This window comes from Tenrec ecaudatus, chromosome 2 (assembly GCF_050624435.1).
Source record: "Tenrec ecaudatus isolate mTenEca1 chromosome 2, mTenEca1.hap1, whole genome shotgun sequence".
Lineage (NCBI taxonomy): Eukaryota > Metazoa > Chordata > Mammalia > Afrosoricida > Tenrecidae > Tenrec > Tenrec ecaudatus.
In genome coordinates this window covers 141,622,707-141,693,670 of record NC_134531.1, presented here as the reverse complement: position 1 = coordinate 141,693,670, position 70,964 = coordinate 141,622,707, and the positions used below count along the sequence as shown (strand labels likewise).

General features: G+C 50.4%; 1 protein-coding gene and 1 pseudogene across 1 annotated transcript; one reads left to right on the top strand and one right to left on the bottom strand.

Moving 5' to 3' along the window:
- Positions 1 to 25,772: 25,772 nt before the first annotated feature.
- Positions 25,773 to 63,510, bottom strand: TGFBI (transforming growth factor beta induced). The gene is made up of 17 exons (XM_075541586.1): positions 63,350 to 63,510; positions 57,343 to 57,441; positions 46,198 to 46,262; positions 44,540 to 44,700; positions 43,830 to 43,994; positions 43,401 to 43,547; positions 40,746 to 40,887; positions 38,023 to 38,235; positions 36,853 to 36,990; positions 36,118 to 36,263; positions 34,955 to 35,091; positions 33,992 to 34,122; positions 31,348 to 31,472; positions 30,039 to 30,141; positions 27,946 to 28,025; positions 26,873 to 26,897; positions 25,773 to 26,410 (listed from the first exon to the last, which is right to left on the bottom strand). Exons 1-17 carry the CDS (start codon positions 63,475 to 63,477, stop codon positions 26,370 to 26,372), a joined length of 2,046 nt encoding a protein of 681 aa, XP_075397701.1. The 5' UTR covers positions 63,478 to 63,510; the 3' UTR covers positions 25,773 to 26,369.
- Positions 63,511 to 69,528: 6,018 nt separating this feature from the next.
- LOC142441008 (eukaryotic translation initiation factor 4E-binding protein 1 pseudogene) lies at positions 69,529 to 70,848 on the top strand (annotated as a pseudogene).
- Positions 70,849 to 70,964: the final 116 nt, after the last annotated feature.

The window sequence follows — 70,964 nt, the reverse complement described above, 5'->3', positions numbered from 1 at the left end:
CCTTAAGTCCATTACAGTCTTGGAAACTACTCACAGGGGCAGTTCTACTTTATCCAATACGTTGTTTAGGGTTCAATATTGACTATATCAGTGGTTCTCCACCTTCCTAATGCTGTGACCCTTTAATACAGTTCCTCATGTTGTGGTGACCCCCCCCCCCTAACCATAACATTATTTTCGTTGCTACTTCATCGCTGTAATTTTACTACTGTTATGAATGGGGTGACCCCTGTGAAAGGATCATTCGACCCCCAAAGGGGTCGAGACCCACAGGTTGAGAACAGCTGGGGGAGAGGGCAGGGAGAGGGGGTTGCTCAGGAAGGGTTGGGCTGCTGACATCAGGTGGGCATACGGAGCTCACCAGCTGCTCCACCAGACAGATGAGCTAGCATGACAATCCAGCATCTTATTTGTTTGGTGGTGGTGTTGGGTGCCCTCTAGTCCCTTGGGACAAATGAACAGAGTAATCACTGACCCTGTGTACCCAAGTAAACGCTCTTCTGTGTCCTTAAGCAGAGCTCTAGCTACTATCTAGGAGGGGATGGTAAGTGCCCAAGGCAGCGCGTGCCTCTTGACACAGGGGCCTCTCCGTCCACAGGATGTGGCCATGACCCACACAGCCAGACCTCTGCTCTCCTCTCAGCGATGATTCATAGGGACCCTAGATACGATTTCTGAGTCCAGACATCTTTATAGCAGCAGACGGCCTAGTCATCCTCTGCTGGACTGGCTGGAAAGGTCCAACTGCTGACTGGTATGCTCAAACCACTGACCTTACTAACTACAGCCCAATGCATAACCCACCCCTCACCAGAACTTGGTAATCCTTACGAGGGGATGATACAACTCACTCTGCTATTGAGTAACTGTTGAGAGAGAGGGAGAGAGAGACAGACACACACACACACACACACAGAGAAAGAGAGGGAGCGAGAACTCTGGATGTTATTGAAGGAAAATCTCCCAGACATATTGTGGAATTTTAAACAAGAAAGTATAGAAGGATCTATATAGTTCAGCCTTGATATCAAGAAAAATCTCAGTGACAATCCAAGTAAAGCTACATATTTTTACTTACATTTGTAAATACATTTCTAGAAAGAGGACTAGGAGACACATTATCATTGTTTACTTTTGCCATGCTTGTTCCTGGAGTGGGTCTGACTTAGTAAACACAGTCAGCTCAGAGGTGGCTTTAACTGTTCAGGTTCTCATGTTGACCGGACTCATGTGTCTTTACTAAAAATAAATGTAGAACCAATTAATAAGAGTCAGAGCTGGAAGTCACCCATTACAACATGGGAAGCTAGGGATATAGCCTAGGCGGCTGTCAGCCCGGTTCCTGCTACAATACTGACACAGTCTCCCCATTGGACCCCCCTCAGTAACACATCCCATGATGTTGGCCAGGTGCCCTGCTAGGTGTGGAGAACTGGCAAATAATTAAATGGAAGATCTGCAATGATACTCTACTTCCCCAAACCCCATTTTGAACACCTTATGGAGGCTAGCTGTACTGTGGGGCACAAGAGTCAGAATTCACTGGACCCCAAGTGGTTTCCTTAGGAGGCTTTAAAGATTGCAGCCTGTAGACCCATCCTGGACTCATCTCCCAAAGCACTTGGTGACCACTCGCTGTGTCTCCTGGGCACAGAGAGGAAACCACGTGGTCTCTGTCAAGCTCACAGGCTGCCTGTGGGCAGAGGCAGATCTGTGGACAACAGCAAGGATGGCCAACACCGAAATTGTGTCCCCACCCAAATCCTGATACTCAGCTTTCAGTAAACTTTGCCATAACATGGGCTGAAAAGTAGGACTCCAGATCAAGCTCGTTACTCTTCTGTGACATAAAGTGGCTCATTGTGAACATTGCACCAGGACTCTCTATGAGATATGAGAAGCTTGCAGACCCAGCCCCCCATCCCCACCCCACCCCCGCCCCCCGTGTGTGCACCTTCTGCACCTCGCAGAGCAAGATCCCGTGGCTCAATGTTACCCAAAGAGATCGGCAAACTAGAAAGTATTCGTTTAGACTTGCTGAACCCAGCTGGTCAAGGCCAGTGGACACAGGACACATGTCATACCTACCAACTTTAGGTCCTTCTCTGCTGGTGGACAGTATTCTGGAGGGCCTTGGACTGCCTCTTCTGTGGGGGCGTGACCCTGCAAAGCCTCCCAGAGGAAGTGTTGTTCCCTACAGGAGAGCCACCAGCCCAGTAGGGCTGTGCTCAGGAAGCAGGGGCTCCTGGGAAGCAGAGCCCAGGGGCGTGGAGCAGATGGATGCCGCCCGAGCAGCAGTCCCTTGCCGGCACAGCCCTCAAGCTTAGAAAGGCGGGTTGCACAAGCCCTTCTGGGTCAGCCAGCAGATGCTCAATACAAGGTTCAGCCGCCCTTCAAGGCAGCGGTTCTCAACCTGGGGGTCGTGATCTCTTTGTGGGTCAAAGGACTCTTTCACAGGGGTCATTCGATTCATAGCAGTAGCAAAATGACAGTGATGGAGTACCAATGAAAAAAATGTTGTGGTTGGGGGTGGGGGGGGGGACACCACAGCATGAAGAACTATATGAAAGGGCAGTAGCATTAGGAAGGTGGAGAACCCCTGCTTCAAGGGGTTTGAGGCCTGCGGGTGCTTCCTGACCCTTTTGTGTCTGCCTCGAATTCTGTATCTCTCCATCGGTGTTGAGCTTATTAAATGTGAACTTTGCCGCTTTTAATTTTGCTCACTTAGTAGGAAGTTAATGGTGAATGGTGGGCTAGTGGCTTGATGGAGAGTGTGGACGGGGTGCTCATACCCCAGGGGGTGCCTGTCCCACAGATGCAGGAGGGGCTTTGGCTGGCAGATCTGAAATAACCAGGCGGGAGGGTAGAACAAACAGCTGTGTGGTCACGGCCAAAAGCCATGCAGCCATGGTCAGGCTTGGGTCAGGGGCTTGGATTTCATTGAGTCCACGGATGGGCCTGCAACAACTAACTAGTAGCCGGTTCCACCACCTCTCGGTCAGTTGGTCACACTGTGATGAGTTCCATGTTGCTCTCATTCCGGAAGCTGTGTCACTGACACTTCAATGAGCAGTAAACTCACCAAAGGTGAATACATTCCAGCAGAGCGTCTAGCTTAGCAACAGACTCTGAAGAAAGAGTAGCCTGTCCTCTTCTGAAGAACTAGCTGCTGAAAATCTTCTGGACATTGTTCGATACTGCGCACCTCATGGACACGATCAGACAGAGGACTAGAAGATGAGGCCCTCCCCTGGGAAGGCACGCCAAATATGACTGAGGAAGAGCTGCCTTTTCAAAGCGGAGTCGATCACAATGGCATCAATGGAGAAACGCTTTCAGGATCCTTATTTTCGGATGGGATGTGACTTAAAATAAGAAGAAACAGATATGAACATCTACTAACAAGGACGAATCTGGGGAAATTGGAAGTGATGCAAGATGAAAGGGACCACTTACACACCAAATCCTAGATATTTGTGAGCTGAAATGGAAGGTATTGGCCATTTTGAAGCATATGATTTTACTATGCTGAGACTGACAAATTCAAGCGGAATGGGGTTGAATTCATATTCAAAAAGTACATTTCAAGATCTATCTTGAAGTATCATGCTGCCTGTGTCTAGGATATTGTCTATATGCATACAGTCAATACAACTATTATTCACATTTATGCACCAAGCTCTGAAACTGGTGCTAAAGCAATTGGAGAATTCTACCAATGTCTTCTGTCTGAAATTCATCAAAATGCCACCTTAAAGTCTATTCCCCCTGAAACTTAAGGATGTCTCCAGAATAAATTGGACTCATTGAACACTCATGACAGAAGACCCCTAGAGCTGTGGGTGACTCAAGAACGTCATACATGCAGGAACATCACACATGAAGAACATCACACATGAGGAAAACAGAAGTCCTTAAGAGGACAGGAAGGAAAGGGTAGATCAAATGGGACATCAGATGAGATGACGGAGCTTGCTCCTGATCCAAAGAAACTAAAGGAAATGGGAGAAATCATAACGTGAAAGACCCGAGGAGAACATTTCGAGCTGTAGCTCCAGAAGCCAAAGTAAAGGGTTCTAATGAAATGCCCATAGTCCTGGAGTTCGAAACCCAGAAGGGAAGACCATGCCACCACGCATCGCGCCGAGTGAACCGAGGAAAAAACTCAAGCCTGGTTGCAGTATTAAAAGACTCGATGGGAAACATATTGAATGATACAGGAAGAATCAAAAGAAGATGGAAGGGATTTCCGCCCGCTCCCCCCTCCCCCAGAGCACCGCTCCGGCCGCACCGCGCTCGCTCAGAGCTCGGGGCTCCTGCTAAGCTAGCGCCGCCGCTGTCTCCCTTCAGCCGCCATCCTGATCATCTACCGGGACCTCATCAGCCATGATGAGATGTTCTCCGACATCTACAAGATCCGGGAGCTCGCAGACGGGCTGTGTCTGAAGTGGAGGGGAAGATGGTCAGTAGGACCTTAGGTGCCATCGATGACTCCCTCATTGGGGGTAATGCCTCAGCTGAAGGCCCCAATGGTGATGCAGCAGAAAGCACCGTGGTCACTGGTGTTGAGATCGTCATGAACCATCACTTTCAGGAAACCAGCTTCACAAAAGAAGCCTACAAGAAGTACATCAGAGACGACATGAAATCAATCAAAGGCAAACTTGAAGAACAGAAACCAGACAGTAAAGCCTTTTATGACAGGTGCTGCAGAACAAATCAAGAACATCCTTGCAAATTTCAAAACTACCAGTTCTTTATTGGTGAGAACATGAACCCAGATGGCATGGTTGCTCTGCTGGACTGCTGTGAAGATGGTGTGGCCCCAGATATGATCTTCTTTAAGGATGGCTTAGAGATGGAGAAATGTTCACACTGTGGGCAACTCACGACTGACGCCTCATCCCGACTGGCTGCTGTTCATCCACACGACACCAGGACTTAGACAAACGGAACTGATATCATCGGGAGCTCTTCATTTACTTTTGACCTTGATTTATTTGGAGCGGAGGCTTTTTTTTTTTTTTAAGGAAAAAAATGTTGTGTAGGTTGTCTAAAATAAAATGCATTTAAACTCACTTGGGAATGCCTCCTGGTTGACTATCCGTAAACTAAAATCACCTTGTAGCACTCCTGGAGAAACCAGAGCTGCGTGTACAGTGTGAGGCGGGCAGCCAAACTACAGGGATGCAAATAGAGACAAGAATCCAAAGGCTTAATTTTGAGTTTAAATAAAGGGAGTGACCATGTTCTTAACGGTGCCGGCATCTGAAGCATTTCATCACCTAAAAATGGAAGCGATTATCAAAAGAATAAAGAGACTAATACAATTGGGAAAAAAAAGAAGATGGAAGGAATAGAGTCATTGTACCAAAAAGAACTGATCAGCATCCAACCATTTCAACATGCAGTCTTTGATCAACAACCAGACTTCTACTGAGTGAAGCCGGCCCAGATGTCCTGAAGGCATTAGCTCAAAACAAGGCTTCAGGAATGGACTGAATACCAACTGAAATGTTGGAACCAGATGATGAAGCACCGGAGGCACTCCCTTGTTTGTGCCGAGAGATCCATATTTGTACCCATTCGAAAGAAAAGCCACCCCACAATGCAAAAAGTATGGAACATTATATTAATATCACATGCAAGTAAAATTTTGCTGAACGTTATTCAGCATTGGTTGCAGCAGTACATTGAGAGGGAGCTGCCAAAAATTACGGCTGAATTCTGAAGAGGCTATGGAATAAAGGATATCATTGCTAATGCCAGATAAATCTTGTCTGAAAGCAGGAAACACCAGAAGAAACTTTACTTGTGTTTTATTTATTTTGGAAAAGCATTAGACTGTGTGGATGATAACTTTCAATATTCTTCACCAATACAACAATTCAAATGCATCCATTCTTCTTCGGTCTTCCTTATTCAATATCCAACTTCCACATGCACATGAGGCAATGGAAAATACCATGACTTAGGTCCTCAAAGTAGCATCCTTGCTTTTCAATACTCTAAAGAGGTCTTGTGGGGCAGGGGTGGGGCTGAGAGAAGGGGGAAATGGCCTCCACAACTGAATTGATCCAAAGAGCGATAATTGAAGGGTAAATTAAAGAATCAACTGACAAGACGTGTAATTTCACACCTCTTTCCATGACAACTGGAACCAGAGTGAGGGACGAATGTACCCTCTCACAAGCTTATATGATCTCAGGCATGTAAGCCCTGTCTCACACATACATAACAGGAAGGAGTCAAGCTAGAAAGAGGAAGTACTAGAGGCCTACATGTGACAGGATGGGCAGGTTCTAGAGTTAAGATGAGGGTCTAATCTTGGTCATTGCTGAGCTGGCTTGATCTTAAGTGTCCCTGAGCTCTTCTCCAGGGGAACAATCTATGATCCTTATCAGAACAGAAAAGTGGGTGAATGGTGACAGGGGATGGTGAAAAATATGAAAATAAAAATAATATATAAATTATCAAGGATGAGGAGAGAGGGCTAAAAAGAGGAGCTAATACCAGGAGTTTAAGTAGAAAGAAAATGTTTTGGAAATGATGGCAACATATGTACAAATGTGCTTGATACAATTGATGTATGGATTGTTATAAGAGCTGTAAGAGCCCCCAATAAAATTATTTATTAAAAAGAAGAAAGCAAGGCATGGGCCGTTTGTAGGGTGGGGTGGTCTGATTGCTCTTGATGGCAGATAACAACCTTCAGGCAGTTGACCTTCAAGGGTATAGTAGCAACCATGTGCTTGCAAGCAGCACCTTAAAACTGGCATTATTATGGGGGGACAGTGTGGGGAATAACTTACTTAGGAGAATGTGACTGGGATACCGCTCCAATCCACCAGCATGAGGGCCTCCCTCCACGAGTCTCAGCCTCCCAAAGTCCTTCAAATATGAGCGCAGGAAGCTTGTCCACATGCACTCTCTTGCGCTCTCTTACCGGTTCTCAGTGTCCCACACGAGTGTCTCCTGATCTCTTGACTGCTCCTTCCATGAGCACTGATTGTGGATCCAAGCAAGACAAAATCCTTGACAACGTATCCTGATGTTATCTATCGGGCGGGTTGTGAGGAGTTGGTTTTCCTTACATTGAGTTGTAATCTCTACTGAAGCTGAAATCCTTGCTCTTCATTAGCAAGTACTTCAATTCCTCCTCATTTTCAGCAAGGTTGTGTCATCTGCATCTTGCAAGTTGTTCATAGGCCTTCTCCCAATCATGATCCCACATTCTTCTTCTTATAATCCAGCTTTTCTGATGATTTTCTCAGTATACAGATTGAACAAGTATGGTGAGAGGCTACAACCCTGATGTATATCTTTCCTGATTTTAAAACATGAAATATTACCTTGCTGTGTTTGCATACTTGCCTTTGGATCCACGTGCAAGCTCCTTATGAACACGATGAAGTGTTCTATCATTCCCATTCTTCTCAAGGCTATCTATAGTTTATTACGGGCCATGCAGTTAAATGCTTTTGCATAGTCAATAAAATACAAGTAAGCATCTTTCTGGCATTCTCTGCTTTGATCCAAGGTCCGTCTGACATCAGCAATGATATCCTTTGTTCCATCTATCCTAGGCATTAGTGAGCTAAAATGGACAGGTTTGGCCATTTTGAATCAAATGATTTTATAGTTTATTATGGCTGGGATGACACATTCAAGAAGAATTATGTCACATTCGTCATTAAAAAGAATATTTCATGGTCTGCCTTGAAGTATGATGACGTCCGTGATAAGATATCTATATGCATAAAAGGAGACCCAGTGAACACAACTATTATTCAAATTTATACACCAACCACTAGATCCCGTGAGGAAGACACTGAAGAATTCTACCAACATCTTCAGCTTGACATTGGTCAAACCATACATTCAAGATACATTGCTAATTATTGATGATTGGAATGCAAATTTGGGATCAAAGTGTAAGAAACAATATTGGAAAATATAGTCTTGGTGATGGAAATTAAACTGGAAATCACATAGAATTTTGCAAGACCAATGACTTCTTCATTGCCGATAACTTTTGGCCACAACATAAATAGTAACTATAGACATGGATTTTACCTGATGGAATACACCGTAATCACATGGACTTGATTTGCAGAAAGAGACAAGGGAGAAGCTCAATGTCAGCAGTTCACACAGGACCAGGGTGACTGTGGTACAGACCATCATTGCTTATCAGTCCAACCCCCCCAGCTACTCTTCAGGGGCACGAGGAGGCAGCCTGCTTCCGTACATAGGCACGCCTTCAGTAGCTCCAGGGAACAGTTCTACTGGGTCCTGCCGGGTCACTGTGAGTCAGGATGGACCCACTAGCTTGGAACCTCATCGAAGTGGACTGAGAAAACACTAGTTGTAAGGAAATTTTGACCGATACAGCGAGAAGCATTGATGGTTCTCACCTCAGTTCTTAACAGTGTTCGGCATATAACAGACACACAATATAATTTTGTTGGCAAAATGAATAAATTGTCAGCATCCCACCCCACCTTGCCAGGGAGATTCTAACACTCCCTGCTCCTCTAAATCAGGAAAATCTCACTGCTTTCCAAAAATCGGTATTTAAGCTCCATCAATTTGGGCATGAAATCTAAAGGGACAAACAATTCCTTGAATTGCATCTCCCTCATAGCTGTTGGGTGAATTAAAAAAAAGGCATTTGGAATGAGGGCTGTGTCAGACATAATTAGAATCACAAGTCAATGGCTTTCCTAAAAAAACCCAAAAAGTTGCTTTTTGAATACTTGCGTGATATCAATATGACTGTTCCTAATCTTGCTAGAAGACTGGAAGAGTCATGCTGGGTCCCAGATGCGGCAGGCAGGCCCAGTTATTTCCTACTCAACTGACTTGACCTCCTGGGGAAACCAAGATCTCTCCTAGGACCCTGTCATGGATCTAATGGTGTCTCCCCAATGGATGCGTCAACTTGGCCGGGTCATGGGTTTCGGTCTAGGAATTATGTCGAGATGTAATGTGGTAGTTATTGCGTAGCCACACATAGTGTGATGGGATCTGCTGAGCCAATCCAGGGTTTATGAGAGGGTTGAGGGTCGGCTGCAGCACGCTTGATGCCATCACATTCCTGATCCCACCAAGGCGAGTCTCCCTGGGGTGTGGCCTACAACATCTTCTATGGCCCAAGAGGAAGGAGGAGCCGGAGTCGTCCAGGGGTCAAGGGAGGCGAGGGCCCACCAAAAAGAAGGGTTGGGGGTGGAGCGCAGCCTTTGGACTTGGGGTGCTTGTATTAGAAACTCCTCAATCGAAGGCAAGACAGATGGCAAAACACAAAGGGTTCTAAGGAATGCTGGGCCCACGGGCCCTGAAAGGAGATGAGACTCTTTCTCCAGCGCCCAGCGCCTGGCCCTGCAGCTGGCACTCCGAACCTTGACTTCTGGCTTCTTAAACAAGGAGCCCCAGTGAGGTGGTGGGTTATGAGTCGGGCTGCTAACCACAGGGACAGCCGTTCAAAACCACCAATTCTGGGAGAAGGATGCCACTTCCTGCTCCTGTAAAGAGTTACAGCCCAGGAAACCCACAAGGGCAGTTCTACTCCATCCTAGAAGGACACTATCAGGCAGAACTGACTCAATGGCGGGGGGGGGGGTGGCGGGGGGATGTTGAACTCCCTTAAATGTGAGAGAATAGATTTCTGTTCTTGAAGCAATCTCCCTGTGGGATTTCTGTTGTACCAGCACTCGCGTTCAGGTGGCCTAGAGGTTCCACGTCAAGCATTACAGACTTGGATACCCACAGGGGCAGGTCGAACCTGTACGCAGACTCACTATGAGTCAGAATCACTCAATGGCAGGGAAGGAGATAACGGAGTACCGAGCACCCCTTTCCTGCCTGCCCGGTGCTGCCGCTCCTAGAGAGGTGGCGCTTTCTTTGGTAGTCAGTCTCTACCTGTACCCTCTGAGGGGATCACCGCGAGGTTTGGTAAAGCAGATTGCCGGGCGCCAAAGTTTCTGATTCAATAGCGCTCCCATGCTTTTTCTTTCTACTCAGTTCCCAGTTGATGCTCATGATTCTAGGAGTGCACTTGGAGAAACACTAGTGAGTTCCAGGACAGGCTTTCTAAGTCTGCAATGGTCGCGGCATCACTAGCATCAGTCTTACTAAAAAATTTGCTGGAAATGCAGAATTAGAGCCACCCCCCCCCAGACCTACTGAATCAGAAAGGTCACTGTCACCGGTTTGAGAAGCACTGGACACGGTTTATATTGAATATGCTAATTCCTAGGCATCAGTCCCATCCAGTTCAAATGGAATCTCTCAGGATGGGTCCTTGAAATCTTCGTGTGTAATCAAGTCCGTAAGTGGTTCTTCATGGAGGTACTGTTTGAGAATCCTTGCTCAGCATATCAAAGTCATCTGAGGAGTTTCTTTTAAATACAAAGGGGACCCGAATTCCCTTCCAGTGCTTCTCCACCTTCCTAATGCCACGACCCTTTCATACAGTTCCTCATGTGGTGGTGACCCCCAAGCATAACATTATTTTTGTTGCTATTTCATAACTGTAATTTGCTACTGTTATGACTCTGGCGACCCCTGTGGAAGGGTCATTTGGCTCCCCCAAAGGGGTCACGGCCCACAGGTTGAGAACTGCTGCCTTAAACCAACCCAAACCAAGTCCATTATCTTCAAGTTGACTCAGACTCTTGGCAACCCATTAAGAACCCCAAGAAACCAAACTCACTGCCATTGAGTCAACGCCGACTCACAGCGACCCTAAAGGACAGGCTAGGAGTACCCCGTGAGAGTTTCCGAGACTGTCACTCTTCACTGGAGTAGAAAGCGCCATCTGTCTCCAGCGGAGTGGCTGGGGGTTTGGAATTGCAGGCCTTAAATTTAGCAGCCCAATGTGCAGCCTCTATGTCACCAGAGCTCCTTGGCACCTCATTAATTGCCTTAAGGCCAATCAACTCCGACTTTCTGGCACTGAGATCCAGGCATGGAGAGCTTTCAAAACTCCTCAGATGATTCTAACCTGCAGGCAAGATTGCCAGCCCCTGCTCTCTGGGGGTGCTGTTCACACACACTTCCTTGGTCCCCCAGGTAGTACAAAGGGTCTAGAGGTGCAGTTGGGTCAGAATCCTGGCTCCATTGTTCCTTGCATGATATCTCCTTGGATAAATTGCTTAATCTCACCAAGCCTCAGTTTCTTATAGCAATAACAAACGAAAATATGAATGTAAACTATCTAGCACAGGGTTTTGACAAGCTAGGCTTTCAGGAAAAACCGACTTGGCTATGGTTACTGGCATCCGAGGGTGTGTTTGGAAGAGTTCCAGAGAGCTTTCTGGCAGAAGCGCTCCCTCACCCCCCAGCCTGATGGCCACGTCCACTACTGCAGGGAGGACAGTGGCAATTCCGCACACGTCTTAAAAGAAATGGTGAGCATTTGTTCCCAGAAGGTCCTGGAGAGAAGTTAGTTTTGTAAAGAGAGGAAAGCTGATGGGGATCATAGTTTGTCCATCCAATGGAGTCTCATTGCGTCTGTGTGTCCTTGGGGTGACAGAGCTAACTAACCCCTGGAGGAAGCCCATGAACGCAGATATGAAGGAAAGCCGATGCCCAGGCCCACAGGCGTTCCACACCCCAAGCTCTCTCAGCAGGCCTCCTGTGTGACTGGGACAGCTTTAGGGGCAGGGGACCATCCCGTTGCTTGGAAGCAGAGCCTCTTCCCGCTTGGGAACCTCACATACCCTGGCTCCGGAGACTCCCCTCCAGGCTATCATGTGGAGGCTCTAGGAAGCATAATCTCTTTCCAAGCTACCTAAATTGGTGACACAGTTCAGTCCCTTGGAGTTAAAGAAAACTCAAAGTCAAACTCACTGCCAAGGTGACTCATAGTGATCCCCCTGGGGTTCCAAAACGAACTGTTTATAGGAGTTGAAAAACTGACCTTAGACCCCATGGAGCTGCTCGTGGCCTCCAGTTGCCAACCATGCAGGTCACAGCCCAACACACGGCCACTACGCCCCTAGAGCCCCCCCAGCTGTGGGACTGGGGTCCTGTTGCGCTGGGTGTCAGCAGCGGCAGCTCTCTGCTTCGAGACTCTGTTGCCTGCCTCCTCAAGATGCCACTGTCCTCAAAGCAGTAACTTCCCAGTGACTCTTTCTCAGGCTTCAGATCTCTCCAGCTCCCTCTTCTGCCAAGACAAGAAACTCTGTATTTAATCTAATCTCATGTGATGAAATTAGATCCACCTGATACTCTCCCTATGTCATTAAGGGAGTAACACCTGAGCAAAGGTCGTGAGAGCCATCTTAAAATTCTGCTGAGCTCACTCCTCCTTTGGTTGTTTTTTTTTCCCACAGGAGAAAAGCTTGTAGTTAGTTCAGGGATCGTTTGCTGGCCCTTAGGAGCGTATTCCAGTCCAGTCTGTTGGGGCACCACGCCCTGGCCCCAAAGTCCACTTTCAGCATTCCCTGGGGACCTTGCCACTCCATTTCCTCGCTGTTCCGCTGCACTCCCCCAGTGATTTGCCTCGGTGTGGTGGGATCAGGTCAGGTGCAATTCCCACAGTGTCTCCGGTGCAGTCCCCTGTATCACCCTTAGTCACTGATTGGCATCATTTCTCATAGTGGGGCCAGCCATGTTGTTCTCTCAGTGGACTGGCTGCTCTACTCAGGAACATCATCCTCACAGCCTGGTGGGCCAGGCTGTGCTCCACTCTCTCCTCCTACCCCTTCATCTGCTCCCGTGTGCTCTGATCAGATATGTCCATCCCCCGGAGCTGCAGAGTCAATGTCGTCCTTTGGAACAAATTCTTTTCAGGGCCTCCTTTGGTTTTCTTTGGAGATGTACACATAGTTTATTTTGACACAATTAGAAAGCATAGCATAGATTCCACGTGCTCAATACAATCTGGAAGAATTTGCTCCGATAATTTGACAATCGTTGTCACTGGTTGTTGGAATTGTATGTAAGCTTTACTTTCTCTTTCTTTTTTTTTTTAAACATTTTATTAGGGGCTCATACAATTCTTATCACAATCCATACATATATATGCATCAATTGTATAAAGCACATCCACACATTTTTTGCCCTAATCACTCTCAAAGCATTTGCTCTCCACTTAAGCCCTCTGCATCAGGTCCTCTTTTTTTTTTCCCTCCCTCCCCGCTCCCTCCTCCTTCATGAGCCCTTGATAATTTATAGATTGTTATTTTGTCATATCTTGCCCTATCCGGAGTCTCCCTTCCCCCACTTCTCTGCCGTCCATCTCCCAGGGACTTCTCTTTCTTTTTCAAGGAAAAAATGTGTTAATTTTGTAAAAATGAAAAAGCGCTCTCTTCAAAAACATAGCTGTCACTCCGGGAGGTGTTAAAAGATGCTAAATTCACACCATTTAGAGGGTATGGTAGAGGTGCGATTACAAATATGTAGATCAAAAATGTGGCCAAAGACACCAGCTAATACCAAAAAGAATAAAACATTTCATGAAGAAGGAAGAATAGCAAAAAAGGGAAGCAAGTTCTTGAGGTGAGATGATTAATTAAGACCCTGAATTCCTATCCGGTGTTTTAATTCCACTTTTCCATGAGCTTTTTGAAGCCGCCTCATATAGCCAAACTTGCATATTGGATTAAAGTGTTCCAGAGGAAATCATAGATGCCCTAGAAAACAAACCTAAATTCACAAATATATATGTATATTTAATGCCAAAAATATGATGAGAAAGATGACAAGCCGGTTCTTGTTTTTAATCATTCACTGAGACAAACACCCCACCCCCACCCCCCAAAAAAAGAGAAAGAGAGGCTATTGATACATGCCTTTCAAGGATTTGTTTGATTTATGGGGTGTTTTTTCTGGATGAATGATCTCAAATGATGTAAACCATGAGACACGAATGGTGTGTTTCCACATCACTTAGTGCCCAGGCCTCCTAATTTATAACGGGACTTCTGTGATGTTGGCAACGTTTTGAACTTTGAGAACAGATCTTCCCAGCATCCTGCTATTGGCCAGGCTCCTCGCCAGAGGACATTTGCTGAAACGGGCCCTCTGAAAGCCTTTCCACTTCACACTTGGCTTTATCACTTTTCTCTCTCTCACTCCCTTCGTCAGGCTTTCAGGAACAACGTTCAAGTTCTGCTGCAGACAGAGAGCCTGGGGTCTGTTTGAGGACTGCCATAAGGCTGCGGGGGAGGTTTGGGACTGTTAACGGCCAGGGTGGGAGGTAAGCGCACTAGCCACTCCTGGGGAGAAAGATTTACGGAATCTCTGCGCAGGGTCACTGTGAGCTGCAATAGACTTGAAGGCAGTGATTTTGTTGTTGTTGTTGTTGTCATTAGTTTCCCAGGGTTACAATAGCAATATATCACAAAATGGATGGCTTTTAAGAAAAAAAAATTCTCCCACAGTTCTGTATATTGGTTATTTTATTAATCAGTAGTTTTCAAGCCGGGTGTTGTCCTATTTCCATATTATTTCCCCCCTGTGATTTTTCTATTTTTGTTTTCTAATTTTTCAGAATTGTGGCCTGGAAAGGTGTTTTGTAATATGCTTTCATATGTTTTAAGACTTGCTTTTTTACTTGCATATGGTCTTTTCTGGAGAATGTTCCACGTGTACCGAAGATAATCTATATCATATTGTGTTGGGTAGGGTGTTTTGTGTGTGTCTGTGGGCTCAGTTAGATGATTGTGTTGCTTCATTCTTCTGCATCTTCATTGAACTTCTTTCTAATTGTTCTAGCCTTCGTGAACAGCGGTCCATTGAAGCCTTCTGCTATTACGGTGTGGCTGTTAGGTGCCATCAAGTCAGTTCGGACCCGTGGACACCCCGTGCACAAGAGAATATAACACCGCTTGGTCCCTCACTTGTTCCTATGCCGGAGCCCATCGTTGCAGCCACTGTGTCCATCCATCTCCTCGAGTCCTTCCTCTTTCTCGCTGCCCCTCTGCTTTACCAAGAATGATGTCATTCTCTAGGGATTGGTCTCTCCTGAGAACATGTCCAAAGTAGGTAAGAAGGAGGCTTGCCATCCTTGCCTCCAGGGAGCACTCTGCCTGTTTTTCTTCAAGACAGATGTGCTTTTCCTTTTGGCAGTCTATGGTACTCTCAATATTTGGGGGCGCACCACAATTCACATGTATTGATTCTTCTGTCTTCCTTATTCAATATTCAACTTTCACGATGCAATGGAGAATATGATGGCTTGGCTCAGTCACCCCTTAGTCCTCAAAGAAACATTCTTTTCAATACTCTAAAGAGGTCTTGTGCAGCAGATTTACCCAATGCGACATGTCATTTGATATCTTGACTGCTACTTCCAGGACGTTTTATGCGGATTCAAGCAAGATAAGATCCTTGACTTACCTCAACCTTTTTTCCATTTATCATCATGTTGACTATTGGTTCAGGTATGAGGATATTGGTTTGCTTTACATTGAGTTGTAATCACATGGAAGCCTGCAATCCTTGATCTTCATCAGCAAGTGCTTCAAATCCTCCTCACTTCAGAAGCAAGGTTGCATCATTTGCATATTGCAGGTTGTTAATAAGCCTTCCTCTACTCCTGATACCGAATTCTTCTACATAAAATCCAGCTTTGAGGGAGAGGGGAGCGGGGAGGGAGGGGAAAAAAAAAAGAGGACCTGATGCAAAGGGCTTAAGTGGAGAGAGCAAATGCTTTGAAAATGATTAGGGCAAAGAATGTACGGATGTGCTTTATGCAATTGATGTATGTATATGTATGGATTGTGATAAGAGTTGTATGAGCCCCTAATAAAATGTAAAAAAAGAAAATCCAGCTTCTCTGATTATTTGCTCCTAATACAGACTGAATAAGTATGGTGAGAAGATACAACACTGTTATTGTATTACTGTGTATTTTTGGTTTTCAATTTTGTTAGAGTTTAATGAATGTTTTTGAGGCTCTTTCATTGAGTGTGTAGATTTTATTATATTTATTATAATTATGTCTTCCTTTTTAATAGATTATTTAGTCATTATACAATGATTTCCCCTCTTTCTCTTGCTACTCCTATTCTTTGATTGCCATTAGGTTGATATATATTATTTACCGTCCTTTGATTTTTAGTCTACTTTTGTCTTTTTGTCTACGATGTGTCTCTTGTAGACAGGATATTGATAAGTCCTATTTTCTTATCCCTCCTGCTTGTCATTTTTGTTGTGTGTGTGTTGTGGTACTGTTGTTTCCTTATTCTATATAGTTTACTGAGTTCATTTTGCTTATGAGTTTTCTTGTCATTTTCTTTCATGTTTACAATTTGTCTTTTATTTGGATGAGGTTTATTCATTTTCTTTGAGGGTCCACTGTAATTTATTCATTTTAATTTTGGCTTTAAAACAGTCCGTTCTATCTTGAAATCTACTCGACTCCTTCCCAATTGAAAGTTCCTTAGCTACTCTATTCTCTTTATTTTGCAATTGTTATCATTACAGTTGACATCTCTGGTACCCTGTTTTGGTCTTGTGAGTTTTGTTTTACTGTGTATATTTCTGTATCTGGGTTGACTTCTAGGTGGTGTTGTGATATATATATATTCATCTCAGGCTGTTGTCTACTGCTGTTCCTTGTTTTTCCAAAGAATTCCCTTTCTTATAAGGCTGGTCTGTTGTTTTTATTTAGGTTGACCTGGTTCTTACATATTTTTAGTTGGCAGTTTTTTTTTTTTCATTCAGAGTTTTATGTATGCCATTCTACTGCATTCTTGCCTGCATGGTTTCTGCTGAGAAATCAGAGCTCAGTCTTATTGGTTTCCCTTTTGTTGGTAACTTTTTGGTCTTCCTAAACTACTGTCAGTTCCCCCCCCCCCCCTGTATTTTGTTTTGGAAAGTTTGAATATGATATTCCATGTGATTTTCCTTTGGGGGTTATCCTATTTTGGGTTTGTTAAGCTTCTTGAATGTGCATCTTTATGTTAGGGAAATTTTCTTCCAATAACTCTTCAAGCATTTTTGGTGTTCTTTTTGCTATTTTCTTTCTATTCTGGAATTCTATCACCTGTAAGTTATTCCTCTTGATCTTTTGTTGCTGATCCTCTACTCCAGGAACTGGTCATTCCTGATAACATGCAATGAACTCTCCCCACCCTTGTCCCTAAGGAGTATCTGGCTGTACTTCTTTCCAGACAGATTTCTTTATTCTTTTGGCAGCGGTTGATACTTTCAGTAGTCCTCACTAACACCACAATTCAAATACATCAGATCTTCTGTGGTCTTCCTTATTCGCCATCCCACAGGAGATGATTAAACTAACATGTCTAGGGTAGGTGCATCTTAGGCCTCAAAGTGACATCTTTGCTTTTTAATACTTTTAAAAAGGTCTTGGACTGCAAATTTGCCCAATGAGTCACTGTAAGCTCATTTTCAGAGAAAGAATTCTGCATGCAAATGGATTTCTTGAACTTAAGTACTTTATGGGTCTCTGCCAAAATTCAAAGAGACTCACTAGTCCCGTCGAAAGAGCATGGTTTCCCATCTGTTATTTCAGAAACTCATTTTTGCTCCAATGAAGATATTTAATCAGAAGCCTTTTCTTTCTCTTCTGCTGCTCTCAGCTCTCGGACCTTCTTCTATCTGACAGAATTGAGGGAAGAGCATCCTGCATGGGGTGGGGGAGGGGCTTCCTGAGCCCAAAACATCTTCACCAAAGGTCTAGGGAGTCAGGTCACTTGCTCAAATGAGTGACTTGCTTGGGGCTGTGACTCTGCCCCACCCTTAGCTGGACTTTCTGACCCTTAACAGTCTTCTTAGCCAAAGTGGTATGAAACAGACTTCCCCTGGGTGTGGTGGTACCCACAAAGCCACCCTATGCTTTCCTATCAAAGGATGAAGAGAGGTCTGGATGCAAGCTTTATCCGTCCAACACCTATGGGTCCCCCAAGAAGGATATCCCAAATGTCGGAGGGATGCGCCCTCTTCCTTTACCTCAAGCAATAGGAGTCTGAGGTCTTGTTGAGTGAAGGAGTCATTCATTCTCCAGAAACTGAGCCTCCTTCTCTCCCTCCAAACCTTTCTCCAAACCACCTGCAAGTCCTATATGCTTGACCTCCCAAGAAAGGTCTGCAATCCTTCGATGACTTCCTATCTCTAGTGTCAACAATCTGGTCCTCCATCATTTCTTACCTGGATGATGGTAACAGCTTCCTATTTCATTCTCCTGCTTGCATTTTTACCCTCCTTCACACTCCATTGCTCCACAGGGAATCCTTTTAAAGCAATCCTTTAAAAACATGTCTAATCATGGAAATTCCTCCTCCATCAACTAAAACCTTCTGATGGCTTCTCATAGTCCTGAGAATACTGTCAAAACTTATTTATGCTTTACGTGAAAGTATCAGTTAATTAGTTTGCCGTTCAACAATTTTTATATAAATTTTTTCAGGACATTAGTTGCAAACTTCACAGTGTGCCAGCATTTTCAATATTTCTCTTCTGTTTATTCTGTTTCCCTTGATCTAGCTTCCCTTCCCATCTTTGCCATCCAAGTTTTTCTTTGAGGTACCGCAAATGCTGTTATGTTTCATATGGTTGGGTACTTAAGGAAATACTTTATTCACAGGTGTTGTTGTTTATTTTCAAAGCCAATCTATTGTTTGACTGAAAGTGACCTCCAGAAATAACCCCATTCCAAGTTCAAAAGGTGCCTTAGGATGGCAGTCTTGGGAGTGCCTCTAGTCTCTATTGATCCAGTTGGTCACGTATTTTTAAAAGAATTTTATTTTATTCTATTATTTAATTTGTTCTATACTTTCCCCTCATTTTATTCAGAAATTTCCATTGTGTCTCTATGCAGAACAGAGGTAGTTGTGGCTGGGCATTACCTAGGTCTGGTCTCAGGTTAAATGAGGCTATGCTTTATGTAAACTATTAGCTCTGTGTATTAGTTTCTCCTTTTAGTCTTGGTGGCTTCATTCTCTTTCGTTCCAGATGTGTATAGACACTGATGATTGTATCTTACATGGCTGTTTGCAAGCTTTTAAGATTCCTGATGGTCCTCACCAATTGACATAACATACTACACAAAGATTATGTTATGTTGTAGAACATTATCTTTATGAACGACATTACATCACTTAGCTAAGTTTCCCTAGGAGACTATGGTCTTTAGCATGTTAACCCAGTAAGCCAGTCCCATAAGTTACTTGGCTATATCCAGAAGGACTCTAATTGTGCCAAGTATGTGCTTTGTTTTACACACACACACACACACACACACCCCACAAACAAACATATATATATATGCCTACATATAGACCTATACATGCATAAGCATTTACTTGCTGTGGCAGTTAGATAATCTGTTGTCAATTTGAGACTTAAGAGTGTAGGGGTGGAGTTTAGCCTGGCAATCAGGTTGCAGCTTGATGATCTCCTTTGGAGGCACTAAAGAGATAAATAGCTCACTGGAGGCAGGACACAAACACACTCCCTGTGAGACATGACTGACGATGAGCCTGATGGAGTTACGTTGATGCAGCCAGAGCCCTGTGGGCTGGAGGAGCCACGTGGAGACCCCTGTCAGTGTTGAGATGCTTCTACCACCACTGGATCCACAAGACTTCCCACCCACTGGCCGGTGATCTTCCTGGACTTGGCGTCATTGCATGTGTTGCGTGAGTCTGAAGAGGAATTTACAGATTGGTATCGGGCATATGGGCTAATATCGGACTTATAGACTTACTTGATCTGGACTGGGCTGGGATGTTTTCTCAATATTCAATTGCTCTTGTATATATAGCTCTTTCCTACACACACACGTGTTGACGAAGTTGTTTCTTTAGTCTGCCCAGACTAACACACTTGCCTATGCCTTCCTATGCACATATGCTGCTGTTAGGCGCACTTGAGTGACTTTCGACCCATACCCCACGTACAACAGAACGAAATACCGTCGTGTCCTGTGCCTTCCTTTCCATCATTGTTATGAATGAGCCCAGTGTTATGTTGCAGCCGCTGTGTGTCAGTTCATCTCCTTGGTGGTCTTGCTTTTTTTTCTCTGATCTCCTACTTGTGTAAGCATGGTCTCTCCTGCTGTGCATATTTCTTTACTTATATAACCACACCCATAATTTCACGTACGTTTGGTTATAGTTGCCATTGTTGCAAAATTATATATGCTATAACTTTTTATCAAAATTGTCCCTTTTTATTGTGTATGCCTTAGCATCTTCATTTACCTTGGTCAAGTTAATAGACTTCACCCATATTTGGTATTAGCTTTCTCATCACGAGTAATCACAAATGTCTATGATTTAGGAAGTGACTTGTTTATCCCTCTCTCTCTCATCCCTGCCATGCATCAGAGAAGGTTGCTTTTATTTTATTTATTTTTATTAAAAAAAATTTTAAATCATTTTATTGGGGGCTTGTACACCTCTTATCACAATCCATTCATCCATCCATTCTGTCAAGCACATTTGTACATTTGTTGCCATCATCATTCTCAAAACATTTGCTTTCTGTTTGAGCCCTTGGTATCAGCGCCCCATTTTTACCCCTTCCTCTCTGCTCCCTCTCCCTCATGAACCCTTGATAATTTATAAATTATTATTATTTTGTCATATATCATACTGTCCGACATCTCCCTTCACCCACTTTTCTGTTGTCTATCCCCCAGGGAGGGGGTTATATGTAGATCCTTGTAATCTGTTCCCTTTTTCCACCCCTCACCCCTAGTATTGCCATTCTCAGCACTGGTCCTGAAGGGATCACTTATCCTGGATTCCCTGTGTTTCCAGTTCCTATCTGTACCAGTGTATATCCTCTGGTCTAGCCAGATTTGTAAGGTAGAATTGGGATCATGATAGTGGGGGTTGGGGTGAGGAGGAAGCATTTAGGAACTAGAGGAAACGTATGTTTCATCATTGCTACACTGCACCCTGGCTGGTTCATCTCCTCTCCATGACCCTTCTGTAAGAGGACGTTCAGTTGTCTACAGATGGATCTTGGGGTTCCCAATCTGCACTACCGCTCACTCAAAATGTTTTGATTTTTTGTTCTTTGATGCCTGATACCTGATCCTTTTGACATCTCATGATCACACAGGCTGGTGTGCTTCTTCCGTGTGGGCTTTGTTGCTTCTGAGCTAGATGGCTGCTTGGTTACCTTCAAGCCTTTAAGACCCCATACGCTATATCTTTTGATAGCCGGGCACCCTCAGCTTTCTTCACATTTGCTTATGCACCCGCTTTGTCTTCAGTGATCGTTTCGGGAAGGTGAGCATCATGGAATGCCAATTTAATAGAACAAGTGTTCTTGCATTGAGGGAGTACTTGAGTGGAGGCCCAATGTCTATCTGCTACCCTAATACTAAACCTATAAATATATGCACATAGATCTATTTCCATATCCTCATATTTAAATATATTTACATATGTACATGCCTTTATTTAGACCTCTATAAATGCCCTTTGCCTCCTATTTCTTTCCTCTATTTCCTTTTACTTTCTATCATGCTCACTATCATGCTCAGCCTTCATTTGGATTTCAGTAATTCCTCTTGGTTACATTACCCTTGATCATGCCGTACTAGGCCTCCTATACCCTCTTCACCACTGTTTTGGATCACTTGTTGTTCCCATGTCCTTGGGTCTGTTAACACCATTTCCTTTCCCCCACCTCCCTCTCTCCCATGTTGCTTTTAGTGCGTGTATCTATTCCTAACTTGTAGTCAGGTGCTCATCCAATATTTGTCTTTTTGTGATTGATTTATTTCACTCAGCATGATAGTTTGATTCATGTTTTTAGATGATTCACAGACTCACAATTCTTCGTAGTTATATAATATTCCATTATATGTATGTAGCACCATCTGTTTATCCATTAGTCCTTTAATGGAACTTAGGTTGTTTTCATTTTTTTTGCTGTTGTCAAGAATGCTGCAATGTACATGGGTGTGATAAAATTATTAACATAGCCTGTCTGGCTCCTAGACAACTCCCCAGAAGAATTTTATTTTTCCTTTCCACTCTAGTTACACAAAGTCTCACACTTACTTTAGAGATTTTATTTACACATTCTTTCAGCCTATTTTTTTCTACATTATTCATCCATCAGGTCTACCAGTTCTCAACTGGTGACGCACTCCAGGATGGCAAGCATGGCCACTGTCGCTGGCTGGGTATTGACCCCTGTGAAGGTCCTCCACCTTACAGGCTTCAAGCCTGAACTGGACGGTCCTATGGGCAACCAGATCTCAGCTGCTGCTGTCTTTCCCTGGGACCCAGGATCTTCTTTCCTCCCTCCTCAATACTGTGTATGGAGTATAAGACTTCTATGCCTAAGGGTTCTGTCTTGAGCCTCTTAGGTAGTTATGGTGTGTGCAGTGGGGTCCTCCTGGACTCCCCATTATCTTGCCATGTATTCTCTTATCTGGCTTAGGGATTTGATCAAAGGTTTCCATGAAGTACTCTCTTTCCCCCCTTTTCCCCACACCAGGAAAGGATGGCCCAAAGCGGCTCCAGCTGACTTTGCTGGACAGGACATCAGGCCCATTCCTATTCCATGGCTTTCTTTCCTGGCTTTTGGGAAGAATTCTGAGCACAAGATTCCGGGCGGCTCCTCTTAGAGCATGACATTGATTATGGTTTCCAACACTGAGGTATTTTCCTCTGGGTGAGAAATCCTTTTTCCTGTTCTTCTTTCCTGACATCCATGTGGTGCAGGGACATCTGTGGCTATTGCTGTCTCTCACCACCCCCCCCCCCCCAGCCGCATGCGAGCCAGGCAGTGCAGGACCCAAGCCAGCTGGGCTTCTCAGGAGGGATGGCGCCCTCAGGTCCTTTCACGACACACAGGGGTCCACATGCTGACTGTCGAGGGCTACCTGCTCAATTTCATTTGGACCGCGCCCATCTAGGCAGGACAGAAGTGAGCAGAGCAGGGAAGAGCCACGCAGGCCATGCGTGTCTTCTGGCCCATCCCCGTTCAGTGACCTTGGCAAATTATTTAACCGCTTCTATTTCTGCAGAAGTGAAGAGAAAATTCCGAGAGCAACTTCCCCATTTCACAGGACTGCTGTAAGGAGTAGCAAAGAGGGCACATTTTCATGCGTGGCATGCACAGCCTGTGGCATCACGTATGTCATCGGGCAGTAAACGGGAACTGTCATGGCAACGGGCTCCACAACAGACTCCAACACAGCCCTGCCTGGGAAGATGGCGCAGGCCTGCGCAACCTCCGCTCTGTTAGACACGAGATCACCACGAGTCGCAATGAACTCGACAGCAACTAACAACACTGCTGCTGCTATTGCGATTATTTCGGCGGGCGGGGCGGGGTTGTCCCTAGACCAAGGTTCTCACCCACCTGACCGCCTCCTTCACTGGACCCTGACCTGCAGGAGCCATAGCTGTCCCAGCTCCAGGGCCTCAGCCCACAGATGTGCCCAGTGAAGGCTTCCCCCTGGAAAGCCTGAGGGTCTTTTTCTTTCATTATGGTTGTATAGCCAAATTTTATAAAACTTAGTAGCATAAAATAAGCATTTATTGTGCTGACAAATTTTGGAGGCCCGGAATCCAAATAGAGTACAATGAGGACAGTTGGTGTGTTTCATAAGGATGGCTGGGGCCTTCAGTCATCTGAGGGCGTGTTCATTTATATGCCTGGTCATTGATGTTGGCTATTGGTTATTGGGCCGGGGTAGTGGTGTGCGACTCAGTTTCTATTCACTTGGGCTTACTCCTGTAGTTTCTCCTTGTGGGCTCGTTTGGACGTAACTTACTACACAGTGACTTACATGCCTCCAAGTGACTCTGCCACAGAGAGGCCCTGGTTTTGCAAGCCACAGTGAGTAGCTCCCCTGCCATCTAGTGCTTGATACGGTCACGGAGGCCTGCCGAGATGCCACGGAAGGGGAAATTCTCTAGCTTTAATGGGGAAGTGAGAATGTTCTGGAAGACCACGTGGGGCTGACAATATTGCTGAGATATTATTTGAGAATACAATGGGTCAGGCTAGAACTTGGCCCCCTCACATCAAGTGGGAGGGTGAGGCCAGCCCTCACATGGTGTCAGCAGAAACGCCGATGGGGGAGAGAGGCTGGGAGGCAGAAGAAGCCTGCTCCCACAGCCTAGCCCTTGTTAGTGAGGCTCCTTTGGGGGGCGGGGGCGGGGGGAGATAAATAAGGGCATACATAGGAAGTGTCTTAAACATACCAGAGGTTTTAGAAATTTTAAGAAACCCTGTGATTTTTATTAATTGAAAAGAGTTTTAAAAGTCAGCATCATCATGTCTGGGTGGTGATGCTGTCTCGCATGCTTTTGGGGTGATGCGAGCCAAGCACAGTTGCAGTGTGTCAGGCCTTCGTGGGAAACTCATGGCCACTAAGATCCTCCAGGGAGCTGGGGTCGGCAGTCCAGAACCACGGGAAGTGAGAGCGTCCAGGTGCATGCAGAGAGTGACGCTACACTTCTCAGGAGGCTTCTTCCGAAAACCCCGCTAGCCTCATGGCCACATCAGTTTCTCCCGCTTCCAGGAGCTCTAAGGATCAATTCTTTGACCCCCATTTTTTTTACCTTCATCACAGACCCACAGGGTTGTCTCCCGAGTCCTCGTCAGTCCCTAGCAGAAAGAGCTGGTTCCTGATTCTCCTCCCCATCCATAGAAAAGCTCCGTGAGCAAGAGACCTGTCTGTTCCCCAAAGCCTGACTTGGATATGCTCATACGTAGCTTTTCTATTTGTGGGACAAATAGACGAATGGGGTTATTTTGCCTCATGATGGCTATTCTCTCCCCACACCGGAAGCTATTTAAAGGAGTACATCTGCCGGTCTGTTTCCAGCATGTGGGCACTGATGAGCAATAGTACTGCGGGGTTTGGGTCCTCTGTGTGAAATGAACAGATTGCTGAAGTGAATCCGTCTTGTCAGAGTTGGGTGTTGGGGGGCGTGGGGATGGAAAAGACTTCTCCATTCTCCCCAAAGGTGGCTCACCTTTGAGGAAGACACACAAAAGCTCTCTACTGCGCTCACCCTGAGGAGAAGCCCACCCCCACCCCCACCCCCGCACCCAGCTTGATGAACAGTGAGGATAACGGATGCTTCATCAAGCAGCATCTTTATGACACCCATGAGGTCGATACCACTCACTTCCCCATTGCGGATGAGAACACAGAAGCATTGAGAAATTAAGGAAGTGACTCAGGTCACACAGGTAATGAGTCATAAGGCCATGGCCACACCCAGCTTCCTCTGAGAGTGAGTGCATGCTAGATGGAAGGAGCCCGTAAAGGATGTGAACTAGACACTCCAGAGAGGATGAGTTGGAAAACATGGGGTTGCTTGCTTGTTCCATGATGGCTCTGGGGAGTCAGGAGATCTGGGTTCTCCTTCCAGCTTAGCCCTTTCATTGTTACCTGCGGTCTCCCTTTTGAACTTCAGCCTCCTCATCTGTATGATGGGAGGCGACAGAGAGGACTTCACAGGGTAGTGCTGAGGAATGAAAAGTATACCCCTATGGTGGGGGGAGGGGAAGATCAGAGTGCTGGAAGGAAGCTCTTTCTAGCCATGAGAAGAAGCAAAGTACTGGGCAAAGGGGGCATCAGAGACTAGACCCTGTAGGGCCCATGGACACGGAAATGCAAGCAAATTCAACAAAGACTTAGATGCAAGCCCGCCTGAGCTGTCTGGGCGTCGGCGGACCAGCATCTGCCTCCCGTCTTCTTCAGCCGACCCTGCATCCAATTGAGGGGTGCAGGGCCAGTAGGTCTGCAAGCTTCTGTACAAGGGACAGACACACATCCTCCCAAGCACAGTTCTTATCCACACAGGGCATGTCTTTCTTAGTTTTTATTATCACAAACACACCATGGCTCGGCCGCCCTTCTCTCTGGGAAATGCTGGGCCTCTACACGCCCTGCAAACCCTCCTCCTTTCTACCCGACAAGGCCACACAGCAGGGCTGAGACCCCATGCACACACCAGACATGCTTGGTAGAACAGTTCAACTCATAGCTTAAATTGATGCCATTTCTCCAACGTAAAGAGCTTTTCAAATAAAAGAAAGATGTGCCGCAACTTTCCCACGGCGCGTGATGGCTTAACTCAGGGTTTGTGAGCTCCACAAAGCTGCGGCTGTTCTCTTGGCACAGGTGGGGAGCTCCGGATTCGGGGCAGGTCCTTTATGGGTGTGAATGCCAGAGAGTGACATCCAAGGCTCTGTACGTACCGGGTTGACAGCTATGTTTTGGGAGAAATATTTTTGAAAGTACATCTCCTACCCCACCCCCTCCCCAAGGCTCAGGTTTCATTATGATGCAGCCCATGTATGTTGAAGTATGGAGTTAAGTTTACAGAACATCCAGTCTCTTTAGCAAACGGAGAGAAATTGGCGGGAGCTGCTGAAGCACGTTCCTCCTGTGGTCTTTCACGCTAATGCTTCAGCCTCTCTAATAACCGCTGGTAGACAGGGGCTGAAAGAGAGGAGTTTGAGAGGTGAAAAGATGCAGACTTGCTTGTGCCTGCCTAGGACTGTCAGAATCTTGAGGCTGGGGGCCCGCGAGGTTCCTTTTGCTATGTGATCCTGCACAGGTGTGTTGCTGTTGCGTTGTCTTTGGCTTGATGTCTGATGTGCTGAGTGGGGGCTTTTCTACATCTACCAGCTTGGAACCATCTCTCACCACCGGCTCTGACCAAGCCCCCATAACCTTCTCCCAGACTCCCAGAACCAAAAATTCCCTAGTCTTCTCTTTGTCTGATGGCAAAGGGAGAAAAAAATTGGGTATCCATGTCTGACTGAAATCCACCCAGCTGGTCTGACCCCAAAGACCACCCTTGTTTTCGTCCACCGGGGTGTTCTTATCTAGGTGCGGCAGATGGGAAACTTGGCCCTGTTTGGAGGTAAGGTGGGGACTTCAAAGCCAGGCCAGACTTACCTAGTCGGACAGACTTCTGGGAAGCCTGAAAGAAAATACAAGGTATCAGGTTTTCTCCTGAATATTATACTACTGCTTCTGTTTATGACAGCGGCTTTGCCCACTGCCACCTCTACTCATTAAGAAATCCTCAGGGTCAGAACGGAGATGAGGAAAGTGGAACTGGCAGCCAGCCTAGGCCACCAGCCCTCAGTGACATGGCAGCCACTACCAAGCTCAGTTGAAAATGGGCACTTCTGATAGACACCCCCCACCCCCAAACCAGGGTTTTCCACAGAGGCCACAGCCTGGAATTTGCAGAGAAGAACTGTACTGGGTGGGCGCCTCTCCGTAATAGCAGTTTGAGACCAAGACCCTTTCTTGAGGGTCACTGAGGAGACCCCTATGTCCCCAACCTGAGTGCCACGTTAGAGCTCCAGGAGCCCCGTGAAAGGTAGGCCCTGCAGCCTCTTCTCTGGGAGTGAAAACTTTCTGTGCGGTTCTCTGTGCCCCCAAGAAGCTCCACCTGGTCTATGGCACCGAGGGCCTATGCACAGGGCCTCCCAGGCAGGAAAAGAAGTAGTGATGGAGTCAGAGAGGTTCTGGGAAAGTGCACGCGTGCGCGTGCACACACACACACACACACACACACACACCCCATACACACACCATACACACACCATACACACAGGCAGGACCTCAGCCTTCCCATACAGATTTTCATCCCTGCCCAGGGGAGCCCAATATCACCCTGGATGGACAATGTCAGGAAACTAGAATGGTGAGCTGGAGGTCAGATCGGGCAAGCCAGGCCACTACAAGTTCAGTTCAGGCTAGACGGCCCTCCTTGGCTAGCGGGGACCCAGGGTTAAGGCTGCAGCCTTTACACCAGCAGTGGCATTCCCGTTCCAAGGCCGGGCTCCAGGCATAAAGGAAACAGGCGGGGTCTGCGTTCTTCCCTCGGAAGTCCACGCGGGCAGGGAACCGAAGCAGAGAGAAGGTCTGCGAGATTCCCGGGAGGGCAGTCAAGGAGGACAGAGGCCTGCAGAGCCGCACGGGCCTAAAAGGACCCAGGCCTGCCCCCAGGTGCTCACCTTGGAAAACGCGGAGGCCTGTTTGAAGATCTCCAGGGCGGAGTCTGCAAGCTCATCCCCTCTTTCCTGAGGTCTGTTGGCTGGAGAGGAAGGGAAAGACGCTTTTGTGGGAGGGAGAGGCGATCAGCGGGTCATTCCTAACACCAGGAGGAGGGCCACCGCGGGCTTCCTGAGGCACATTTTCAAAGGAGTTTCCCCTTTGTGCCTTTTCAGAACTCACCTCGGAGTTTGGCCCCTGGGCGGAGAGTGAAAACCAACCAACCAAACCAAGGTGAACGCCCAAGTGAGACTCGAGGCTGGCCTGAGCTTTCTCCTGAGGAGCGGCTGGTGGTTTCAAACAGTTGACCAATTGGTAACCCACCGTGTCTGTAGGGCACCTTCATAGGGCAGCCCAAAAGAACCCCGCAAGATTCCCTTCTTAAGCTCTCATCTTTACGGGAGCAGATCACCGGTCTGTTCTCAGAGGGTTGAACGACTGACCCTTTGGTTGCCAGCCCAGCACTAACCATTATACCACCGGGCCCCTTTCGTACAGATTATATCACAGAAAACACGATGGGGCCGGTTTACGCTGTCCTCTAATGTTGTTAAGAGTTGGAATCGAGCACACTGCAGGTGGGGATCTCTACAGGCCATGCTTGGAGCCACACTCACAGCATCCATGTGTGTATAAACAACTGGGCTATGTTTCAATGGGAGGGGCCCTGGTGATATTGTGAGTTAAATACTGGACCGACAACCCTAAGGTCAGCAGTTCGAACCCACCAGTACACTCCTAGCGAGAAAACTGAGGCCGTTGGCTTCTGTGAAGATTTACAGCCCCGGGAGCCCTACAGAGCAGCTCTATGCTGTCTGATAGCGTTAAGAGTCACAATGAGACACCTAGAACAAACCTTGAGGTCAAATGATGTGTTGCAGTAGGCAAATCTGCTGCACAAACGTCCTTAGAGTACCGAAGAGCAAGGATGCTACTTTGAGGACTAAAGTGCTCCTGCCCGGAGCCATGGCATCCTCCGTTGCATCATATGCATGTGAAAGTTGGACACTGAATAAGGAAGACCAGAGGAGAATGGGTGCACTTGAATGTTGGTGCTGGAGAAGAACAGTGGCAGTACCATGGACTGCTCAAAGGACAAACTGATCTGTGTCGGAAGAAGTACAGCCAGAGTGCTCCTTAGAGGTTAGGATGGCCAGACTCATCTGACATACTGTGGCCACACTGTCAGGAGAGACCAGTCTCTGGAAAAGGACATTATGCTTGGTAAAGGGGGAGAGCAACAAAGGACTGGAAGGTCCCCGAGGAGATGGATTGACACTGCTGCGTCTGTTGGCTCAGGCATAGGGGCAAATGTGAGGATGGCACAGGACCGGGCAGTGTTTTGTTCTGTTGTGCATAAGGCTGCTATGGGTCTAGAGGGAGGTCAACTGGCCCAGTATCCGGTATAATCAAGATTACAGCAGTCTCTCCCTGATAGTAAGGCTGTTTGGACTCTTGCCTGTGGCTAGAGCAGATCTGCCAGTGGCTCAGTCTGACCAGATGCTCTGCAAATGGGTTTTGGGTCCCCATTGTCCTCTATATTTCTCTACAAATTGGGTTTTCATAATTTTAGTTCGGATACTTTTCCCTGTGTCATATTTCAATTTGCAATTGTCCTCTTTGGATCACACAAATATGCTTCTTCCATGTGGACTTAGTTGACTCCTTGCTCAGATGGCTACTTGTTTTATGACAAGCCTTTAAGACCCCAGCCATTATTTCAACATATAACCGGGCACCATCTACTTTCTTCACTGCACCTTGCTGGAACACCATGATCTTCAGGGATCATTTCATGAAGGTGAGACTTGAGCAGGGCCATGTTATCAGAACCATTGAATCGGGGCTAGAGTTAAGTGGGCGCCCAGATGCCATCTGCTTGTCCCTGGGATTTAAACATCTCAGGTTTACTTTGTCGGGTCATACTGGACCCTCACTTTTCCATCAGCCACAGGGATGCCTGGAGGCACAGTTTGAGCACCAGCTGCCACCTGTGGAGAAGAAGCAGGTGTGGACCCGGAGAGAAACGGTGCTTTGGGGCCAGGTAGTCACTCACCTGGAGGCTGCAGAACACTGGTGATGGCGTAGACCACGCCATTGGTGGCCATGATGTCAGTTTCAGCAACGGGCTCTTTATTGACACACACTGCATTGTTTTTCTAAAGGGAGCAGAGACAGTGATCATGGAAGGGACAGCGTGTTTATTTACCCAAGCACTTATTTATGTCAGGCTCTGTGTTACGTATCCGTATAGTCTGCTGAATGAAAGCTGACCCTCAACAGACTTTCAGTGTGGGGCTCGTTCTCGCCCTACGTGTGGACTCAGCACGTTACAATTCACACCAGGTTCTTAGACGGGACTTCACCCTCGAAACACGGCTGGTGAGGAGGGCGGATGAAAGCGACCCATTAAACAGAAGAGGAAGCTCCTTGGGTGGGACAGCTAGGGCAGAAGCCAGGCTCTGTGTGAAGGGCTCTTCCCACGGCACCAGGAGCCCCACAGACTATTTCTACCCTCCCAAAGGAAAGCTACTTCAGATCCATACCGTGCACTCAAGGGCAGGATGGAGAACGGAAGCCTGCAATAGACAGGACTGCAGCCCCCAACCCTAGATGCTGGGAGAGCTTCCAGGGGCCGGCAGGTCTTCCCGTCTACAGATGCTGATCAACAATGAGACAGCTGGTGGCCAGGAGAGAGCAGGAAGAGACAGTGCAGAGACTGGTCCCTGTTGCACAGGGTGGTCAGTGATGTACACAGTGAGATCTCCGGTAGGACCCCAGAAGTGGGCCGCCTCTCTGTTCTCTCCTAGGGGGACCCACTAAGCATAGCTCCAAAGTAGATTGTGTATTAGCAACGTGCAGAGCAAGGAGAGCCTCACAGGCCAAGTTCTGGTGAACTGACAGAAGCCTCTTGGGATGATCTGGTTCAGCTCAGTGAACTCCAGGGTCTGGAGTTCGGTACGGAAAAGGCATTGGTGTCTTGGGATCCTATTACAATCGACTTGAGGGCAACGACTATTCTCTTCTTAAGGGAAAGAGGATCTAACAGCCTCTCTCAGAGGCCAACCCATGTGCTGTGGGCGCCTGCAAATCCAGAAGTTCTTACAACTAACGGCAATCTCACTCAGCTTCCCCGTAGGTCCTTTTACTCTGTTTCTCTGTGTGACACTGAAGACTCTCAGGGGTCTGGTTCTACCCTGCCGTACGCACATGCAGTTCCCAAGAGTTGGAATGAACTCCATGGTAACTGGTTTGGTGGATAAAATGCATTCAGAGTCTGCGCAGAGCTTCCAGACAATGTCTGTACCTAGCATCAGGCTGGGGGTCAGCTCCACCTTGACCCCAGGGCAGCAGGGCACACTCACCGAGCTGACTTCCAGCTTGTCGCCCTGGAGAGACTTCAGCCGCACCAGGGCCCCGATGCCTCCGCTAACCAGGATTTCATCGCCAATGTGGTATTTCAGGATGTTGGCAAGTTCCTTGGCATTTCCTGTAGGTTTATGGGAAAGAGGGGGCAGAGCTGATCCCAAGGTCTGTGACTGGCAGGGTCAAGGAGAGCTCTGTGAAGTGAGTTGGAGAACTCCCTGCCTGCTAACAGCCATCTCTGGGCACCCACCTGTGCACAGCCTGCAAACTACCACGCCTGGCATCGTGGTCTGTGGCTGCCATGACGGTGCCCCCTCAAATGTTGGCTGGCTGCGCTCAGCCACGCTGAGTGCCCTGGCAGCTGAGGAGTTAATCCATACCCCTCTGTGGGCTTGACTCATGTTTCCGTGAGCTAGCTATTTGCTGGGAAAGCCAGGGATCTTTCCCGAGTCGGCATCTGGGATGTGTCATTACCAGCGTGGCTCCCAACGTTCTGACCCTGCGGTGACATATTTACACATTCTACCAAAGGCAGCACGGGTTGAGATGGCTGTTTCCTGAAGGGACAACTCACAAGACTCAACAGCTGCCATCTGGAGGAGCCGTGGCGCTGATGAGGTCAGAGCCGAAGGGCACACTCCCTCTGTGTCTCGCCTCGGCATTCCTTCCAGGCGGCATCAGTGTCTCCACCCTCCCCTGATGGGAAGAGCATCCCATGCTCATAAAGGTGTACGGGCATTTCCTGAATTAAGTGTGGGAGGCACTTTTGAAAGCTCTTTTGCCAAGTGAGGCTGCCTCGCAAGCTTACGTTTCCAGCCGGAAGGAGGAATTTCCCCCGGGGGCTTACAGACAGCTGGTTGCAGCATCTTGAAACTGAGACCAGAGTTAAGCTTCAGAGCCTTCTGGAGCGGTGTTCACTTGGCTGGTGACACACTCACATTAGTGCCATGAATGGGGCCACCAAGTGATTCATCGGCAGTCAACTCACAAGGGTGCCCTTTCCAAAAACACCCACAAACACATCTCCAGAAGGTCTGGAGTCACGTCGGCCACGTCAGCCATGGGGGTCAAAGACCCTCCTTCTCTAGAGATCTGTTACGGCTGGCCCCATCTGCACCCACCAGGCCTGACGCAGGACTACCTGGGGAATGCCCCTGCGCTGCTCCTGTCCTACACCGAACCACCGGCCACCACGTTGATTTGACTCTGGGCACCCCAGGTGTGTCTCAGTAGAACTGCGCTCTGCAGGGCTTTGGACGGCTGGTTGGTTTTTTCTTTGGGGAGTTGATCTTCAGGTTTTTCTCTGGGTGGACTCCAACTGCCAAACTTTCAGTTAATCGTTATCATCCCCACTGTGTCCCTGCCCCCCATCCCGGGGACTCTGCTCCTACCTGACCGACAATGAAATAGAAGGAGGGCAGGCTCAGCCCACCTTGAGCAATCCCACGGGAAGGCTTGTGTTCCGAATGAACTTCTCTCTGGTCGGCAATATGCATCGGCGCCACAGACGCCGGCGAATCAGTTAGCAACAGAGCCGATTAAACCAGACACAAATTCAGCTCTGAGCTGCCTGTAACCCTAGCTGTCTTTTCTCCTCACACGGGGCAGGAAGGGAGGCATAGGTGTTGTGGGCCCCAGGCACGTATGGGTCTGCATTGGAGCTAAAGGCCCCGGGCCCCACCTTGCCCCACTGCCGGCACCATGCCATTTAATTCTCTCAGAACAAGGACAAAGGTCTTCTTAGCACCCTCAGGTTGTAAACGGGGAAACTGAGGCCTGGGGAGGTGAACAGCTTGCCAGAGCTCGATCTGCTGGTAAATTCACCAGCCTCTCTTGGAGCTATAGTGATTATTACTCCTTGGGCTTCGGTCCGCAGGGCCGACAGTTCGAAACCACCCACACTTCTGCAGGAGGGAGACAGGGCTTTCTACTCTGGTCAACAGCTACCGCCTCCCTCGGAAAGCCACAGAGAGGGGTTGCTGTGGGTCAGTACTGACTCGACAGCAGTGAGTTTGGTTTGGGGTTGGCCAGGTGAGCTGGGAGCCACGCGGGTTGCCCGGCACTCAGTTGAATCTCTGAGGGCCACATTCAGCTTCTCTGTAAAGCATTTAGGCCGAGGGGCGTTTCATGCAGGGGATATGGCTTCCTCGTTGCTGCTCTCACAGGTCCTCAGAGGGGAACAGACCCTGGGACTGGCTGGGTTGGGGGACACCCTCAAGCCCTCTCCTACTCTTTGCTGCCCAGTTTGGCACCCTGGGAAACTGAGCTCGCTGTCACATGCTACCCAGGCTCTGCTGTCATCCCTCGTCAGGGAATTGTAGGCCCCCGAGGCAACTGGGGACGGGGGATGGAGATTGGGGCACACAATGGCTTTGGTGCCATGGGTAATTCTGCATATGACTCTGGCCGCTGTCTTCCCCTGACCGCTGTCCTCCCTCCCAGGCCAGGGGCTGCTACAGGCTGCTAGTTCCTGAGTGCTGTCACCCCTTGCCATCCCCATCACCCTGCCCACACCTTGATCGACAAACTGTCTTGTCATCAGACTCTTTTCCGTCCAACCCTGGGCAGCGCACTTCCACCCTGGGCCGCGGCAGCCACAGCCATTTCATAACAGTTGGAAAACGTACTTGGGCCAGTGCTTACCCAAGAGTTTGTTCAGTTCTTCTGGTGGCATGGCTTGGAAGGCTTCATTTGTGGGAGCAAAGACTGTGTAGACCCCTTCTCGATTGAGGGTCTCAGTCAGCCCCGCAGACTGGATGGCGGCAACCAGCATGCTGGGGAGGCATACCCAGAAAAGTCACTGCTTGTGGCAGGGCACTGCCACCCAACCGCTCACCCCTGGGTGCTCAGAGCCCAGGTTGCTGGGAGCTGCACACCTTTGAGGTTCTCACACCCTCCCCACTTGTAGAGGGTACACTCATCTGCAAAGTACAGTTAGACAGCCAGAAGTTAGGAGGAGGAAGGGGAGCCCTCGGGGGCATGGTTGACCCAGCCACTGGGCCCCAGAAGGACAAGGCGTGGTGGCTTCCCAGGTCGCGTGTGCAGCGGGCAGGTAGATTCAGTCACAGACCAGCACATTCAAGGTGACAGCCCTGAGTGGTGGGTGAGACAGTCTGCAATGCAGAGAGAGCACAGGACAAAGAGACACACAAACACGGGGACTCTTAGGAGGAGGGGCAAGCGATGTCAACACCAGTAAGCAAACACTGCACAGAGAGCAGGAGACTCATTCATAAATTCCACGAGTATGCTGCTCAACTAGGACCTCAAGAGAGAGAGAGAGAGAGAGAAAGAGAGAGAGAGAGAGAGAGAGAGAGAGAGAGAGAGAGAGAGAGAGAGAGAGAGAGGCTTATTGTTAACCCTCAGGTATAAATACACAGTCTCTCCCCTGTCCCCAGGGCTGTGAGTACCACACTCCCAGAAGTAACCCCTGCTCCCTGCTAAGCCCTCCAAGTGACCCTCATCCTATCACACCCCAAGTCTGCATGGACAGTGGCACCAGGGCACCGTGAACCCTGAGGACAGGGGACTTGAACTTGACCCATAGCCAAGCCCAGTGTCCAGTCCCACTAGGCAAAAGCCTTTCCCTGGGGTGAAGCCAGTTACCTAAAGCGGTGGTCCCCCTTCAGGACATCCATGACGGTCCCCATTGGGGGGGTCAGCACCCGGTCCATGGTGAAGAGGGTCCCGTACCGCCCCCTTTTGTCATGGGCAGCGATGCAGCTATTTTCGATGCACAGGCTCTGCTCAGAAGAGGGGCAGAGAACAGCCGGTCATGTTCCTGGTGCGGGCACACACGTCAATGATGCTATATTGGGGTGAGTGGGTAAGGCTAGCAAAAAGGGCTGTGCTTTCTCCCGGAAAGAAAAGGGAGGCACAACGATCGTCCTTAAGGAAAGAACATGACAGAGGTCCCTAAGCAGTCAGAGCAAACCCCTGTGAAGGGGCCATTACACTGCAGGAGGTCCCTCAATCCTCATCAACAGACTGCGCCTAATGATCATTGATCGGATGGCTCTCACGGGGTGGAGCCCAAAGGCACAGGCTGGTCTCAGGCAAGGGCCATGCTGTGTGGTGCTTCCTGTGTGATCGTCCAGGGCAAGGCTGGGTTTGAAGTGAGAGAGAGAACGGAGAGGCGGGGACTGAGGGAGTCTGTGTGGCCATCTGCTCAGCAGTTTCTCAACACATCAGGTCAATAGGACTCACCCCCCCAACCCCTCCTTTCCCTTCTCAGGACCCACTGCTGCTGAGCCATCCCGGCCACACAGGGAGCTTGGACTCTTCCTGCAACATCCCGCGTGGGGGTCAGACAGGCTTTCTAGAAATAAGTTCCTTCTGCATTGGAAACCGAGGCAGGTCAAAGCCACCAGCCCTGCGGCTGTCTGCACGGGTTAAGATTTACCCTCCTGGGACAGACAGGATGGCAGTGGGCTTGGGCGTTGTTCTTTGCCGGATGCCAGTTCTCACGAGAGCCCCTGCGGGCTGCAAACCCTTTTCGCAGGAACACCACTCTCATTTCCCAGCGAGGAGTGAAGGAGAGCCACATGATCTGGGCTCCCCGTGACCCCACCTGAGCAGAGTGGGACTGCGCTCCATGGGGTTCTCACGGCTGCAGCTCCCCAAAGCAGGGCACCAGACCTCTTCCAGGGGCCCTCTGGGTGGGTTTGAACAGTGAACCTCCCCTTTAGTAGCCAGGCACTCAGCCCTCTGTGCCTCCCCGGGGCTCATGTGACTGCAGGGCAGAGCAGGATGTGGGAAGGAGAACTTACATTCCGGTAAACGAACACTCTCAGTTTTTTGCCACCCAGAGTATCCAGGGTCTGTCCGTGGTACAGATACTTGGAGGCCAGCTGGTTTTTAACCACGTGGTTGAGAAGCAAATCCTTTGTGGAGTCATCAATGGTAGGGGTACCATCTGCGAGAGAAGGGGTGTTCAGGCTGAGAGGGGACCGAACCGGACATGAAGACAATGGTCTGGGAGACGGGGTCCATAAAAAGGGTGTCCCTGCTTGAGTTTGGTTGGAGAGATTGAGAAATTAAGGGAGGCTACCAAGCATCTCTTAACACCTGTAATCTCTCTGTGAAAAGACAAGAAACAGTCCAGATAACGGAAGGGGTGGGGGTGAGGGGTTTGGGAGGCAGGGCCATGACCTGGCCACACTCTGCTTTCTCGAGAGTCACAGCTCAGCACTGGTCTCCCTCTGGCTTCTGCGCGGTGTCCTGCGCACCGAAAGGGAGGGCCGGTACCCCTCTCCTGACAGGCGCAGGCCTTCGCATGTGGAGGAATGGAGGGACGGGGCCCCACACGCTTCGTCTGCGCTGCCAAGTGCCAACACCAGCTGCGCAGCGGTTTTGGATAAATTCAACCCGCTCTCTGAACTGGGCTGGGCTGGAAGCGTGGGCGTCCGTCCCCCAGGGCACTGTGAATTGGGGAGAGGGTAGTGGAGGTGGCAGTGGGTGGGGCGGATGTCCTCACTGGCAAGCCAACCACCGTGCTTCCGTACCTTTGAACACAGAGTTCAGGGGGGCCAGGAGTGTCAACTGCTCGTTTCCAGAGAGATGAGTGCCCAGGCCAGCTTGTCTGAAAAGGTCAACGGCTGTGGAGACATCGGACTCGGCAGCCAACTCAAACAGCGTCTTGGCTACATGACAGGAGAAGAGGGTTCACAAGTTACAGGCTCTGTTTTCATTACCTCCAGGTACCCAGGTGCATGACCTTCATCAGCAGGAATGTCATCTCGTGGGTCAACAGAGCTCTGCCTACAGGCTTGTCATCAGTGGGACAGTAGCCCAGAAAATTCAGCTGTTCTGGAGTGGGAGGTATGGTCCAGCTGGGCAGAGGAGGGGGAGGGGACGGGCCAGATGCTGTTCCCAAGCCCCAGGGGCAGCTTGGCCAGTGTCCACCGAAGACTGGAGGGGAAGGCTGCCATAGCTCCTGAATGACAGATAATGCCAATGGCACGGCACCCATAGAACAAAAGGTGGGGTGTGTGTGTTCTTTTTTTTTTTTTCTTTTTTTTTTTATGTCCTTCTGCTTATGGGTAGTACACCTGCCTCAAATTCTGGGATGGGGCCTGAATGCAGAACGAAACACAAGCTGAAGTTCAGCTAGTCACTTCTCTCTGGGGCAGTGGCCCCAGGCATGGATGGGTTGGGTATAACCGAGAGCGCAAACACTCTCGGGCCAGCTGGTGGCCCTCTATGGGCAAGCAGAGAAGGCAGATCTTGGGAAAGAACTCTGTGAGGGAGTTCCTCCCTCCATGGCACTTCCAGTGGCTCCCCACTGCCACCAAGATAATGCCTGCCCCCCCCCATGCCCGAAGCGTACTGTTCTCCACAACTTGGCTGAAACACACAGGGCCCAGGGCGACACTCCTGAGAGGCTTGAGCCGAGTCTAGACAAGGACTTGAGCCACTGCCCTTGAGGCGATACCAACTCATAGTGACCCTTTAGGACAGGGTCGAACTGCCCCTGAGGGCTTATAGGACTGTAACTCTTTAAAGCCCTGTCTTTCTCCTTTTGAGCGATGGGAACAGAAAGCCTCGTCTTTCTCCCCAAGATGGGGAAGCAACCTCAAATGCCCCTGAATGCCCTCCAGTCCTGCCACCATAATGGCCAAAGAGACCGGGGCCTGGGAGGGGCCAGCCCTGCCCGCAGAGCCTGGCCAACATACCCGCGTCTGGGATAAGCAGCTCGTCGATGTAGTGGATCACGCCGTTGGTGGCCAGCGTGTCTTTGTTGGAGATGATGGCCTTCCCGTTGATGGTGAGCATGTCTCCGCTGCAACCCACCTCCAGCGTGGTGCCCTCCAGGGTCTCCACGGACATCCCAGCTACGATGGCTTCAGCACACATGGCCGACTTCAGGATGTGGTTGTTCAGCAGGTCTGGGGGCCAAACAGGGCACAGCTGAATCCGGGCTGACCCGGGGCGCCAGCTAGAAGGATGCTCGCCTGCCACCCGCATAAACGGCCTGGGCTCTGTGGTCAGACAGCCTGTGTCTGAACTGAAGCTGGCGACGTGCCAGCCGGAGACCTTGGGCACGGGGACCTTGAACTAATCGCTTGGAGTCTCAGCTATCTCCTGAGCGTGGTGGAGTAAAATAGCATTCGCCTCTGAGGGCTGTTGCCAGACTGAAAGGAAATTCAGAATGGGAGACCTACAGCACGGTGTCTGACTGCAAGGCAGACGCTCAAAAAATGTTTGCCCTGAGCTTATTCGTATCTGAACTTGAAGGTGCCTACGTTCATCGTGCCTGTACGGCAGGCATAAGGGGGAACTCCAATGAGCTGACCATGAGACCTTTTATACACTGCTCTCCATAAAGGTACGAAACCTGGCAGGCAAAGGCAGGTCTGCAGCCAAGGGCACATTCCGATTAGTGAGAGAGCCTTCCGTAAAGATCACAGTTCTGGAGACCTCGTGGGGCCAGTCCTCGAGGAGGGTGGTGAGAATCGGCTGGACGGCAACAGGTTTCCTCAGCTCAGAGTCGGAGAGGTCGGACTCAAGAAGCGGTCAGGACCAATCAAAGAGGATGTGCCCCTAGCCACAAGCCACAAGAACCAGTCAAAGAGCCTGGGCCTGCCACCACCCAGGCAGAGCCGGTTCCCAGGCTGTGGCTCCTCATGCTCGCCAAGGCCTTTTGCCCTAAGTTATCACCAGAGAGGCTGAGTTTCAATTCACCTCCAGTGTGGGAACCAAAACTGCCTCTTCAGGAGCAGGAGGAAGCTCCGTGGCCTGCAGAGTCAGCCAGCTCCCACACCAGCCTCTGTGGTGAGTGGCTTCCAAAGCCAGCGCCGACCAGAATCCACCAGGGGCAAGCGGCTCCTGCTATGGAAATCTAGACCTGGGGGATTTAGAGCCTCGACCAAGATCTCTGAGGGCCGGTAGGGGTGGAGGGAGGGCGATGGCTGGATGCCAGTCACCAAACAGGGCACACTAGCCCAAGGCTGCTCCCTTGTCCGTGTGCCAAGCTACGAGTGACGGAGAGGAAAGGGCCCCAGGAGGAATCGAGGCCATCTTTTCCCAAGTCTAGCGGCCCCAACACACGAGACAGAGGGCAATTGCTTTGAGCTAACTGGTTCCTCATGAGGAGTCTTTTTTCCACAAAGGTCAAAAAAATGTGCTGTGTATAAAATATGTTTTCGGGGCACATCAACTCTCGAAGAAAAGTAAAACATGCTGACTGGCACCTTGGTCTCACTCCCAGGAAGCCTTGGGACCTCTCAGGCTGTGTGTGCCCCAGCCCCTGCCTCCATGCCCCTGGGAGGCGGGGAGTCCCTGCACCCACTCACTCAGGCCCCACCCACCTGCTCTGAGCCTGTCCTGCCCACTGGACTTTAACTTCCATGGAAACATAGGCTGCACTCCGTTGCCGGGTGTGATCTCGTACCCCCATCCGCCCGCCCCCACACGCCTCTGTGAGACACTAGTTCCTCCTCCCTGCTCAGAAACGTGCCCCTTCCCATCCCCACGCAGCTGGAAAGAAGACAACCAAAGTGGAAATTTATGGGGTGTCAGAAATGCATTAGGACATGATATAGGTGGACTTAAATGGGTCTGGAGAAAAGAAGTCGCTCCAGGATTACCTTTGGGAGGAAAAGTGTGGTGGGGATTACAGAGGGGACCTGGGGCCCACTCCACTTCCCAGGGGTTCAGAGATCACAGACAGCCAGTTAGCTCTTGTTCCACTGCCAGGATCGGTAATGCCAACCACCCAGCAGAGGCCCTGGACTTGGAGGGAGCAGGGTGGGGGGCTGGCCGGAGCCTGGCCCCTTAGCTTCTCCTAATGCTTTCTGCAACCTGCGCCACTCCGCCCCCCTGCTCCCCACCCCTCCCCAGCCCTATACCATCAACTGTCAGTGCTCGGTCTAACTCAGAGCTCAGTGAGGTATGGGTGGCCACACGGAGAGTCAAGAGTGGACAGGGAGCAGTTAGTTTTCAGCACCAATTTTGGATGATCAATGAAGACACCCCCAGCCCCTGAGAGACAGGGTAGAGGAAGAGTTAAAGGCTTGCCAGGGATTCCTTGTCAAGGACACCAGGACATGCCACTCAGCCTCCTATCACCTTGCTCTGGCTTTGATCCTTGCACCTTTAGCTCTTTGATGTCTAGTCATGGCCTGCTTTGGCCCTGGACCTCCAGCCTGGCCCCTCTCTCAGCTCAGCTGGGTCCCTAGACAAAGTCTATTAGATTACACAAACACCCGCCCCTCAGGGCCAGGGCTGGGCTCTGCTTTAGCCTCTGCAGAGACACAGCCAGTGTAGAGCGTGGGATGGGATGGGCCGCAAACTACTTGTGTGGTGGATATTCTGAGTCACCTTTTGGCACGTGATATATCCACCTTGAGCGCCAATAGGCCTTATCTGGCTGCAGCAAAAGGCGAGGGGTGCTCACCTTTCAGGGCCTCTGGGTCCCCCAGGATCCGGTTCAAGGTCTCAGCAGGGATCTTCTCAAAGGCCTCATTGGTCGGGGCCAGGAGTGTGAACTGGCCCTCACTTTCCAGCAGGGTGTTGAGTCCTGATGCAGCCACAGCAGCCTTTGGGGCAAAGGCGAGAGGGCGGAATGCTCCTAGCAGGCTCTGGGAGTCTCTGCAGATGACAGATACCCCCCTCTCTCTGTCTCTCTCTCTCAGCATTCCCCAGAGGACTCAAGATGTTCCAAAATGGAAAGACCAATGTTCGCCTCATAGCAGTCTCAGGGCCTTGCCTTGCCTGAGGGCTTGCCATACGGATCTGCCTCTAGAGCTGGGCCCTGCTGCTCTTCTGTCCTTCCCTCCTGCTTCACCAAGTGTCCTTTAGGCCCTTAATAAATGCCACCTCTCCCAGCATGCCGTGTTATCACTGCCTGCTGCCCTCGCACTGTTGCGGGAAGGTATTTGTAGAGAAATGGAATCCAGAGCTCAAGGAATTTCCCCACAAACATTTTGATGCCCCCTCCCCACCGGAATGATCTCCCCCAGAGCTTAAAGATCACATTTGCATAATGAGTTCTCCACAGAAGGTCCCTGACAAGCAGAAATGGCTCCTGGCTGCTCTCAGGAAGCGACCAAGCCATTGGTCTGCGAGTCTCTGCCCTCTCCTCCCCTGTGGCTACAGGGGCCTCTGCTTGCATCTGCCCCTGGCCAAGCCTTTCCCTCACTCTTTGGCCCACAGCTGTGCCCTTGCCCCACCGTGGTGTATGACGGGCCCATTGGCATTGTTTAGACCTCCCTCAAATTCTCTCTCCTCCTAACAGTCCCCACCACTCAGTCCCACTTGGTGTCCACTGCTCAGCACATACTCTCTGATGTTTCCTACCACCTGTGGTGACTGGTCTGGTTTCTGTGTGTATTATCTGTCTCCCCAGACAGAATATCAACTCCATGAGGTCCCGGATTAGCTCGATTTACTCACCTCTATGTTCCCAGTACACAGACTAACTCACTCCCCGCCAATGAGTCATTTCTGACCTTGGCAACCCTTGGAGGGTGGAACTGTCCAAATGTGTAACCACGATCAGCAAGTGTTGGAAGAAGACAAGATGGGACTTAGGGAGGTCAAAGGGAGAAGAAGGGAGGAAGGAATATTCACCAGATCTGAACACTTGGAGGAGCCCTGGCCTACTGTGCTGGCTACCCATTGAGCTGTCAACCCACAAGGTCAGTGGTTCGAACCCACCAGATGTTTCGCAGGGGAAAGAGGAAGTTGTCTGCTCCTGTGAAGATCGAAAGTCTCAGAAACCCAGGGCGGTAGTTCAACTCTGTCCCGTGGGTCACTATGAGCTGGAATAGAGCTCACAGCAGTGGAAAACAGGTACCCCAGGGGTTCAACAACTGCTCATTAACACATGTGCCGCCCACGTGGCATGAGACTATTCTCTTGCAGACCCCTGACCTCCGAGTGACATGGGAGCAGTGTTTAGAGAGCCAGAGTCTGCAGGGCCCTCCAGAGAGGGCTCAGAGGTGCCTGCCATCTCCTGATGCCACAGTAATAGTAGACGGCCGGGGGTGTTTGTCTCTCTGTGTTAGGGATCTCCAGGGGAAGAACTACCCCACCCCACCCCAAGAAGCACCCTTTGTGGTCAGAACATTCTTTTTGAATCAGGGCAAAAATCCTGTGTTCACTTCCTCCTCCTGAGGAATGCCTGCTTGCTCCTCCAGTTGGAAGACCCAGGCCTGCTGGCAGGGGGGAGGAACTGTTTTCTTGTGGTCACCAAGCAGCCAGATGCTGGGCCAGAAATCCACCCCCAACCTCCTGCACCTGCAATGGGGACTGCTCTGCTGGTCTGGCCCCAGAGGAATATGCCTGGGGCTGGGAGAGGTTGGGGTGGGCTGAGGGTGTGTGGTCCTGAGGCATCATGCAACCCCAGAGGCCTTCTATTCCGGAAGGAAGGGCCCTCCCCTCTCTGGAACTGACAGTGCAGAGCCGGGCAGCCCAGGGCTCTGAGGACTCTGTCCAGCTGCAGCTGCAACCCCCGGAGCTCTGTCTACAGGGAGTCAAGGGAAGAACACTTTCCAAAAGAGAAGTCAGCCAGAGGGGCACTCGCAGGTAATGACATGATGCTTTCTTGTGGCCAAGTAACTAGTTAGTGGCTCCTCCATGCTTCCAAACTCGCTGCCATAGAGTCGATTCTGACTCATACAGACCCCACCGGGTAGAACCAAGACGTAAGAGAGTAGAATGTCTTCTTTCTCCCATGGAGTGACCGTGCAAGGTGGCAGCTCAATTTGTAACCACGAAGTCACCAGGACTCCTTTGTCATGTAGATGGGCTCGTGGGTGAGGTGTGGGGCTGCTAACCACAAGGTGGGTGTTTGACACCCACCAGCTGCCCCTCAGGAAAAAGATGCAGCTGCCTGGGACGCGTAGGGACGCCCAAAGCCAATCCATTAACCAGCCTTAATGAGCTCCAGTCTTGAAAGACCCATCCAGGGTCACTAGGGGGTTGGGTTGGCATGGGTCTTTGGAGAAACTTGCTCTATGAGACAGCTTCTGCTGCTCCCACATTGGACCTGGTCCCATGCGAGCCGTGGCGAGAGGCGCTCTGCCCTCCGCCCAGCGCAGTGCCTCACCCGGAGGGTCTCGAAGGTGTCCTCAATCTCGATAATCTGCTGGATGTTGCTGCTGATGGTGGAGATGACCTTGTCGATGAGGTGGACCACGCCATTGGTGGCGTGGTGGTCGGCTTTCAGCAGCCGAGCACAGTTGACAGTTACGATCTGCCCAGAGAAGAAGCAGGGAGAAGCCATTAACACATCACAGGCACAGCCTCAGGGCGCCTGGAAGAGAAAGTAGTGAGTAGGAACCCTGTTTCTGAACACAGCAGCAGAAGGTGGGGCTCATGCCTGGGGGACTGGAGGGCCAATGAGTAGCAGGCACAAAGATGCAGATGGGGTCTACTATGGGGAAACCCGCCCGCCCCGCCCCGCCCCCTCATTTAACCAGGAGTGGGCTCATTGGGGACCCCCAGGGCCAGGCTGAGTAAGTAGAGATTCCCGTACCCCATTGGGATAATGGTGGATCTGAATGTCTGAATTCTGGTACATAGAGGTGAGGGACATGCCGTGTTTCAGCTCATCCGTCAGGACCCGTCTGTCCACCATGTGGTACCGCAGGGCATTGAGCAGCTCGATGTTGACATTGCTCACCAGGGAGTCCAGCACTTCCTAGAAGGCAGCACAACGTGACAATGAGGTGGCTCCCGAACCCACACCTCTTAAGCCGCAATGGACCCCAGCCCCCATTCGGCCAAGGATCTTTCCCCAGGATGCCCCAAGGCCTGACTGTCCAACGGAACTAATAGGGCCTTGAAGCAACAGCTCAAACTCATTCACTGCCATCGAGTCAATGCCAAGTCACAGCGACCCTATAGGGCAGGGAGAATTGCCCTTGTGAGTTTCTGAGACTCACTCTTTATGGGAGGAGAAAGCCCTGTCTTTCTCCCATGGAGCCACTAGCAGTCTTGAACTGCAGACCTTAAGGTCAGTAGCTCAATGAGTCACCACGATGCCATCAGGGCTCCTTGAAAGTACCCTGGTAAGGTGTATTTTAATTCAAATTCATGGCTTTGTTTAAGAAGTTATGGAAGAGGTTTCTGGGAACAACCGGAAATCATGAGAACACTGACAGGAGCCCCATTCTTCACGCCCACCCCTCTGGGAAGCAAGGAAGTTGCCAATAAGGTCCGTGGGGCAGAAGGAGGTTATCTCACAGCTGACAAGGAAGCCCAGGCCTCATTGCTGGGGGCGAAGATGGTGAAGCTGCCGGGTCCTTCCATCTCCGGCCTGAGCTTCTCTGTGCGCTCCGTGTACAGCTGAGTGGTGGTCGACCCCACAACTCCCAGCGTCTCATACAGGTTGGAGAGCGGGAGGGCTGCAAGGGCAGAGAACAGAGAGAGGAAGGGGACTGTGAGGGTCTCACCCCAACCAGATCACACCTTCCTCTTTGATGAAGACAGGGAGGAAATGCGTAGGGACGCCCAAAGCCAATCCATTAACAAGGGACTTCATGCTTGTCAGCCGTCTCCAAACAGTAAGTCCAGTGCTTCCTGCTTGAACTCATCGACTGGATCACTTGTAGTCAGTTGGACCGTAGCAGCTGGCAGCTCCGTTCATAGACATTTCGATGGTGCAGGCAAGAATGCATGCCAGGAACACGTCTCCTTCCACAGACTGGTCTGGTAGACTTACCTGGTATTGAAACTGCTTCCCCAGAGGCCCTTATTAGAATGAAAGTGTCCAGACCTCTCCGAGGTACCTTGTGTACTGGCCAACACGATCCCATTCTTCCCTAAGCATCACCTGAAGTTTAGAAGAGCCTTCTCTGTGGGCAGTGAGGTCAGTGCGGATGCTACAAGGTGCGGAAAACGCAGGCGGAGGGGCTGAGCTCCTCTCTGCAGGGCGGTTTCCTTTTCTTGTCCCACCATCCCCATTGCTGTCCTTGCACTTACGCCAGAAGTGCCCAAGCCCCAGCTCAGGCAGGTAACCAGTCCCTCCTGGTGACCCTGACACTCGACAAACTGCTCCCTTTCTTTAAAAAAAAATTGTCTTAATTTCTTAACTGATAAAATAACTAGTATTTCCAAGTTACAAGACTCTTCCGCACAAGTCCCTCCCTCCTCGCTGCCATCAAGTTAATCCTGGCTCATGGTGACCCTACAAGGCAGGGTCGAACTGCCGCTTTGGTTTTCCAAGACTATAGCTATTTTATGGGAGCAGAAAGCCTCATCTTTCTCCCAAGGAGTGGCTGGTGGCTTTGAACTGTTCACCTGGCAGTTAGCAGTCCAATGTGCAGTCCGCTATACTACCAGGGATTCCCATATAAGCCCTAGTGAGACTGAATGAAAGGCTTTGACTACAGGTGCCTGGCTGCCTCTGGCCTGACCACGGCCATATGGGTTCCCTTTGATGACTCTGGCTCAGCTTCCATTGGGGCCACATTTAGGCAGAAGGAGGATGGGTGGCTTGGTGTCCCCACCCCAGCCAGAGATCAAGCCTATCACACTTGCTCCCATACTTGCTCCCTATCAGGGCTGTCAGAAGCTGGCGAGCCACCAGATCGACCTGCTGTTTAGGAACTCTTCCAGCCAGGAACAAGGCTGAGGAGCCTTGATCTGGTGAGAAAACAGATAGGTCAGACTTAGAGTCTATCCCACCAGTTAGTGTGTTGAGCAGAGTGTTTGGCTAAAAAGGACCAGTTCAAAAAACTCATTGTTTCCAGCATTCATTGCTCTGCCCCTTGCTGGAGCCCAGAGGCCAGCGAGCACTTGGGGAGCATGTCAACACAGTCTTCACCCACAGCCCCCATGGAGACTGCTGCATTGTTCCTGCCCACGCCATCTGCATGGGCAGGCAGGGCCTGGCTACTCACCTGCTGGGCAGCCTTTCTCGCCTGGGACCTTTTCATATCCCGGACAGCACTCATAGCTGATGACTCTGTAATGAGACCCACACCCATGGGTATTAGGCGGGGCAGGGCTTGGCTCCCTCCTTACGTCTGGACTGTGCTCGCTCCAGGAAGACTCGCCTTCATGACCGAGGAAGAGGAGGATGCCGTGCAATGTCCTGCTCTCAGGAGCTCCTCTGTGAGGCCAGGCATGCTGCAGCCTCATAGAATGGCCCCAAGAGCTGCCACCCATCCCTGACAGCAGACCACCTGGGAACCAGAGGGTCAGCATCTCCATCTCCATTTTCGATCCTTCCTGAGAAACTCCGTGGCTAGTGTTTGCGAGGGACCGGAAACAAAGAGCCGCGCATTGAGAGTTCTGGCTCAGGGTCTGCCACAACTCAATGGACGCCCCTAGTCAGTCCCCTTTCGCGGGCATTCCACTGCCTCAGCTAAAACACAGATGCCTGTGTCACGAAGTGGCTGTGGGTTCAACCCCTCAGGTTACTTTTAGCTCTCGGACTTAATGGCATTTCCCCCGCTCAGTTTTTACCACACTTAGAGAACATCTGTTTTGATTACTGCAGTGAAATACAAATACATCCACTCGGCTGTGTGACCACCATCATTATCCACTTCTAAATGTTTTCATCCCCCTTCACCTAACCCGAGGCCCCCCCCGCCCATTTTCTCCCCCCACCAAGCCCTGGGGACCATGCATAGACTTCAGCATTGGCCAAGTTGGAGTATTTCAGACCCGTGGAATCAAATCAACTGCCTCTTGTCAAGATATTTTGTTTTAATCTTTGTACTTCTTTAATGATGTCTTCAATCAAAACATTTGCATGCTTCACACATTTGAATAGTTAAAGGTTTATATAGCAAGAGTCCCCCCCTCCCGCCCCCATCTTTAGTCCTTGAGCACACCATCATCAGATTTACTCACTGCCACGCAGTCAGTTCTGACTCAGAGTCCATTTTGACTTTGGGGGATCCCGCGGGGCAGGTACAACTGCCCCCCGGGGTTTCTGAGGCTGTGACTTTGTACAGGAATGGAGAGCCTTGTCTTTTTCTGGCCGAGCAGCTGGTGATTTCGAATGGCTGACCCGAGGTCATCAGCCTCACACCCTAACCAGCCGTTACCAGGGCTCCTTGAGGGACCCTCGGGGCCACCCGTCTCGCCAGTTTGCAGGACCCATTGCATTGGTGTGAAAATGAGACTGGCTGCACCATCTTAAACTTTGAAAACATCTGATCAGAAAGGCCGAAAACATCCCTCTCCTAACTCTGTCAGTCTGTCATGAATCATTTACTAGGGGGATTCATTCATTCCGTCAAGAGAGCTACAACGAAGAGGCCCAGCTGTCCAGAGCCCCTCAGAATTGCAACAAGAGTGTGAGAAGACAAATGATCTAAAAACCCACAGTGGATGGGACGTGTAAACCGTGAACGTGCTCAGTTGCTCAGTGAGTGCACCCAGAGGCGCCTCGGAAGAAAGGCCTGGCAATCCACCTCCCAAAGAACCACCCATTGGAGGAGACAAGCCAGACAGGGTGCGATGTAGCAACGATGAAGAATACAGCTTTCCTCTAGTTCCTAAATGCTTCCTCCCCCCACCCCCACTATCACGATTCCAATTCTACCTTGCAAGTCTGGCTAGACCAGAGGATGTACACTGGTACAGATAGGAATTGGAAAGACAGGGAATCCCGGGCAGACAATCCCTTCAGGACCAGTGGTGTGAATGACAATACTGGGAGGGTAGAGGGAGAGTGGGTTGGAAAGAGGGAACCGATTACATGGATCTACAAGCGACTTCCTCCCTGGGGGATGGACAACAGAAAAGTGGGTGAAGGGAGACATTGGACAGGGCAAGATATAACAAAATAATAATTTGTAAATTATCAAGAGCTCCTGAGGGAGTGGGGAGTGGGGAGGGAGGGGGAAAATGAGAACCTGATGCCAGGGGCTTAAGTGGAGAGCAAATGTTTTGAGAATGATGAGGGCAATGAATGTACAGATGTGCTTTACACAATTGATGTATGTATGGATTGTGATAAGAGTTGTATGAGCCCCCAATAAAACGATTTAAAAAAAGAACCACCCATTGAAATGATAGGGCACAGTTCAGCTCTGATACACATGGGGTCACCGTCAGTTGGGGTCAACTTCATAGCAGCTGGTTTAAGAAAGACTTGTTTAAAGTCAAACACCCAAGTCCTGTCTAGGGCTGCCTCTGCACCGCTGCACGAGCAGCATGAACACACTCTTGGACGGCCAGGAACAGATGCACACGGCTGTGTTCTTCTGCTTTCCTAACTGTGGACATGCAGAGTCTCACTTGAATTGCAGTGGCTTCTACCACAGAGCTCCTCACTGGGGGCCACTCCCAGAGTGTCTAGTGACGTCACCCAAGGTCTGGCAGGCAAGTAACAAGACCCTTGAAACGCTGAGGGAGGAATTCAGGGTGTTCGGGACATTTTGCTCCAGTTAATTCAGCTAAAGTCCTCTCTAGGAATTCCCATCAGTCAAGTGCATAAACGCCTGGTTCATTGCTATCCAGAGGGCTGTTAGTCAGACAGATTTCCGAGGGTTCTTGGGCAGCCAGGACGCTGCTGGTGACCCTTGGTAAGAATAGGGCACCCAAGAAATGACTGAGGTATAACAGGCCAGGTACTTCCTCTCTCCCTGCTCCCTCCACCCTCTCCTCCTGCTCTGCCCGCCTCTGCTCCACCTTTGTCTTGCCCAGTCCTTCCTACCTTTTCATCTCTGTGTTCCTGCTGTAAGGTGAGAACTGTGGAGTCCTGACTCACAGGGACACCGCCTGGTCCTGCGCCGTCCGTCCGCACTGTTGTTCCCATGCTTTAGCTCCCTGTTGCAGCCACTGTGTCAATCCATCTCTTTGAGAACCTTTTTTCCCGCCTTACTAAGCATGATGTTCTTTTCCAGGGACTAGTCTCTCCTGACAACAGACCCAAAGTACATGAGATGAAGTTCCCTTCTCCTTGTCCCTAAGGAGCACTGTACTTGCATGTCTTCCCAGACAGATTTTGTTTGTCTCTGTGCTGCGGGCTAAATAGGTTGGTGGGTTCCAGGATGACCTTGGCTGACCTCCAACTTCATCTTTGGCAATTAAAGTCATCTTCTGCAGTGGAAGTAATACCTGATTCTTGCTGCAACTTTTCCAAAGCCGTGGGGTGCAAGAGAAAGAGTATTAGCAGCAGGAGACCTACGAACCAGCGGGGTGATTTTGAAAGTCTATTGCTTGGTCCTCAACTTCCTGGTCTAAAAAATGGGGTGAAGTTAAATGAGACGTTCTTCAAATTCCTTTCAAATTCACCTGTCACAAGTCTAGCAAATGGATAAAGATTCGCTGTCACAGAATCACATTCACTCTTAGGTGTCCCATCTCTGAACCTTCTGGGCAGGTGTGGGCATGCTGGTGGGAAGACAGTCTCTGAGAGGCAGCTTCTCCCAGCTAAGCCCACGGAGATTTTTAAGTTTAAAGCCAAGGAACCAAGGGACACCGATACATGGGATCCCAGTCCTTCTCTGGGGAGGTGGGATGGATCACAGATCAAGCTATGGAAACTAGTTTCCAAAAGTGCCTTATGGAATTCCATGGCTGGGAGAAGCACAGCGGGAGGGAGGATGGATCCTGCCCTCTTGGCGATCCTGTGCACCTGGGTGCGGTTCACACCATGACTAGGAGAGGCCAGCCAAGCTGGCCCAGACTCTTCTTCCTGATGTCTGAGCCCCAGCTCCAAAAAACATGGAAAGAGCAGAAGAGCGCAGTATTTGAGTACGAGATCAACCCAACTCTCCACCTGCGCACTTACTGGTGAGCACAGGAGGGCGATGATATTGAGGGAGAAGGAGGTCCAAAGGAGGGCTCAGAAGGAAAGGGCAGATGTAAGCAGACAAAGCGGAGGCACTTTGGATGTATCAGGAAATAGCAAAGACTCCGAGGGGGAAGGGGTTTCTTAAGATCACGGCTGAGTGGGGGCAGCCCTATGACTCATCTCACATTCCTTTAAATCCGATTCCTTTCCCATGGGCTTTGGCCATGTACATGCTTGGGAGAAAGTAATGGGTTTGGAGAGTTTGGTCTCTGGAGGACATAGGTGGTCTCTGTCAGGTAAGGGATGTGCTGGAACACCACACGGCATCCCATGGTAGGGGGACCCCTCTCTGCATTCACACGTGGCTCGTACAGTGCTCGCTACCCATCGCTGTGGCTCAGACCCAGATGCCGCCAAGCCTCACAGAGCCAAAGGCTTTTCCACAGGGAACGATTGCACTTCTTTGCCAGGAAGCTCTTCCTCCGCACTCCTGCCCACAGTGCCCACAGTCTGGCATCGGTGCAGCTCTGAATGTGCAGCCGGGAGGCAGGCTTCTGGGCAGAGATATTTTGACACTGGTGGTTCACCTGCTCCTAACTTCCCCAGCAATATCCACCCTTCTTGAGCAGGGCTGCCTGACCCCGGAGCAGCACAGGGCAGGCCTCCCTGCTCAGATTCACTGAGTCTGTTCTCATTGGCAACAGCCGCCTCCTTAAGGACTTCTCCCTTCAAAGCCCACAGCTCAGACAGAAGCATTCTTACCAGGGCAATGAGAGACAGACTGACGCATGGCCCAGCTCAAGTCAGGAGAATGACTTGAAAGGGAAGGCGAGTGAGGGCGTCTGGTTTAGAAGCACATTTAAAGGAGAGGGCAAAACGAGAGTCCCAAACCTGGAACTCAAAACTAGAACTCATTTGCAAAGCTCGTCTGCATTCTTCTGTAACAGTTTTGTTCATGACGGCATCAAGAGCTATTTCACTCCCGCCCGCGATTTTCCAAGATGTTAACAAGGTAAGTGAAAACAAGCACTCTCTCCCAAATGTCCCTCCTGGTTTGAGCCCTGGACTCCGGCTGTAAGTGCTTGGGGATTAACTAGGCTCTGGGAAGTAGGAAGGGCAGGGACCTGAGAGGGAGAGCCAGTCTCCTGCGACAGAAGGTAAAGCACTTAGCATGACACCAAGGTTTCCAAGAGGAATGGTAGCGCAAACACAGACTTTTAACGTCTAGACAGCCGGCCTGCCCCAGGGGATGCTGCTGCAGTGAGTGCTTGTTTCACTCTGCACCCCCAGCCTAGGCTGCACACCCTAGAGTCCGCTGGAAGCTGGATTCTCCCTGAGGAGCATAGGAGAGAGGGCAGACCACCCCACCCCCACTGAGCAGCTGGATGGCTTGGAGCATTTAATTCACTTAGCTTCTCTGAATCTCACACCCCAGTCTTTAAACAGGGTAGTCATCTAGGGATCTCACTGTGGACTGCTAGGTGCTCAGTTGTTGAACTTCTGCCAGACTCCAAGGAGACACCTTCAAATGCACATTAGGTTAATTAATGCAAGCTTTCCTGCAAGCAATGCCATGCATGAAACTACAGATCAAACCACACATCAGTCAACACCCCCTCACCACCACAATAGGTCCCTACAACTTAATAGAACCCTGGTGGTATTGTGAATTAAGCGTTGGGCTGCTTAATTGTAAGTCTGGCCATTCAAAACCTCCAGTCACCCCAGGAAAAGGACGAGACTTCCTGCTCCCATAAAGATGGACAGTCTGGAAACCCACAGGGGTAATTCTACCCTGTGCAATAGGGTCACCAAGAATCGCAATTGACTCGGTGGCAGTGAGTTTGGTTTTTGGAATTTGGGCCACTGGTTTGTACCATTGCTGCTGCCACAAAGGACACATTCGGTAGTTTAAAACGAACCCTGTTATCTGTCAGTCCTGGGGATCAGAGGTCTGGAATTGGTCCTGGAGAGGAAAAACTAGACACTGCTGTCTCTCTAGAGAGCGAAGGGTCCCCGCTTCTCCTTTCCAGCCTCTAGAGGCAGGCTGCCATTCTTCCTCGGCATGTGCTCCCTTCTCTGCCCCCGCTTTTCTCTTTCTGAGCTCTCATAGGGCTCTCAGGATGACCCTGGGGTCACCTGACAGTCCATCCCGCAGTCTGTAACAATCCTATCTGCAAAGTCCCGTTTGCCATGGAAGGTCACAGATCCAAGGCTCTAGAGAGCAGATGTAGACATCTGTGGGGACCGTTACTCAGCCTTCCCCGGACAGGATAAAAGTTCACTTTGGTACATGACATAACAAAAATTCCATATTGGGTAAGTAGCCTCTTTGGAGTTCATAGGAATGGGAGAGAACCTTAAGGGAGCACTGCCTAACTGCCACACAGCCCCGACGATTAACAGTGCCCCAAGCAAAAAACAAACTCACTCCATCCAGGCTATTCTGACTCATAGCGACTCCACAGGCCACAGCAGAGCCGCCCCTTGGGGTTTCCCGGATGTTAAATCATTGCCGGCTTTGAGAGCCTGGTGGATCTGAACCACGGTCCTGTGGTTAGCAGTTCAGTGTCTAGCCACTACTCCACAAGGACTCCGAACAGGGTCCCAGGTGGCCAGAAGCAAAAAGGGATGTGCAACAGGGAAGGGGGTGCTGGTGCGGGGCTTGGGGATGGTTGGCATTCGTGGGTGACTTTTATTTTTGACTTGGCCCAGAGCTGTGGGATACCGGGAAGGGCGGACAAAGAGGGCTCTTTTTGGGTTGTTTCAACTTCACATGTCTCTGGATGCCCTGCCCAGAATAAGATCTACCAAAGACAGTCCTGCCAGCAGATGGAAACGCTCGGCTCGGCACCAGCTGGCTTTAGTAAAAGTGAACTCTCCAAAGGATAGCTCAGGGCAGAAGAAGTGCTAACATCTCAGGGCAAAGCAATGTTGCTACCAGTGAAGTGGGAGCGTCCCGCCAGCTCATGGCTCTGGGGAATGGCGGCTGCTCCCCAGCAGGAGTTCCTCATACAAGAATGTCGAGCTTTTGGAAGTGGACCGCTGCCACCCCTACCTGTCAGCTGCTGCACTGGCCCTCCCTGGGCCACATTTACGGTGTCTGAGCTCCTGCTGTGGACGATGACATGTTCATGATGTCAGCTCCCACGTGGCCCTTACATAGCCTCCTCTTCGCACAAAGGTGGCCTGTGGAGAAGGCGCAGGACTCCCTGACCACAATTTCCTGCACTGGCGCCCAAGCTGCTGCATGTAAACATTTTATGGTTACTAACCAGTCTGGGGCGTGAAATCAAAGAATAGGGTGCCGTCTCCTTCCCCAAGCCCCTTTGTCTGCATCGGCATTGCATGGCTCTGGTGCTTTTAAAGATCCAAAATAAAAGCTGAAATGAATTTCCAAGTAGTAAAGTTCACTCAAGTCACTCAAGAGAAGCCCATTTATTAACACGCCCCCCCCCACACACACCGGTAATAAAATCCATATGTTGGGTTTGACAAATAACACCGAAGACTCGGCCGCTTCTCTTTTAGGGAAACATGTTAGTTGAAGTGACTGTCCGGAGACGCAGGGTGAGCAGCGTAGCGGCACCTGCTGATGCTGAGCGCTGACTGTGACCAGTCCTCCCTATTCCACGGAGGTGACGCCAGGCTCCTGCCACCCCCGGCCTGTCCCTGTGACTCTGTGTGACCAAACACTGTCAAGTTTCCAATCCACGGACCTGGTGTTTCTGGTCTGTTTCATGTGCAGATTCTCCTCTGGTCTTGGCTCCCCCCTGCACCTGCGCTCTCCCTACTGTCACTGAGCCCCTTCCGTCCCACCACAGCCCTCTGCTGCAGCATCTCTTCCCAAGGCTCAGGTGAGCCCCAGCTGGGAGGAGTTTCTTTGCTCCAATCACCATCACGCTCCCATTTTGCCGTCCGTTCTTCTAGGGGTACCCACTTTCACCAGAATGCTTCAGCTCCAGCTGGCGCCTTTCAGGGCACACACTGCTGGCTATCTACATAGTAGTCCGAGGTTCCCGTCATGTGTACACAGAGATGGGCCCAGCTTCTTCCTCTTTCCCTATCTAAGTCCTCTGGATCAGCTCCAAGCCAGCTCCACCTTCCTGACGCTGCATGTGGGTTTCCAGAAAGGGCCTTCCCTTGTCCTGGGACATGAAGTTTTATTGCTACTCATGTTTTCCTATCTTGACTTCCGCTTTCTGAAGCTGCCCAAAACAACATTCGAGAGTTGAATGTGAGTGAATACTATCTCTTTCTGGCTTTGGGAGATCAGGTCAACAACAGATTGGACACTGAGCTTTGTCTCTTTAAACTTCAACTTGCTCCCCATGCACCCCTTTGCCCCAATTCTCCCTTCTCTTTCCCCCTTCTCCAGTACCCGGGCTCCCTCTGTCCACAGGTGTGAGGGGGTTGCCCCATCATGTCACCACATGCTCAGAGCCAAACCTGCCCCAGGTAGGAAGACTCCACTAGCAGGAGCCCTTTTGCCAGCACACTGTTATACGCTGCTTGTTGTGGGATAGAGATGGGGAGAGATGCAGGTGACAAGAGCCAAACAGCCCAGCCAACTCATCATCTACAGCAGCGCCCGTCTGTGAGTGTCTAGGGACTGCCCTCACGCAACGCAATGCTTCAGCACATGGGCCGTCCCCAACTAGGATGGCAGGTGCCACTCTGTTGCCAGCTTGCCATTCCAGGGGGGTACCACTGTAGGGAAACCTGAACTACCAAAAGCACAGGGCTTCGGAAACCCTAAGGCTCGGAGATGTAGGTAGGCTGTTTGCTTGGCACTAGCACTTTGGCCACGTTCCTAGAAGCGATTATGTGGGGGCATGGCTTTGTGTTTACGTAATTAATTAGCTGCTTATTTGAATAGGTAATACATTCACATGGGACAAAGTCAAACAGTACAAATCCCAAACCAAACTCACTGCCGGGCCTTAGTGACCCCATAGGACAGGGTAGAACTGCCTTTGTGAGTTTTCAAGAAGGTCTCTCTTTACAGGAGTAGAAAGCCTCCCTGGTCCCTCTCCCATGGAGCGGCTGGTGGTTTCGGATTGCCGGCCTTGCGGCTAGCCACATGGCGAGTCATCACGAAAGCACCAAGGCTCCTAAACAGAACAAAAGTCACCTTAAAAACAGGACAAAACATTTGCTCTCCACTTAAGCCCTTTGCAAGTTTTGAAAATGATGAGGACAAAGAATGTACAGATGTGCTTTATATAATTGATGTATGTATATGTATGGATTGTGATAAGAGTTGTATGAGTCCCTAATAAAATGTTTTAAAAATAAACAAAACGAAACAACAACAAACACCACACACACAAAAACTGGGCAGGATCAGGATGTGTGGTAAAGGGAGACATCAGTCAGTTAAGACATGAAACTTTTAAAAATAAATTACCAAGGGCTCATGAGTGAGGAAGGGTGGGGAAGCGGGGCAGGGGGTGGGGGGGGGGGGAGGATGAGCTGATACCAAGGGCTCAAGTGGAAAGAAAATGCTTTGAAACGGATGATGGCAACCTAGGTACAGACGTGCTTGCCACAACGGGTGGGTGTATAGATTGTGATATGTGGTGTAAGAGCCTCCAATAAAATGATCTTTTAAAAATCGCTTCATCTCTGTTTGTCCAAAGCAGGGAGAGCGGCTGCTGGTGGTGTGCTCACGGGACCTACAGGTGTGTCCTCCGGTTCACTCAGCTCTTAGCTTTGAGGCTCTCAACCAGGTAGGGAGCCAGCTGTCACAGGCCTGCGCTAGCCAAGCCCCTCCGACTCTTCTTGTCCACCCCCCCAATCTTCCAGGACGTCTCATTGCCCTTGGTTTATGGTAGCATTGACAGCTATAACACAATCGTGGTTGCAAATTGTGCTTTTCCGGGTGTGTTTGAAGGGCGAGTGTTTTGCCAGCCCTTAGCTGGTTATCAAGTTGGAAATCTCCACTCAAAGACAGCGCTGCAAGCAACAAATCAGAAAATCCCCAGCACTGTCAAGTGTCTAAAGTAGTGGCTTAGGGTCTCTTAATTCCCGTTTTCTGTCCACAAAAGAAAGAGCAGGCCTCACAAGTGGTTCGGAAGGTCTCCCCCTCCTCATCTTGCTGTCTGCGGGAGAGAGCTGGCTTTGAGATCTGTTCACAGTTGGTGCCAGAGCAGATTAGGTTTCTCCAGAATTTTAGGTTTCTGTTAGAACATGCAAGCTCCCCGGCTTCCAGGGGCCAACCAGTCACTGAGCGCAGTCTCCCTCCACGCGGAAAGAGGGACCAAGCCTTGCTATAACCACACTTGCCCACACCCCACCGGCACACTCGATTATTTTGATCTAACCTAGATTTCAAATCCTGGGGTAATAATACTGCTACTGCTATTTTGCACTATGGACTCACTCTCTCACCTCTCAGAAGCCCGACTGTGCGCAGCCTCTTAACGTGCATTTCTTACTCCCACTGAATCCTGCCAACACACCACAGCACCTATTTACATCCCCATTTTACAGATGGAGCAGCTGAAATTTCCAAAGATGAAGTAACTTGCCCAAGTAAGGGGTCGTAACAGGGTCTTAAAGAAATCTGACTGACAGCCTTCATATGTTACCCGGTCTCATACTGTGTATATTTCAAGGGACTAGACACAGACATTACATTCCACCCTAGAAATATACCTAACATCCATTCGAAGGTGCATCCTTGGGGTCTGATGAGAAGCTCAACAACTGAGCACTTAAGCAGCCCCTCCGAAGCTCACAGCCCCACAGTGAGCTCCGTAGAGGAGGACCCCGTATAAAGCGGGGGCCAGTCCTTGCTTGATTTCGCTGTCTTAGCACTGCAGGGTCCAGCTGCTGGGTTTTGTTTTCGTATAAACTCGACCACTGGCTTTCTTTCCCAGAGTCACATGCTGGCGGCTTCTTCACGGAATGTTTGTGTCATTGAATGAGGACGAGAGGGTGCGTGCGAGCATGTATACACACACGCGCGCACACACACACACACACACACACACACACAAAACACACACGTAGTTCATGCTTCTTGAAATCCCAAGTCAGCCCTGAAAAATGTATCCAAGTCTTGTCAGCATTTTTACAAATGCAAAGCCCAAATTGGCCAGCTCACCAAAAACTGCCACTCCCAAGCGCACTTAGATCGCTGACACGTCCACACACGCATCTGTGTGGCTCCTGCGGAGAGCTGACCATCTAGAGGACTGGCCCAGGCCAAGAGCACTCTGGCCGGCACGCACACCGCAAAGCCTCAGCAGGGCTTGGTGGGCTCGGGCGGTGAGATACTCACGTAGACTTGCCACAGATTTTCCGCTGGTACCACTGTTTGCAGTTGGTGAAGTACTTCTTGTTGGTGCCGATGAGTTTCTGCACGGCGCACACGTTGGGGCTGAAAACCGAAGCCGCAGCATTAGCAGGATAGTCAGTGCCTGTCCCCAGCTGGATGCTCTTCCTGCCATGTTACTAGAGACCTGCCCCCCAGACATTGGAACTTTCTAGAGATGGAGGAGAGACATCATTTCAGTGGCTTGGGTGTAGCCAGATGTTGGGCCTGTGGGCCTAGGTTTCCATCCACCCTTCCAAATTAAAAACATTAAAAGTTAGCCAAGTCTAATTTACGCATGGGTATAATTTCATAAAAATATCCTTTCACCCGGGCAATTGATAAGTACAAATAAAAATATCTTGGAATTTTTAGATGGCATGCTAGAGTTTAAGAAGACCACCAAAGTAGAAATGGTAAGCTAAGCGTAGCGGCTGAGAGAGACGCCCCCATGTTTTGTCCACCCTCCTAGACCACACTGAGTCCAGACTCTCCCAGGTCCTCACTGGGCCTCTGGGCCGCACGCCCCTGTGGATGAGGCTTCGGTTAGGCTCCAGCACCTCCCAGGCAGCTCCCTATAGAGATAGGCTCCGAACCCCTAGACCAGCTGCCTGGCCCCTCAGGCCCACTATCAGGCACATCCATGCTGGGAACGAGAGGGTGTGGCCAGTGACTATCAGCTCCATAGCAGGCTCCCGTTTTACTCTGTCACCCATTACTCAGACCCCTGTTGGAGTCTCCCTTCCTCTAGAAAGTGTCCCTCCGCTGTCCAGTGACACTCTTCCTTCCTTCTCATCTGGGATATGGCTGCCACCCGCCTTGTTTGATGCTGGGACCAAACACCACATCCCAAACGACAACTGATGCCGGTGAGTATGTCATCTCTCTTCCCCGGCTCCGAAGAACCTCGAACACAAATGTTCAGTCTTGTTCCTTCTTTTGGGGTCTAGATCAGTGTTGGTCGAAGTGGATGTTAATGTCTCCCGTGGGGGTGTGATGCTGGAACAACCTGGGGGCGGGGTGGGGTGGTGGTGGGGGTGTTGGCCTTGCAAAAACAGATACCTATACTTCATCCGGAATTATGAGATATAGCACAAAAGCTTTTCATTGCCGGGGGGTAGGGGGTGGTGTTCATTGTGGCTTGGGAAGTATTTTTCTTAAAAGGGGCCAGTAGGTCAAGGGGGTTGGGAGCTTGTGTTCTAGATCTAATGTCTGCAGCTCTTCTGGTGCACACGTGTGGTTCTGAAGTCAAGCTGAAGAACCTGCCAGAAGATATCAGTCAGATAATGGCGACTTTGTTTTCTTTTTTTTTTTTCATAAAAAGATATGTATGGTTTTCGATAAGTTTGTAAATTGTTGTCAGGCACAGGTGGGCTCTTCCATCCCAACAGTTTGCTCAGCCCTATTCCGGACGGAGGTTAGTCTGAGGTCAGGGTGGAGAAGAAGCTAGGAATGGGCTTGTTGAAAATCTTGCTCCCAGGATCCAGTCACTCAGGAGCATTCTCAAACGCTGTGGAAAGCAGCGTGCCAGCACTCTGGGGTTTGGCTGGGACGCTGCTTTCTTTTCCAGAGCCAAGGGATCTGGAATTGGAGTGTTTTCTTCTGCTGAGTGGACTCGGGTCTAGGGGTGGTGTGATCTTCCTTTGCCTGCTGAAAGGAGGCTGCCCTGACCACGGAGAAGGGGGTCCTGCAGAGCCGGGACCGGCAGCTCATGTGGCTGAACCGCAAGTCAGAGGAAGGAGCTGAGGCTTGCACAAAACCTCTGCCCGCAGAGCCTCCGCTGTCAGGGGCTGAGGATTGCTGCAACGCCTAGTTCCTCTGGAACCCCACAAACGCTCCCGACTGACGTCATTTGACGAGCACGGCCCTCTCAAGGTCACATGGACATACATCGCAGTGTGAACTACTGCTCCCACTTCCATGGAATTGCAACTGGATCCCTGCTCAGGTATGCAGTCGGGGACTGGGTCAGGGATCACTCTGACTTGCTACTTCTCTGCCCTGCCTCTTCTACCATCTAGCTGCCACCTGTTGCCCACCTTGCTGTTCAATAAGCACAGGTCAATGGGCCAAGGGGGCACAGCGAATACGCAGGGACCCGAGCGTGTGCAACATTAAGCCTGGAGAGACAACCAACCACAGGCTGGGCAGGAACTGCTAGTCCCAAACAGCTCTCTGCACTTTGCCCCTGGCTTGCTATCTGGGAAGCACAGGTGACAGAGGTGAGTCCTCGCTGGCCGCCGGCCACACCTGAGATCCCGGCTCTTGCTCTACTGCTCAAAGGCTCCTCTATCAGGCTGAGCAGGAAACAATGACTGCAGCAATTCCCTGCAACCTTCCATAGGCGCAAAGCAGAGAATCTTCAGCAAGCCTCCAACATTCCTCTGCAGTGACTTTCCAATACTGTTGCCCCTGGTGACAGGAGGCGGCCTGGCCCGCTCTGAGGGCTCCCTCTCACGTCAGCGACAGCCTACGGGGGACATTTCAGCCTGGGGGTGAACAGCACTGTTCAGCATAAGACGGCCTGGAGAACAGAGCGCTCCGCGAGATTCTGTCCAGTGTTTGCTTATTGATATTGGACGTGTGCTTGCAATCTCGCTTCTCTGTTCTCTATATTTCCATGCTCTGACCCACAGACACAGCTGGGCGTTGGGAGACCACCGGGAGTCCAAGCCACTCTTCTCTCAATAGCTCTCTGTGTCCGGACCACGTCAGCGTTTGTCATCAGGCGGTTACACGAGACCACGAACAGCAACGGATCACACGGTGCCATTGGGAGGATGAAAACAGAGGTGGCGCTGGAGGCTGCAGTCCGGCACGTGACAAGGCACAACTGTCATTCCTTCCTTCATGGCTTGGAGCAGTGTTATTTCCTGAAAACAATCCAGAGGTTTGTCCTTCCCTCTGGGCTCGTGCTGGCCTTGGCGCTCTGCCGTGGGCATCCGTTTCCACTGGGGCCACACCCACATGTGCAAGGACAGGCAGCCCCGTGGCATTTCTAGGGAACAAACACGAACGTGCCTGCAATCACTTGGTCACCATCCTTCTGCCTGTTGCCTTTGTTGCGGCAGAGGGAGAGAGGTCACGTGGGATTTCTTAGCGCATTCTGCCCATACCAGATGAGGCCAGGTCTTTCCAGCTGCTCGCCAAGAGGGTTAGCTTGCAAGGCTGCTGGTGTGTGTGTGTGTGTGCTGTAGTTGTTGAGCTAATATCTGAAACTCCTAGTAAAGAGAACGCGTCCTTAACAAAAGGGGTGCGTGGGGCTCCTTTCCAAAGGGAAGGAGGTCTCTGCAGAGATGATTGGTTTTCGGTGGACGCTCCTTGACATCTTTTGGGAACCTTCGCTGTGAGGGTGACAGTGCTGCTGGGAATGCTATCTGGGCCTTGGTGGCATGGCCCAGTCAGCCAGGTCAGCACAGGCCTCATCTTAGTCCAGAATTCCTAGTGAGTTTCACTGAGAAACAGTCCAGAGACAAGGTGTGGGGAAACGGTCCCTGCAGATTCACCTAGTAGCACACCAAAGCCCGTGCTTCTGCTGCTTACTGGGCAGGGACTGTCAATTTGAAATGAGGCTTCATTTCTGGAGAAAAGTGCTTGGGGGTTGAGAGACAGGCAGCAGTCAGTCATTTTTAGACGCAGCCTCTTTGATGCGGTGGAAAGATGTGAATGGATTTGGTACAGATTAGTAAGTAAGCACAGATAAGCCTGTGCTTGCCTTGCCTGTTGGGTGATCCACCCCCGCTTCGTGGTTGAAGTACAGAGGGAACAGAAACCTCCCTCCCGGGCGCACTCGGGCAACCAAACATGACCAGGGGTAACCAGCTTCATTGTCAAGCAAGGCCGAGGGGTGACCAGCTTCATTGCCAAGCAAGGTCGAGGGGCCAAGGTGAGCTGAGAAGCGGCAGTACAAAGGCCAGTTGCTCACACTTTAACTTTGTTTTCCAAGCCTCCCCCATGCCCCTCTAGTACATAGGGCTTCTGAGACTGAACAGCTTACTGGGAGCAGACAGCTTGTTTCAGGAGTGGCTGGTGGGTCTGAACCATCAACCTTTTGGTTAGCAGCCAAGTACATAACCCACAGAGCTACCAACATACAAACCCTGTGGGCAGGGTGATTCTCCCACTTCCCTAACCTCGTTCGATCACCCCAGTGTTGTGAGTCTTGGGACTTCTTTCCTGGTGTGGTGACTGGGGCCTGACCTGGCTTGATTTCCCCCTGTACGGTGACCAGACAGGTCCCCAGGACAACTCCCAACACCCAACCACCGCCCCTGAGTGCCTGCCTGAAAGGGCAGGGAAATTCAGAAAGCCGCAGGCAGAGGAAACAGTGGTAGCTACTTTTTAAGAACTGTGCACAACACCCAGAGCGCTGGAGCCTCAGTGAACTATGGCTTTATACGGACTTTACAAAGACCCAGGAAGCCCTCTCCAGTCACCTTCCCAATAGTGAGTTTGGAGGTCATCAGTGATTCAGGAGTGGAATTCTGGCATCCTAGGAAGGAGACCTAAGGTGCTCCCTGACCAATGAACCTACAGCACAGCCCCCACCCACCTCCCAGTGGAGGCCTGTGATGCCCGACGTTTCAGAGGAGCCAGAAGACTAAGATTATGAAGAAAGGCCTGGCAACATAACCTACTTCCACATAGGGGGCTCTACTGATCACAACAGTCGGATTAGTCATCGCCACAAGGATGACGCTTTGTTATGCTAAGCATGGGACTGCAGGACGGCAGCCAACAGCACAGTACAAGGAGCTTTGATTCACGCGCACATCTACCAGTCATTGAAGGGCTGGAGACCATCCGGGCTTGGGTGTCAGATGCCAGTGGCATTTGGGCATGGCGTTACTCGCCTTATTGTTTCTCCCAGTGGTGAAAAAAGGTTGGTACCACCAGGTAGACTGGAAGCTGCAGCCAAGTCTGGTTTTGAATAAGCAGGTGTGACCTGGCTTCAGACGTAGAAATGTTGGCCCCCTTCTGCCCTGGTGGTTACAACCCGGGCTGCTAACCTGAAAGGCAAGCAGTTTGAAACCACCTGCCACTCTGTGGGAGAAAGAGGAGGCTTTCTCCTCCCACAACGAGTGAGAAGTCGGACACCCACAGGGGCAGCTCTGGTCCGTCCTAAAGGGTTCCTAGGAGTTGGAATGACTCGATGGCGGTGCGTTTGAGGCAAGCGTTCTGTCTGGGTCTATGCCGATGTCTTTACCAGGGCGGACCCTTAGCCTGGGTTGGCCTCCTACAGCCAGTGCAGCTTCGGCTTCTCAAAGGAATACCTCCGACATTGAACCACATGGACTAACCCACTCTGATCCTACTTCCATTCCAGGGCCATGTATGCGCTCTGGACTCAGTTTCCCCGTTTGTGCAATGTGTGAGGGACAGGAATCCCCCTGATCTACATCTGGCAGGCAGTGGGGGTAACACACAATGGCTGTGCGCCCAAGTGCACCATCCCGCCAAGGGGCAGATAAACAGGGACCCCCAGGGCACCTGGGGTGCTGGCTCCCCATCGCCCCCGCCCAGTCTCCTGTCCAGAGTCGCAGGAGGAAGAACTATGCCGGTCCAGAAAGCGTGCACTGCTAGGTAGGCTGCCTCTAGGTGGGCTGTCTCTTTGCCCCAGCGCCCACTTTGCCTTTGTCATTCTGGACAGACACCAGCCAACTTGCCCCCCCCCTCACTCCACACCCCTCATCCCCACCGGACCTCCGGTCCCCGTGGGCTGGGAGGTGAGACCGAAAGTTCGCTTCATTTCATGCTCCAGGCTGGAATCGGGGGTTCGCTGCCCAGCTTCCCCCTGCCCTCCCCTGCTGCGCCCCTGCCTCAGTCTTTCCCCCCACTGTCCCCCGCTACCCTCTCTGCCGGCCCCTCACGCTGCAGGTTTCCATTCGGGCTTTGTCCCCTGCGCCCCGTCACGGCTCTGAGCCCGGGCGTCCCGTCCCTTCTCGGCCCGCAGCGGGACCACGGCTCGGCTTACCCGTGCTGCCGGCCCCGGAGCCGGCTGTGCTGCAGCACCAGCTGGTAGGGCGACTTGGCGGGCCCCTCCAGGGTCGCGGCCGGGCCCAGGGCCAGCGCCAGGGCGAGGGGCAGCAGCAGAAGCGCCATGGAGTCGGAGGACGCGCGCTGACGGCCGGCGGGAAGTCAGCTCGGCCTCTGCTGCGCGCGGCAGGTTAAATAAGCGGCCGCGCGAGGGGGCGGCGGCCAGGGGCGGGGAAGCCCGGCCGGCCCGGAGGGCGGGCGGGCGGGCGAGCGGCCAGCGGGGCGCCTCTGCAGCCAGCCCCCGCGCGGACCCCCCGGGGCTCGGGGCTGCGCGGTGCCCTTGTTCGCTCGCGCCCTCCCTTCGGAGTTCACCCTCCGCGAAGTCCTCCCGGCTCCAAGCACCGTCCTCCCCAGCAGCTCGGCCCCGGGACTCAAAGAGGCGCAGGTCCTCTTCCTCTTCCCAATGGAATGGTCTGGGCTGCGGGGGCCCGTCTCTGGAAAGTCACCCTCTCCGGGGTCGCTCAGGACCCTAGAGCCCAAAGACCCTGCGCCGCTCTCTAAGCTGGAAGACACTGCAGGCTGGGAGGGAAGGGGCTCCTTCTGATCCCCAGAACCCTGTCTCCCACCAGACTGCGCCCCCTCTGCCACCGGGCTTGCTGCTGGGAAGGGAGCTGAGGAGTTTCCTTAGACGCCAGCACAGTGGGGGCAGGATCTGTTAGGCTTCTAAGTAACTCTTGGAAACTTGGGAAAGGGTGTGGCGCACCACCTTGGCATTCACTCATTATCATTTTCAATAAACATCTTGGCAGCGCCACGAACATGCCACAAAGATGCGACTTGGAGACAGCAGAGACAAGATTTCTGCCTGCAGGAGCTCAGAGTAAGTAAATCTTCCAATGGTTGAACGGCAAGGGCTCACTCAAGCACTTGGAACAGACCCACCTGGCTCTGCTAGCCCTGGACAGACAAAAGAGAAAGGAGTCAAGAGCTTTCGGCAAAAACAAACAAACAAAATAAAGCAAAAACACTTTGGGGGATTTGCACTCCCCCTCCCCCACTCCCCCCAGCCATGGAGAGGGTTAGGCTGGAGAATTCCGGAACCCAGAGAAGGCACCTGACTCTCAAGGGAGGTGACATCTAACAGAAGTTAGCTCTGCAAAAAAGCCCTGCCTTCAGGGAACTAGAGATACTCATTTGGCAGAAGCGGGGTGGGGGTGGGGGGGGCGCTTGGGATCAAAGGAAAGAGTGGCGGGCGGGAGTGTCTTGGACCCTGACCTCTTCGGACCTGAGATGCCATGGTGAGTCCTGAAGGTGCCAGGAAAGCAGTGCCTGGCGCCAATACTGGGAGAGGTGCGTTAGATAGAGGAAAGTCCGATTCACGCAGGAAGACCGGCCCACCTGGACTAAGGCAACAGACATCGGAAACTATGATGGCGGGGGAGGAGGACAGGCAAAATTGAGGGCTGTCTAGAGCTCAAAATTCACTGCCATTGAGCCCATATGGACTCGGTAGGACCCCATAGGACAGGGCAGAACTGCCCTGTGAGTGTCCTAGACACTCTTTACGGGAGTAGAAAGGCTTTCTTCCACAGAGCAGCTGGTGGTTTTGAACCGCTGACTTTGCCGTTACCCAATCCAGTTCATGAGCATTACTCGACAAGAGCAGGTCAAGTCTGGAGGCTGTAAAGGGAGTGGGAGGGAAGGAGGCGTCAAGGACTATTCAGGGGCTTTAAACATGAGCATCTTGATGGAAGGGAGTTTATTTTTAGGATGCAGGACATGGAAGCAGGTGCAGTATTGGGAGAAAATGCATGGTTTTTGGACACACTGTGATTGAGGCGCTAGTGATTTATCCTGCTGGGTTTTTTCTTAATCATTTTATTAGGGGCTCATAGTACTCTTATCACAATCCATCCATCCATCCATTGTGTCAAGCACATTTGTATATATGTTGCCAGTATCATTTTCAAAACATTTTCTTTCTACTTGAGCCCTTGATATCAGCTTCTCATTTCCCCTTTCCCCCTTTACCCTCCTTCATGAACCTTTGATAATTTATAAATTATTATTATTTCATTTTTTACACTGACTGATATCTACCTTCACCCACTTTTCTGTTGTCTGTCCTCCAGGGGGAGGTTTATATGTAAACCATTGTGATTGGTTCCCCCTTTCTGCCCCCACCTTCCCATTACCCTCCTGGTATCACTACTCTCAATATGGGTCCTGAGGGGTTTATATGTCCTGGATTTCCTGTGTTTCCAGCTCTTATCTGTATCCATCTACATGCTCTGGTCTAGCTGTATCTGTACTGTAGAATTAGTGGGGGGTGGGTGTGGGTGGGGAGGAAGCATTAAAGAACTAGAGGAAAGTTGTATGTTTCATCATTGCTATACTACACCCCGACTGGCTAGTCTCTTCCTTGTGACCTCTTCTGTAAGGGATGTCCAATTGTCTACAGATGGGCTTTGGATCGCCACTCCGCACTCCCTCTCATTCACAATGATAGGATTTTTTGTTCTGGGTCTTTGATGCCTGATCCTGGTGAAGTGTTCTGTGAACAACTGGTTCTAAAGATCAAGCGGGGTATCTGGAGTAGAAACTCAGACTTAGGGGTCCCTGTGGCCTGGAGGAAGCTAAAGTTTGGGGAATGGATGAGTCCTCATTGAGGACAAGTGGAGCAAGAGGTGGGTTGATGACAGGTGATGGACAGGAGGGATGGGGGCACAGGAGAGCAGAGGATTAGCAGGAGGAAATCCGTCTGCAGTGGGAGCTGCTGTGGAGAGAGGAAAGTCTTAGAAAGAGAGCCGTTAGCAGTGAGTCATGCAGCATGCACCCCAGATCTGAAGAGTGTGCTCCGCATTTGTAGCAGAGGTCACTGGGGACCTGGCTGCGGATAGCTGTCTCAGGACAGTGGGGAGGCTGAAGCCACAGGATAGTCACTGGAGGGAGAGCTGGCCACGAGGTGGTGGAGACGCGAGGACTGTAGCCAACTCTTTGAGGACTCTTGTCTGAGAAGAGAAGGAGTGATTAAGGATGGAAGCCAGGAGCGGACAGTCAAGAGAAGCTTGGATGTGCCCAACAGCTGATGGAAAGGAGGTGAAAAAGAAGACGCAGAAGTCATGGGAAGGCAGGGGGGTAGTGGGGGGGTGGTGAGGAGCTCAGAAGCATAGAGTGGAGCAGTTGAGGACTGCAGGAAGGATGGAATATTGAGGCCTTGCACTGGGAAAATGGGGCTGGGGAGCAGAGTGGACAGGAGGAAACAGGTTGAAGGGAGACCTTCATGGTAGCATTGCCGGGGCTTCGAGAGAGAGCTGGTGATGGAGGCTCAGGGAACTGGAGAAGACAGAAATCACTGCAAGGCACGGAGCTGAGGTGAAGGGGTGCATCGATGGGCACGCTGATGAAGATCACGTCGGGCGTCTGGGGACGCTGCTGTTGTGTTCTCTTTGTGCCGCCTGCATTTCTAGGGGAAGATGCCCTGGAGGGAGGTGCCCTCAAGATCCGTGGGTCACCCAGGTACCACGGTTCAAGAGAGATATGAGGACTGGAGATGCAGATTTGAGAGTCATAGCATTGTAGAGTCTGCGTGGCGCAAATGGTGGAGCGCTTGACTGCTAGGTTGGTGGTTCGGACCCACCCAGAAGTGTTTCATGAACTAGGCCCGGTGATCTGCCTCCAAAAGGTACCAGCCTTAAAAAGCCCCCGGGAGCAGTTTTACTGTGCACACACAGGATGGCCATGAGTCAGACTCCATTCAACAACAGCTACCAGCATCAGCATGCGTGTGGAGACTGTGTCCCCGGGCTGGAGGACTCCATGCAGGGAATGAGTGTTGAAAGAGAGGAAGAGGAGGAGTCAGAGGAAGAAAGGAGAGCAGGGCAAGACCCTGGAGAGAATCCACCTGGGAAGGATGAGGAGCCGGCCGAGAAGGAAGTTTAAAGCCATAGGAAGATCCAGGGACACCCAAAGAGGCCCCTGGAGAGAAGTTCAAAGTCAAAGAGAGACACTGTCATTCATTGCCAAGTAAGGGAAGAAAGCCTAGACCAATAGCAGTTTCCAGTGGCCTATTGGCCAGCAAAGCCCACTAGGTTATAGGAAGTTTCCCAGACCATTCTAACTCAAGACTGCATCTTCTGCAAGGAAGCCTGGGAGATGGTCTTCTTGGGGAGCGCCTGGTCCTTCCTGCCCTGATGCAAACTTGTTGCTCCAGCCGTGTGTCTGTGTGTGTGTGTCAGCTCCAGTGCTGGGGTCACCTGCCATGTTGGATGACATGCTCCTCTAGCTCTCATTGTCCAGATAGAGTCTATGCTGCTTGTTGCAGGTGGCCTGACAAGCATATACTTTCGTCTGCATTAAAGACTTTTTGCAAAAACAGGGTTTGAGAGAGGGGAATGCTGCTCAGACTCTTGCTTGACGAGGCTCTGAGTTAGGGCTCTTGGGATTTAGCTCCACTTTGTCTGTGAATCCTTTTCCTCAGTGTGGTGTTTTCTCTCTTCCCTTTTTTCTTGGAGCCTCACGGAAGAAAAATCCAGGGAACAGAAGAGGAAGAATTGCTGCCTGTCTGCTCCGCTGGCAGTCAAGCATTAAAAAAAAAAAAAGGCTCAGAGCAATCACCCCATTCAGTGAGTCCAGGGGGCACCTAAGTTGTGAGTTGGGAAGACTGGACTGGCCAGGCTAAGGTAAAGAACACAGAGACTTCAGTGGGTCAGTTCCAAGGTCGGAGCTGCTGTAAAAACAGCCCCTTCCAATATCAGGATGCACTTGATCCAGGAAAGAAAATTCCCCAGAAGGATGGTATGAAGCACCCTTGACAAGATCAGCCACGTAAATGCCAGCCTTGTCCGAGCCATGGTATTGCTGTGACAAAGTTGTCTGGGGGCAGGGGACTGGATTCAAACCTGCCACTGACTCCTTAGGTAGCTTTGGGCAAGCGATTCAAGCTCACTGGTTCTCAGTTCTACGCTCATAATATTGAGATGAGAACAAAACCGAGCTTCCAGGATCGTAGGGTTAATTACATGATATAGAGCCAAATACATGTGGATTATTATTATTATCACTGTGCTCACTATTGGAGGTCACTGCAAAGATTATCATATAACAGTTAGAGCCGTAATTAACAGACAATGCTCATAGAAGGAGATGAGAAGAGAAAACAAAACATTTATCTGTCTCAGCCTGACCACTTGGCACAGGTTATTGGAACGTGCCCAAAGAGATCCAAGCTCAAGCTGAGTCTTAGCGGGAGCTTTCCCCCTCTGGGGCAGGGAGCATTTGTCTGCATCACAGTTCCTAGGGAAGATGGTCTTTGTGCAGAAAGATGAGAGCCCTCCCAGCCTCTATCCAGCTCTTACTCGAGGAAGATTTAGGGGCTTTGGGGGAAGTCAAGTAATCTTGCTGGACCTCAGTTCCTTCATCTGGAAAACTAACTTTTGATGGCTTGTGCTTTTCTATGAGCTCCGTGAAGGGATTTCAGTAATACTTTGTGTACTGTTTAGAAGTGAAACATTTCCACCACCACCTCCACCCCCTTTTAGGCTCGTACATCTCAGAACACTGTGAACGCGAGCATGCACCACACTGAGGACAGGGGCCAGAGGTGAGGCAGGAAGGAGACAGAATCTTCCAACCCCAGATGGTCCAGAGCCAAACATAGAGAATGAGCACACTGCAGACAGTTTATTTGGGAAATTTATTTGATTTCCATGTTCATCTAGAAAAAGAGAAAGAGGCTTCTTTGACACAATAATTACTAGATTTTTTCCCCCAAGCACTTTATAAAAATGACTACTTTCACAGTCTGTGGAGCATATAAGAGCAACCCAAACATGTTTAAATGTGTATAATAACCCCAAAGTGTGCTTGAGCAGGGCTTAAGTATCATGATGAAGCCGTGGTTTCAACAAATTCCTCACAAAGGAACCTAAGAAAGAAACTGGATCTGGGCTTGTCAGTAAGGAAGTTGGCCTTTGCAGTCTGTGCAGCCTCCTTTCTGCCCCCCTCCCCAAGCTTCCTGGTGGTGGGTGGGTCCTGCAGGAGAGAGCTGACATGGTCAACATAAATTCCAGGGGACACGGAGTCTTTCCAAGTCCCCACCATGCATTGAATTATGGAGTTCTTAACATTCAGCCCCCTAAGACTTGCAACTCCCACTTGTCTGTTAGTTTGTCTTGCTGTGATTTTGCTTGCGTGTTGCTGTGATGCTGGAAGCTATATCACTAATGTTTCAAATACCACCAGGAACAGATTTGGTACATTGAATACTAATGACAGAAGATCTGATGAGCTGTGGGAGGACAGCAAGCGCATCATTCATGAAGAAAGCGAAGGGTCATTACAAAGACAGGATAAAACGAAAAGATCAGTGTGGATGGCAGAGAGATTCAGAATCTTGCCTTTAATTGCAGGCAGCTAAACGAAACAGAAGAAATGATGAGGTCAAAGAGCTGAACGGAAAATTTCAAGTGGGAGATCGGAAAAATCAAGTCAAATAGAATAATGTGCAAGACCTTGCGGTAGTTGGTGTCAACCTGAGGATATGAACAGTGAAGGGGAGACAGCCGGTGGAGCCCATGCCGGAGGCAGCAGCTGCAGCCAGACCCCAGCCATCCCTGCCACTCACCGGGTGGTTTTCAGCAAGGTTGTGCAGCTACCCACCCCCCACCCCAACTACAGCACCACCTCCGGTGACACACTCTTCAGCATCACCTCAGGAGGTTCTAGGATCATCACCTGATGGAGTGTTGGAACTCACCTGGGGCCTAAACACCTCCCTGGGACCTGCCTACTATTCCTGGTGTCACCAGCCCTGCCGGTGAGCCCCACGCCCCCCCATGGAAGCCAGGCAGAGTCTCCCACGCAACAGTCCCCAAAACAACCAGCCGGCTGGTGAAGAGTCCCAGTTTGAGCCGGACATTAAAAGGACCAGCCATTGGACACCAGCAGATATCTCCATGTGGATGCAGGAGTTGTCACGCCAAGGGGCGTGACCCTGGAGCGCACCCCTGCAGCCGAGGGCCTGGAAGTGGACACAGAGGAGCCTTCGGATGCTGGTCCTGCTCTTCCAGCCCATCCTCTGGGCATGCTCCTGCTTCAGGTTGGTGTGCCCTGGGAGAGCATCTCCCTGCTCTCCCTCCCCCAGAGAGGAAATAAAAGCCATTTTTTTCCTGGGGAAAGGGAGAGTGAAGGGGTGGAGTCAGGCCTATCAGTCAGGTCACAGCCTGATGCCCACCATGTGGGTGTGGCTTTCTCTTGAGATTTCTAGGAATTTCCTCTCTTGCTCCCTGGAGACAGGACACACCTTCTCTCTGCTTCACATTCCTGTTGACAAGCCACATGGAGCCACACTGATGGCAGCCAAAACTCTGGAGATGTGTCCACTGCCAATGGATCTACAAGACTTTTTACCCACTGGCCTGTGATATTCCTGCACTCTGCATCCTTGCAAGTGGCTACGTGAGTCTGAAGAGGAATTTTTGGACTAGTATTGGACATATGGGCTAATATTGGACTTATGAATTTGGTCTGGACTGGCCTGGGGTGTTTTCTCAATGTTCAATTGTTCTTTGATGTAAAACTCTCTCACACACTCTTGAGTGTCTCTGGATTTG

What these genes read in the sequence shown, in the direction of transcription:
- TGFBI (XM_075541586.1), bottom strand. Translation starts at nt 63,477, where the DNA reads ATGGCGCTTCTGCTGCTGCCCCTCGCCCTGGCGCTGGCCCTGGGCCCG. An exon ending in CGAGAAAGGCTGCCCAGCAG is followed by an intron (nt 44,701 to 46,197) that starts GTGAGTAGCCAG and finishes CTGCCCTTGCAG; the next exon opens with CCCTCCCGCTCTCCAACCTG. An exon ending in CAGTGTTCTGCAGCCTCCAG is followed by an intron (nt 28,026 to 30,038) that starts GTGAGTGACTAC and finishes CTTCCTCTCCAG; the next exon opens with CCAACAGACCTCAGGAAAGA.